The 72089-nt window shown below is 39.7% G+C and overlaps 2 protein-coding genes and 1 non-coding gene across 3 annotated transcripts; 1 reads left to right on the plus strand and 2 right to left on the minus strand.

The window, feature by feature from the left end:
* Window positions 1–13262: 13262 nt before the first annotated feature.
* Window positions 13263–13343, minus strand: TRNAL-AAG (transfer RNA leucine (anticodon AAG)). Its single transcript has one exon. It is a non-coding gene; the product is annotated as a tRNA-Leu (tRNA).
* Window positions 13344–15540: 2197 nt separating this feature from the next.
* On the minus strand, window positions 15541–18692 carry LOC147638110 (uncharacterized). Its single transcript, XM_086798020.1, has 4 exons — window positions 18117–18692; window positions 17606–17808; window positions 15950–16052; window positions 15541–15844 (listed from the first exon to the last, which is right to left on the minus strand). The coding sequence occupies exons 1-3, from the start codon at window positions 18592–18594 to the stop codon at window positions 15960–15962; spliced, it is 774 nt and encodes a 257-aa protein (XP_086654146.1). The 5' UTR covers window positions 18595–18692; the 3' UTR covers window positions 15541–15844; window positions 15950–15959.
* Window positions 18693–42451: 23759 nt separating this feature from the next.
* Window positions 42452–45266, plus strand: LOC147638111 (pyruvate dehydrogenase E1 component subunit beta-like). The gene is made up of 5 exons (XM_086798021.1): window positions 42452–42713; window positions 43041–43166; window positions 43370–43482; window positions 43927–43970; window positions 44051–45266. The coding sequence occupies exons 2-5, from the start codon at window positions 43049–43051 to the stop codon at window positions 45021–45023; spliced, it is 1248 nt and encodes a 415-aa protein (XP_086654147.1). The 5' UTR covers window positions 42452–42713; window positions 43041–43048; the 3' UTR covers window positions 45024–45266.
* Window positions 45267–72089: the final 26823 nt, after the last annotated feature.

The following is a 72089-nucleotide window of genomic DNA, read 5'->3' on the forward strand; positions in this document are numbered from 1 at the left end:
TCCTATCCACTTGGAGCTTCCTTCTCTCTGCACAATCTCAAATGTCCATGCACTATATAATCTTTTTTCATCTAATTTTAGGAGTTGCTTGATCCTGTGAATTTCTGACTATTCCGGGGGTAATCTTTCTATCACGGCTATTCTCATATGATGTGTGAGGAATTCCATAGGCACCACTGCTTCTAGACCATACACCATGCTAAATGGTGTAAGTCCTGTCGCATTCTTGTAGGCTATCCTGAATGCCCACAATGTAGAGTCAATCTGTCCTATTCTCATTCAATGTCTTGATCATAATTCCTTTCAGGATCATGTTCATGGTAGGTAAAAGACTATTGATTTTTTATGTATTACCATGTTGTCAGCCTCTTTATCACTTCATTCAAGAAATGGCTTCCTTTGTCATTGATAATCTCAATTGGACATACAAATCTTGTCATGATTGTTTCGTATAGGAATTTTGCTACTGATGATGCCTTGCAATCTTTCAGAGCTTTTGCTTCCACCCACTGTGCAATAATATGTGGAAACTAGTATGCACTTGTTTCCTATCCTGTGAGCTGCTAGCTTGAACAGCCTATGAAGTCCTGTGAGCTTTGGATAGAAAATCTGGAGTGTGTTTTTTGAGGGAGTGTTGGAGGGAGCTTTTACTAGCAACTCTTGTCTCTTTAAAATGTGGACATTCTTACTCTAGTCCCTCCATCACTACCTCCAGCCCAACCCACCACTATCTCCTACAACCTCCACCACCACCTCTTAGCCTAGCCCACTTTCTCCCCTCTAGCCCAACTTAGCTCCTCTCTCTCTCTCTCTCTCTCTCTCTCTCTCTCTCCCCCCCCCAATCTCCCACTCTCTTCCCTCTTTGTCCCTCTCCCACCCTCTTCCCCCTCTCACTCTTTCTCCCTTTTCCACCCTTCCTCTCACTCTTTGTCCTTCCGTCTCTTCTTCCCTCTATCTCTATCCCAACCTCTTGCCTCTCTCTCTCTCTCTCTCTCTCTCTCTCTCTCCTTCTCCCACCCTCTCTTGCTTTGTCCCTCTCCCTCCCTATGCATCATCTCTCCTCTCTATCTCTCCCTCTCCCTATGCATAATCTCTCCTTCCCTCCCTCTCCCTCCCTATGCATACTCTCTCCTCTCCTCTTCTCTCTGTCTCTCCCTATCCCTATGCATAATCTCCCACCCTCCCTCTCAATATCTCTCCTTCCCTCAATCTCTCCCACCCTCCCTCTCAATCTCTCTCTCTCTCCTAACCTCGTCCCTTTCTCTCTCCCTCTCACTCTACTTCTCCCTCTCCCACCCTCTTCCCTCCCTCTTCTCCCGACCTTGTCCTTTATTTTTGCCTCTCTCTCCCCTTCTCCCACCCTGTTCCCTCCCTCCTTCCTTGCTCTCTCCCTCACTCTTCCTATGCATAAACTCTCCTTCCCTCTTCCTCACCCTTGCTATGCATCATCTCTCCTTCCCTCTCTCCCACTATTTCTCCCTTTATCACCCTCCCTTCCTCTCTCCTTCCCTCTCTCTCTCCCCCTCTCCCACCTTCTTCCCTGTCTCTCTCCGTCCCTCTTCTCTCTCTCCTCTCTCTCTGTCTCTCTCTTCCCCACTCCCACTTGTGTTTTTGAAATAAAGAGATTCCCTTCCCCATCCCCATCAACAGAGAGAGGAGGAAAGAGAGTAATGACATAATTATTTGAGAGGGAGAGGGAGAGGGAGAGTGAGAGTGAGAGTGAGAGTGAGAGTGAGAGGGACTAAGAGAGAGAACAACATAACATTACATCCTCAGGATCGAGGTTATTGCTTCCAATTGGAAATAAAACCAAGTTCATTCACATACAACTTCCAAATACAGCTCTTCTATCATAACTGTTATTCACTACCATCTTTACTTCTATGGGCGTCACTTATCCTCCAGGGTGAAGGCACAAGCACAAAGTAAGCAAACGACATTTGTTCCCCTCCGGCCGGGGTGAAGGCATGAAGTAAGCGAATGACATTTGTTCTCTTCTGTACTTCCTCAAGCAAGAGATGTTCAGATGCATCATCAATAAAACCATGGGCTCTCCATATGGCAATTAATCCCACCACTTTGGTCTTCACTGGAGATATCATCATCACTATCAGGAAGTGGTAAGGATGTGAAAGCTTTCCATGCTTGTGCACCATCCTACGATCTTTTGCTATTGGTGGCCTCCTTAGAGATACGTGCAACAACAACTTCAATGCTGATATTTGATGAGGCCATCATGAACAATACGAAGGAGGGTTGTGGGTGGTGTGCTCTACTAAGAAGACTAAACTAAATGGTGGTCAACAAAGTTGTATGGAGGTTATTTGTATATTTATAGGAGTGGTGTATACTTTTGTACCAAATAAAAACAATACCTTTCTTCTTTTTAATGTCAATAATAAAGACATCTTCCCTCAAAATCTTACATCCCAATAATGAAGGCATCTTTTCTTACTTTATTGGTGTGGAAGAGCAAGTATGTCATGAGAAAAACAATGAATAATACAAAATTGAATAGGATAATATATCTGCCAAAACTGTGGAAAAGAGATAATTTTACTCCCCACAAAAGACATTACATCGAGATTACATATTGTTTCCTCAAAACAACAAATAACCTAAAATTTGAAAAAGCGATGAATAAAAATGACAGGGTGAATTATAGTTAAAAGAACACTTTATTCCAAAAAGGTTATTACATCATTCTTGCAGGCGAAGACTAAAGACAACTTGTAAGGGCTACAGTCTTAAATGCTGTTAAATACAAAAGATAACTTACCATAACTACATAAGGGTTCCTACACCTATGCGCTTTTCTGGGCTACTCTATTCTTCAACTCCTCTCAAAGGGACTCCTCCTTCTTTTCAACAATGTACCTGCATAGCAACTCCGCCAAGTGCCGATAGTGTTTACAATCTTCATATTCCAAAAATACAAATCTGCAGAATCGATAGGCTCATCTGCTAGCATCTTGATCCAAAGACTATGGGCCTTTCTTGTGATTCTTAGATGTTCTTTCACATCTCCACTTGACTTCATGCACAAATCTTTGCAAACCCTATTAATGGTATCCTTGAGAGTATAGTTGGGGCTATTAGAAGAAGACATAATGAGATTAACAAAGATTAGTGGATGATGGTGAGGGTTGTTAAGGTAGAGAATGATGGTGAGGGAGAGAAAAAGATTTGGAAGTAAGGATTAGAGTAAGAGAGCCAGGGGTCATATTTATAGATACATCATGCTAAAAGAAAAAGGGATTTTACATGGATATTTCCTTAATTTAGAAAAGTAAATGCATGGGTAAGTGCTTTGTGTAGAAAAAGTAATTGCATGAATAAGTAATATATTCAAGAAAATTGATGTAGACATCAATATTAAGAAGACCTTAAAATAATAAATGAACATATTCTAACCATTGACATACAACCTATTGATTGTCCTCCTGCTAAGACATTTAAAAAACGAAAAGTAAATAGACCTTCCTAGAGAGTTGATAGAACCATGCTACAAAGGACATTTTATTATGAAGGACCTTTTCAAAACTAGAGTAAAATGTCATCAATAGTACAAGGCCCTTTTTAGATTGTTCTCATATTGCTGAATATTCTTATTAGGTCCTCCTTTTTTAGAGTGGGTTGATGTATAAATATATTATGGTTCGCATCTAACCCAAAAATACGCAAATATACAAAATAAAGGTGCTTGCATACACAATATGGTCTACTAGCCCCTACCTTGATTTGAAAATCGAGACATGTGCATGATGGATTCTTTCCCATAGTCACCCAGTATTTTTCATTGCGTAGTAGGGATTCCTCGGTCTCAACTACAAACACTTCCATCTGTCCGACCTTAATGACCAAATGCTCAAAGCCATAGCTATGTTTGAAATTATCGAATCTATTCTCTTGGCTGCATATTCGATATGCCACTTATGTACTTTGTTGACCGATGTTGTAAAACCACATGACCTGATGCCTCTGTCCCCTTGACCACTCTCTCATACTATAGAAAGATGGAGCTAGAACACCTTGCTCGAAGTTCTTGATGCTCTTCTTACACTTGCCATCTTGGTCACCTAACCATCCTTGTCAAGTGACCTTGCTGCGCTGCAGAGGTGTTGGACGTATAGCCCACATTGAGTTGTGTATGTCATTCTCCAAAAATTCCTACACCTCTGATTCAATTGCTAATCCCTCTGCATTTTGACAACCTTTTGAGTAGCTGAAGGAATAGTGGGTGGAAAGTTTAGTCTCTTACCTTTTTTCTTACATGGTTGGTTTTTTGTGACACTCTTTGGATGATGTGATGAGTTATCTTCCTCAAGATTTATAACTGTGGGTTTTCAAACACCGGCTAAGTGTAATGTTATCAGTAATATAGTTTGGTTATACATGCATTGGAGTACTTTCCCCACTAATTTGCTGGTGGGGTTGAACGACTTGGAGCTTTTGATGTTTTGGCCCTTTTCCATCAAATTTGTTATTATAGGGCCTGCTCTGTGATATTTACCTTGCATGAATCCATGCTTCTTTGTGGATTACAAGAGGGCATTAGCAAGATCTGAAACAACAGCATCATATAAAGAGATGGTTCCCTTGAAACCCTATCTTGCTAACCAACTTGCATGTTTGGTTTCTGCTAGATTGGTGGTCGGCATGTGTGACAAAGTGACATTTTCGTCCACCTCCTATAACAAAAGATTAACTAAGGAGAATCAAAGTTGTAAGCTCCAACCACATTCTATAACAAAAGATTAGATTAACAATTTAGATTCCAAATGTAAGCTTTTTGTTTTCAAATCTAAGAAAGTAATACTTACCGCGACAAGGCGCTTCCTCCAATGAAGATATCTAGTATGCCATCGACTAAGCCAACAATCCATGGCTGGTAAGACATTAGCAGCTTTACTGTTCATCCATCATGATTTAATGTGTCTGTATTTCAAAAGTGCCTCTTCTTCACTCAATGGAAAATGCCACTGAGATGGCATAGTCGTTTGTGCTCTTCTTGAAAATGCTTGACTACACATTGTACTATATGGATGTTAAAGCTTTGTTCCCAATGAAAAAGACACAAATGCTCCTCATGACCTTCCAATATATTCTCTGGTCCATTATTATAGACTATCCTAACTGCCCTCCAATTAGCTCCAGTCTCATCAGCCGAAGTGAAAAAAAATCTAGCTTGGAAAAGCGTTTTTGCACCACAACATTGTTAATCATAAAGAATTTGTGCCACTGTGTCCTCCTCTTTCATTTCGCAAGACGCAATTGTCATGAGCTCTTGCAAGCTGCATGCCATCATATATAACAGTTGGAAAACAGCTAAAAACAAGTTTAAAATTTTAAAGAATTTCACAAGACCAAAGTGTACCTTGGATCATATACATATGCAGCCATTGTTATCTATCCATGCACATGCCTGACATGCTTAAACAAACCCAAACCTCCCTCATATCACCATCTCCTGTTTGCCGCATACGGTTCACTAGATCTAAACCCTGATGGTGCGGGCCCAGTGGGGTTGACATTTTAAACACATAACACCGCTCTGACTCGTCCAAAGATTGCCAAGGAAAATGACTACCATGGAAGAACTCATATGTGCATTGTCTCTTCAATCCTAGAGTACTGGACTCTACACCTTGTACTGAACCGTTGATCCTAGAAGCACGTACCATCCTCCTGAATCTACAAGAGAATTGGATAACTTAACAAACTATGTAAACTTAAGTTGACAAGAATAATCAAAAAATTAAAATCAATATGGAATTAACATCACCTTTGACATTGAATTAGGGGATGCATGTGTTTCAATAATAGTGATAACTCCATGTTGCTAATATTTGATCCATCCTTAGTATGCTTCCAACATTTGCATCTAATACAAGTTGTTTGGTGATATCTATTTATATCTTCCTTGGACCACTTGTAGCCGCCTCTAAAACTACCTCTTGCACAAGTTCTCTTATCTTTTGCAATACCTGCCTTGATGTGCACCTCATGCAAATGTTCCCCTTGATGTATCATCAATCTGGTCATATGTGGGTCAATAGGCATACAAAAGTACACCGTAGCACCACACATTATCTTGCATACATGTTTGTTCTTGTAGAGTAGAAACAAGCTAGAGAGCTATATCCATAGTCCAGCAGCAAGGGAAGCTTTTGTGTGATTTTTCCTATTATTAAATTTTTTTAACAAAGCCCCAATAAACACTCTTATTAATCAAGGTTTACTGAAATTGAGCCAAGATAATAAGCTTACCAATCCATGATGTTGTATTCAGTGTGCCGTTCATAGTTCTGCTTCCATACAATCATACTACTTTGGGAAACTTCACGTGACTCTCCGCCATGCAGGTTTCACCCAACAATGGCCATTATGTACTTGCTCTATTCCTTGCATTGGAGAGGCTGAAGGATCACGTACATTCGATAATTCAAAAGCCACATTGCCATTATAGATTCGTGGAATCTCTTCTACCTTCTGAGCGTGATTGCTAATAACATTCTCTCTCTCTCTCTCGTGGATACTATGCGAAGTCTCCTCTTTTTGTTTAGATGCAACTATCTTCTAAATATATCAACTTACTGTAGAAATCACACTTGCTACTGTAAGTGTCCTCTTCACTCTCTAGGTGAGGTGTCCTCTATCTCTCTCTCTCTCTCCCTCCCCTTTCTCCTCTCATTTTTCCTTGTCCTCTCTCACTAGATCAATATCTTTCTCTCTCTCACCTCCAATTGTTATTTTAAATCATTTAAAAATAAATAAACTGCCTTTAAAAAAACTATTTCTACATTTTCAAACAAAAAAATTATCTTTTTTTTATTTTTAAATAAACCAAAAAACTAATTTTACTTTTTCAACAAGGTCGCCCTTAGTGAGGGAGGGTCCCCTCACTAAGGGTGATGTAGAGAGAGAGAGAGAGAGAGATGCGTGCTAAGTGAGGGGAGGGTCCCCTCACTAAGGGCGACATCATACTAAGTGAGGGGAGGGTCCCCCCACTAAAGGCGACATCATACTAAGTGAGGGGAGGGTCCCCCCACTAAAGGCGACATCATACTAAGTGAGGGGAGGGTCCCCTCACTAAAGGCGACATCATACTTAGTGAGGGGAGGGTCCCCCCTCTAAGGACGATGTTGCTCTTAGTGAGGTGTCTCCCCACTAAGGGCGACATCGCCTTTAGTGAGGTGTCCCCCCACTAAGGGCGACATCGCCTTTAGTGAGGTGTCCCCCCCACTAAGGGCAGTTGCCCATAGTGAGGGAACTCTCCCCTCACTTAGGGTGACCGCCTCTCTCTCTCTCTCTCTCTCTCTCTCTCTCTCTCTCTCTCTTGCGTGCACCTTCCCTCTTCTCCCCTCTTATCTCTTTCGCGCCTCTCTCTCTCTCTCTCTCATACTTAGTGAGGGGAGGGTCCCCCCTCTAAGGACGATGTTGCTCTTAGTGAGGTGTCTCCCCACTAAGGGCGACATCGCCTTTAGTGAGGTGTCCCCCCCCACTAAGGGTAGTTGCCCTTAGTGAGGGAACCCTCCCCTCACTTAGGGTGACCGCCTCTCTCTCTCTCTCTCTCTCTCTCTCTCTCTCTCTCTCTCTCTCTCTCTTGCGTGCACCTTCCCTCTTCTCCCCTCTTATCTCTCTCTCTCTCTCTCTCTCTCTCTCTCTCTCTTTCAAACACCTCCCCTCCTCTCTTTTCCCTCCCTTCTCTCTCTAATAGCTCCCCTCCTCTCTCTCCCTTCTCTCTCTAACACCTCCCCTACTCTCTCTTTTCCTCTTTCTCTCTTCTTTTTTTCTTCTTTCTTTTTCTTCTTAGTTCATTTCTCTTTCTCTAATAGCTCCCCTCCTCTCTCTCCCTTCTCTCTCTAATAGCTCCCCTCCTCTCTCTCCCTTCTCTCTCTAACACCTTCCCTACTCTCTCTTTTCCTCTTTCTCTCTTCTTTTTTTCTTCTTTCTTTTTCTTCTTAGTTCATTTCTCTTTCTTGTTTTTTTTTTCAAATTTTATCCAAAACCCTAGAGATTTGTTTCTTTTTTTTTCTATTATTATCTTTCTCTCTATTTATATGTATTTTATCTATTTATATCTTTTTCTTTATTTATATCTCCTCTTTGTTTATTTATATCTTCTCTTTCTTTTTTTCACCTCTATGTTGTTGTTCACTTTGTTTGTTTGTTCTCTTTCTTTCCTCTTCCAATCTCCTTCTGAGCGGTCTTATTTAGAAATCTCTTACTTTCCTTCTCGTCTCTTGCTTGTCCACTTTTCTACATGGTGCCTCCCCAACTCAAAAGAGGGACACGGGTGTTCTTAACGTTCAACAGTACGAAAGTAGCTACTAGGATTGTGTTACATGTAAACCCCACTATGGATACTGTCCATGGAATTCGTTTGCCACCTGGGCCTGTTGGCATTTTGATGATTAAGGATGTCAAGGTGGGAGAAGTATCTCTTCCTTTTCTCCTCAAAGATGTTGAAGTGGGAAAAGTACCTCTTCCTTTCCCCCTCAAATATGGTGATATCCTCACGTTAAATCAAACCAAAGGTTACATCATTGTATGGCCAAAGATTGCGTAAGCATTGTTATATCTCTCCCACCTTGCAATTATGCTCTTTTTTTTACTGAGAGTAATTTGTCTTGTATATGCCGATGTGTTTAGATTGATCCAAACTCATCAAAGGAAACCCCACTTCCAAAGTGTGCTTAACGCACACCTACCAACAAGCAAGCCAAGAAGTAACAAGTATGAAAAAGAGGAGCAAAATAGTGTAAGAAGAAGATGATGATGATTGGGCACTCCTCCACGAAGAAATCCAAGTCGATCATCTTAGTCTTCAAAAAAAGGTGCTTCTTCGAAATCTATGAAAGAAACAAAGGAAGTGGGAGAGGTGGAGGAGGGAACTGAAAAAGAAGGCAAGAATGAAGACCACTTCATGGTTGGTGACACATGCAACTCGTTTGCGACTAGAATGCCTACATGACAGTCTAAACATAGTAAAGGTAATTGTCATCCACTTTTAACCAAATCTTGCATAAGGTATTTTTATGGCTGCCTTAGCACAACCTATGTGTGTACATTGCAGGTGAAGAAATCCACTCCTTTGCCACCTATTCCCTTGTGCAGACTTGTGCCTAACCCCTCTTTACGAAGACTGTAGTTTAGGTGCAAGAAGCTGGCAAGGGAATTCCATACAAATGGCTATATTGCCGAGATCAATGTAGGTTCGTTTGCTCTATCTCCTCATCCTGTAATCCAATTAGAGAAGTAACGCAAGATGATGTTAGTGCATGGGATGACATATGGTGAATGAAAAATGAGGAGTTCGAGAACGTGATCAAAGACACGGAGTGGGCATTTATGACCAACAAGATGTTTTATGTGTGGTACGAAAATGGGCAAGACCGTGGAGGCATGATCGGGTGGTCAAGAGGAGAGAGAGAGAGAGAGTTGAAAAATGTGTGAGCCGAAAAATGTCCTCATTGGAAACGCCCAAAAAAGGTACCCTCTAGAAACCTCCAGACGCCAACGTTTTAAAATTTAAATATTCCTAAGGTTCCATTCCCTCACTCATAAGGTTATCTCCATTCACCAAAATAATTAATAGTAAATATAAATTAGCTCCAAGGGCTTTTTTGGTTAATATGATTTAAATACCACGTGTGGGAGAAAGAGCTACACACATGGGGGGAGAGATTGTACCCAGTATTATCTCTTTTGATTAGTATTATATAATTTGTCTATACTTGGTGCAAGGGTTTAGGCTTCATGATCATAGTATTTGAATTCTACTATTGTATTGGTTGATTTAGACAATATAAATCTCCATGTAAAATATCCTTTCACATCAATCTAAGAGCTAGCCTAAGATCGATTGGAATCAATGCACAATCTTCTTAGTAGCATCTTTCCATGTAAATGGATGTTATGCCTTGGTGGAAAGGCTTTCCCCCTTCTCTTCATTATTGAATTCAGCCTTTCTTTATCCTAGATGTGTAATCAAATTGATGGAATTAAACTTTTCATATTGTTTCTCTTTTAAAAGTGGAAATTGATTAGTTTAGAATGCTTTAAACCATTTGGGATAATTTTTAAGTAACTTGAGGATAGAAAAAATTGAAAAATGGTCAGCCATATAAAGGAGGTTATGGCAAAAAAAATTTAAATTTTGTGAAATAAGTTTTATCTTTTATTATTCAAAAAGAGTAATCCCCACCATTTGTGTATTCTAAAAGTGTTATTTTTATTCTATGCATTATGAAAGGCATATTAGAAATATTTTTATTATAAAAGTGTTATTTTCATTAGAATTAAATTCTATGCATAGAAAGATGCATATTGGAAATAATTTTTTTATTATAGAAGTGTTACTTTCATCAAAATTGATTTTTATGCATAAATAGATGCATAAAAGAAATTTTTTAATTATAAAAGTGTTACTTTCATTAAAATTGAATTTATGCATAAAAGATTTTTTTTTAAAATTATAAAAGCGTTACTTTCATCAAATTTTAATTTTATGCATGGAAAATTGCATAAAGAATTTTATTTTTATTTCAAAAGAGATATTCTCATCAATTTTGATTTTATGCATAGAAAGATGCATAAAGAAATTTATTTTTATTTCAAAAGAGTTATTCTCATCAATTTTGATTTTATGCATAGAAAGATGCATAAAGAAATTTATTTTTATTTCAAAAGAGTTATTCTCATTAAAATTGAATTTATGCATAGAAAGATGCATAAAAGATTTATTTTTATTTCGAAAGTGTTATTCTCCTTAAAATTAAATTTATGCATAAATAGATGCATAAACGGATTTTTTATAAAAGTGTTATTTTCCACTAAAGTTGTTCTTATGCATAAATATATGCATAAAGAATCTTTATATCAAAAATAAGAATTCTCTTACATTCTATAAATGGATGTGAATGGATAGATGTGATGTGAATCAGATAAATGTGAATGAATGGATGGATAGATGTGATGTGAATTAGATAAATGTGAATGAATGGATGGATGGATGAGAATGTATGTGAAAGGATGGATGTGGATATATGTATGTGAATGAATGGATGGATGGATGAGAATGTATGTGAAAGGATGGATGTGGATGTATGTATGTGAATGAATGGATGGATGGATGGATGAGAATGTATGTGAAAGAATGGATGTGGATGTATGTATGTGAAAGGACTGTGGATGTATGTGAAGAATGGAAGAGAATGTATGAGAAAGAATGGATGTAGATGTATACATGTATGTGAAAGGATGGATGTGGATGTATGTGAAAGGATAGATGTGGATATGTATGTGATAAGTATGGATGTGGATGTATGTGGACGAATATATGTGGATGTAAATGTGATGGATATGAATGAGAATTGAGGCGATGAGATGTTATGTAAATTGGATAGATATGAAGGATATGGGATGTGAATGAATGTGATAGCATGTGAATCAGGATGTAAATGAATGATATAGGATGTGAATGAATGTGTTAGCTTGTGAATCAGGATGTAAATGAATGATATAGGATGTGAATGAATGATAAGGGATGTGAATGGATGTGATGTGATATGAATCAGGATGTGAATGAATGATAAGTGGTGAAGTGATGAGATGTATGGGTAAATGCAAGTGGATGAGATCTGATGAGGATAAATGAGGAAATAAGTGATCAGATAGAAAAAGATGTGATTAGATGAGAATGGGAATACTTATGAAATGAATGTGGATTGATGTGGACTGATGTGTGGGTAATGTGGATTGAAGTGGATGGATGAGTGGATAATGTGGATTGATGTGGATGGATGTATGGATGATGTGGATTGATGTGTGGATTAATGTGGGGCCTGGAACTCTTTTCCCTGGTACCCGGGACAACCTAATCAAATTCTTAATTGGATCCCATCACTACAGTGGTTGGGCGGTTGGCTAACCCATGGGACTAGATGGGGTTAGGCTGGACTGATGGGTCTCTAAATTGAGACTCAATTCTGTTCTGGTTCGATAGATGAAGGACAAAAATTATTCTATGGAAAAGAATCAATGGATGTGCCTCTCAATGAGGAAAAAAGCATTAGTCTCTATGATCCAAGTACAATCTTTTCCCTGATTTGGCTATGGGACTTATGGGTTCGTTCAGATCAGTTCAGTTAGTTAAGGCTTTTGACTACGTTAGAGAAAAGTTATCCTGGAGGAATCGTCCGTGCTTTCCGGGCAAGGGAAGTTTTTCCGGGTTCGGTTTTGGAAGAATCCAAATTTAGGTTGCATGTAGATCTTGATCTTAAGTGTGCAAGCACTAGAGGTAGTAAATAGATTTACACAGATGCCGATTTAGAAAGTTTGTGAGCACGTAATAGGAAGAGCATTGATCTCTAGATAGATGGTAGGATTTATCCAATCGATCCTTTATCGGTCGTACTACTCTCCTTTTGAAATGTTACTATGTTTCTTTGTTTTTTGGGTGATCCATGGACACAATGGTCTTCTTGGACAGCTACACTTCTTACCTCTAGGTGAAGCACAAAGAAGGTTGCAAGTAGAGAACCTTATTCTACTCAGTTTTGAAACAATCAAAGAAGGTTGCAAGTAGAGAACCTTATTCTACTCCGTTTTGAAACAATCAAAGGGATGCAAGAACAAGTTGATGAGCTAACTGTTAATAAGCTCAAGGCATTGTAAGAAGACCATATTGTTATGGAGAACATGATTATAGGATTATTGTAAGCTAATAAAGTCAGATATATAACAACTCTTTCAATGCCAAGAGCATACCTCAAAATCTTCAAAGTGTTGAGGCACATTCTCACTAATGAGTCTGACAAAACTATTTAGACAGTTGATATTTGTTAGGGCATACAACATAAAATATCACACCATGATGAGTAACAAAGACAAATCCTAAATCTATCCGATTTTTGTTTCAAAATCTCTACAACATGCCGGTTTTATAACTAAAATATATGAAAAATCATTTCTTAAAATAAGGGCTACTTAAAATCTCAAGCTGTTTTTCTTAATTATGGCCGGTACAAATACACTAGAATGGTCGGTGCAACCAATTTCAATGTGACCTGAAGAGTTTTTAACCATGACGAGTAAAAATCTCTACAATATGCTGGTTTTATAAAACTAAAATATATGAAAAACCATTTCTTAAAATAGAAGATACTTTTTAATCAGGATTTGCAAAAGGGGGTTTGTCGAGAGTGGGATTTGAACCCACGCTCTCACTTTTTAATCAGGATTTGCAAAAGGGTTTTTGTCGAGAGTGGGATTTGAACCCACGCCCTTTCGGACCAGAACCTTAATCTGGCGCCTTAGACCAACTCGGCCATCTCGACACGGTGACACTTTATTACTGTTAAAATTACTATTATGTAAATCTTTCCGCTCGCGAAAGAAAACCAAAATCCTATACAAAAGAAAAATCAGGTTTATTTGACCTACTAAAATAGCTCGGTCTTTGGCCTGGGTATGACAAATTTGTAAGTGTGTCAACAGCCAACAGCCCCACTAGTTACTGCCTCAATGCCTGGGTGGGACTAACTGAGCTTTTCCATCTCATCAACTTTGAAAGAGAATCTATATGTGGATGTGTCAGCAGCCCCACTGTGGGAGATTCAGCTTTTGTTTTTGAGTGCATGAAAGGGGTGAAAGATAAGGCATATAGATGGAATAAATTCAAATAACTATGAAACTTCGCCCTTGGCAGGAAATTTGTTTCAGTGTCTACAATCTCTCAGGGATACATTCCATCAAGAGACTTTTGGACAAATTAATGAATGCTTTGTTGTTCCTTGGCTATCCAAGCAAATCTCCATCTGGGCAGGCTAAGGGACTTGACTTCACAGAATCCATCTCCCAAAGGAACAAAGTCCCTTATCAAGTGTTGTAAGGACTAACCAATGAGGGACAAGCATTTATGGCTGTAGGAGTACTGTCAATCCTTGTGGCCAATCTATAAAAAGGAAGCAATAAAGAGTATGGATCCCATTTGAAACGAATGTCTCTTAAGACTACAAATCTCATACAAGCCAATGTCCAATGCTCATGCTCAATGTCTCTACATAGGGGACCAAGCCATCCAAAAAATGGTAGCACCTCGTAGTATGCTGGACGGTGAATTCTCTCCACTTGCAACCTGTCTGATGAGACAGACTCGATATAAGCATAGTGAGAACCTCTCAATATCCTTACATTTCAGTGAACCCAAAGTGACTTATGAACATATATGTGTGTCTCATGGATGTAGAGGGGCCATAAGTCATGTGAGAACCAATATCCATATACTGCCCAAAAATCCGTAAACATGGACAAAAAGCACTAGGCAATTTTGATCTCAAATGGCTTCATCAGTTCATAACCAGCAGATCTCATATGTTGTCAACTGATTAGAATCGCGTTTCCCAGGCTATTCCCTATGAAACCACATAAATAACCTCCCAATGTTTGAAAATTTTTCGAACAAGCTACAAATCTTCTCTGAAACACTACTTGTTGGTACATTGGTCTCAATAGTTGCCCAAAAGTCCTACAAATTCGGCAAAAAACATGTGGCCTTGTGCCACTGTTCTAGTACACAGATTGGAATCACAACCGCAGACACGTGTACTGAAAAAGCTGAAAGAATCTTAAAATCTGTCACCAGTGGGAGATAAATTGAACATGCTACAAGAACCTGCAAGTGTAAAGGAGCACTACAAAGAATTTGCAAGTGTAATTGAGCACTACAACAAAGGAAACCTGAGAACAGTACTTGTAAGCACTACAACACACAAGAACCCTGAAAAGAGTCCTAGTAACATTCATCAAAATAAGATTAGAATCATAGTAACTGGAAACAGCTATTTCATAGCCCAAAAACATCATTTCCTGAGATTCACCGATTCCAAATCTCCAATAAAAAATCACCCATTGATTTGTCTCATCTAGTGCTTGCTTAGTGATTTTTTTACAAATTTTGGTTATAATGCAATACCTCCTCAAACTTTTCGCTAGTTATTAATTTTCTCATTCCTTTTATCTTATGTATAACACATCCACCGTTTCCTAGCCGTTTCCATTTCCTCGTGTTGAGCCATTGAGAGGCCAGCCGTTGCCTTTGCATGCAACTTTCATTAGACTGCATATTAGCATTGAGGAGGAGTTTTGTATTCCTAGACAAGCTGTCAGACCACAAAAGCTGCATATGACATAACAAGTGCAGAGAATGAGACTCAAACGTGAAGTTATGTCTTGCAAGCACAGTGCATAAACTGTTATACCTGCACACACACCTTCTCGGGCACAGTGGAGAGAGAGAGAGAGAGAGAGAGAGTGTGTGTGTGTAAATTTCTATGCCATCTTGAAATACAAACCACCAAAAAGAAGTGAAATGAAAAGATGCATTTCTATATGTGCCAGTGAGGATTTTGTAGCCATGCCAAAACCATACCGTGTTTCAAGATAAAGGCCCTTCGGCCTTTTTACAGAAAAGAAATACAATATTTACTTACTTTTTTAGAAAGTTTAGACATTTTTCTGTAATATGTACATCAAGATAATCCATATCCTTTATTTTGATCTAAATCCAGATCTTATAAGCCCAAAAACTTTAGAACTAGGCATGACCCTGAACGGGAACTGGGTCAATAAATCTATGCTTTCAGAAGTCAAAAGTTGTTGTAAGACCGTCCCCAAATAACAGACTGATACCTCATCAGGTATTCTGTACACTAAGGATTCAAATTTCAAAAATTCTACTCCATGATGATCCTCATAATTCATGGCCTTGGCAGTCAGAAGTCCAGGTATAGTGAGGCAGCTTGAAGCACAATAAGCCAATGCTGTCCAGCTACAGAACCTGCTGATATAGCAATCTAGTTATAAACCCGATCAACAAAGAGCAGACAATCTTAAAAAGAAAGAGAACCATCATTACAACGAATGCATATCACAAAACACATGCCTTAGTTATTCTAAAAAAATGAGTTTCTTGACACTCCCACTCTGCGACGCCCTGTCATGGCTTCCTTCATGCGATTCACTTGGTACATCAAGTCATTCAGTTTCTACATAACATCACAAAACAAAGGTCAGGATTAAATCAAAACGCAAACATCTGTTATGGAGAGCAGGAATTTTACCCATTGTTTGCAAAATATTTACATTTGACACTTACAGGCATAATAATTAAAACAGTAGAGCAATCTTATATTCCATGTGTCCTATCAATTACCAGAACACACATAGTTCCATGATATTTTCACAGGCACAAACAGCAAGTCATAGCATCCCAGGGGTAAGACCAGTGCAGACATAGATTATCTGTTCAGCAATAAGTACCCAAAATCACATACCGATTCCATCATATTTCAGACACATACAGAAAAAATTGGCAACAGTATAGATCCAGTGCAAACTTGGAACATTTGTGAAGAAATATGTGCACTGGTAAGGGCCCAAAATCACACACTATTTCACAGGCATGCCTGGTGTAAGAATATTTGGTGAAAAGTAGCTGAAATTTTACACACGAAATCAGACAGTAAGCCAAAGAATCCTACGGATAAAAAAAATTGGTGAAACATATGCACACTGGTAAGTCCACGAAATCACACACATAATTCCATGGTATTTCACATGCACCAGAACCATAACATCCCAAGGGTACGAGAGATTGACCATGGAGAAGCAGAACATTTGTAATTGCTCATTTGGTGCAAAAATAGACTGTTTACTGAAGAGTATGAGCAGCTATGAAGGTCTAAAGTAACACTCACACTAAGCTAACTCCACAAGCCACTAACACATGAAATTTCAACAATGAAAAAATTAAGACATTTCACTTCCCTTCATTCCAGCCGAGAGAAGCTCCCTTGCCAATAGCAAACATCCCGACCTCTTAGACTGGATTTTAAAGATCAAATTACCATTGCTTGTATCTGCTGCACTTTTGCGTAATCTTGCTTATCCTTAAATTTCTAATTAGAGTCATAAACCTGAAGGCCTTAACTTGATGTTCTAAGAAATGTTCAAACATAATCATCATCATACTTACGCTACACAGCTTGCAGTCTTAAGAATTGAGCTCTAATATTTGCCTTTCTTACTCTACATTTTGAGCTGCACCTAACATAAATGTTGACACTGAAGGGAGATTGTTGGACAAGATCAAAGTATGAGATGGATACATATCATCAAAGCATCTCAAATGAGCTGTGTGGTGCTTCCTACTCACCTCTAATCCTCATAAAGCAAAAGGTTTCAAGGTTGTCAGCACTAAAACTACAGGATACATAAATAGTGAAAGCATGTCTAATATGTATCTGTGAGGAGCTGTGTAGGGCATTGCATTAAAAACACGTTTACTAACAACTGCATATTGCCTTTTCTGAAGAACAAGCTTGAATCCTGTATAGGGCACATTGCTTATATAATATGCAAAGAAATGCATTTTCTTCAATAGTTCTATATAAAACGCAGGAAACTTTCAAACTAAACTAAAAACTTACCTCTTAATTGGCAGAAAGTCTGTATAGTGCACATTGTTTGTATAGAAAGCATTGTGTTCGATGGTGTAATACAAAATGCAAAAAGCTTTCAAACTGAACTTAACACTTACCTCCTCCTTGGCAGAAAGCTCAAGTCTCAGCTGCTGATTTTGATAACGTTCACGATGCCAGCGGTGCCCTATGACAACAATGCCCACGACTGCAGCAATGAGGGCAATAGACCACACTGCACTAGACTTCCGGGGCCGTGATCCCCAGAGAACAGTTTCACCTTTCCACCATGAAACCTTACAAACTTTCTTAGGAGCACTACCTACATCCGAAACATAATGAACTATTCAGATACAGCTTTGCTGCACCATTAACTTTGACATTTACAGGCTGACATTCACAGGCTTTCTTTCTTTTTTTTTGTTTAACTCAAACGATATAGATGAATCGTCCATCTGCGGCACCATTAGAGCTTGACTATGCAGCACAGTTGTTACAGGCGTCATTAACCTTGATTTGATAATTATATGAATAAGGTTAATCTCCATTTAACCACAATTATAGGCTTTTTCATAGATGGTAAAACTCCCCAGAATCGCTCAGCTGTCTTACTTGTAAGGGAAAGCTCACCTGCATCCACAGCGTCTAGAGCCGGTGAGATGCTTCTTTCTGCGGTTTCCCCTGCTGCGAGGAGCTCCTCATGAAGAAGTCCAACCAGAGACTCCATGTCTCCTTCAGCAGGGGAGAAAGATCCAGGATAGTTTTCCTGAAACGGAACCCTAGCTTCTGTGGGCCTGAGGTGAGGCTCGGTGAACGGCTCGATGCCGAAGGTGTGGGAAACGGCGGCCCCTTCGCCACGGGCAGAAGGAAAGGATGCTGCCATCGCCTCTGCAATCAATTCCTCGGCTTTCTTCTGCTCATCCACTAGGTCATCTGTTTGCTCAGATTCGCTGGACTGCTGGGGAGGAAGGCCCAGGGTTGAGGCCGACATGGTGGACATGGACAGAACCTCCCAGTCATGCGAAGGGGGTTGAGGAGCGCGAGGGGGAGAAGAGCCATCGTCTGCAGGGGCAGAGGCGATGGGACTGGTGGAAGACGGGGATGCCATCGCCAAAACCTAGGGCTAGGGATAGGGTTAAGCAAGTGAAGAACGCGGGAGAAATTGTCGTTTATGCGAGATTATAGGTTAAACACGCATTTTCGGAATAAACCGTGTACTATTCCAAGGCACAAGGAGAGAGGACAGAAAAAAGAAATTTTGGATTTCTAAAAAATAAAAGAAAAAAATTGTTCCGATTGATCCTTTGTATTCCGGCTTCTAGTCTTGAGTTTCGCTTCTTAATGTCTTTTACATACCGCACCAACAAGCGGGTTGAGTACTAGTATATACAATAACAACTCTTTAAAGAATCACCTCTCTCTCTCTCTCTCTCTCTCTCTCTCTCTTTTTGTTGGTTCATATCATGCATACCTTTAACCAAATTTATATACATATAACAAATATTTAATAGTCTACTCAGTATTTAGGTACTAGTTAAACTAATGAAAAATCGAGGTGAAACATCACGAATCAACTCTACAAACCTCTCTCTCTCTCTCTCTCTCTCTCTCTCTCTAAGTCAACATAGAATACCTACAACTATTTGAAATTTTGCATGTGCATATTTGTAAACCTTTGTTTTGAAAAGCTTGAATCTGTAAAGAAGCTCTCTCTCTCTCTCTCTCTCTCTCTCTCTCTCTCTCAAGATGACTAGTCTTGAAATATGAGTAGTCTTACATAATTAAAACAGGTAGAATCTGAGTACAAAAATGTAATCTACATTGAAACAAAGCTTAAATGAATCTTGCTCTAGTGGGCAATAATATAATATATAAATAAATATACATATATATATATAACCATATATATATATATATATATATAACCACATATATATATATATATATATATATATATATAACACCACATTTTCATGTGGCTAAAGAGGTGGCACAATTTTTCTCCTTTAAAAATTTACAAGACCAAGGAATGTAGCCTAGATCTATATATAGTAAACTTGTGGAGATTTTGCCTTGTTATACATACTCATACGTCTATGTGGCTCATTACAATAAGGGCATATAGGATGCTTGTGAGTGTAGAGTCAATAAAAGGGTGAAAACACCCCTTGAGGCAAGGCTAGACCCCTTCTTATACCCCCAAGTCAATCAATCTACAACAATGACTTGTCACAACTATGTTATGGCTTAAATACCAGCCTAGCTAGCTCTTTATGTACTAGGTAAAAAACCATAATAATGACTTTTTCCAGGCCACACATGAGTCTGCCCCTCTTCCCCATGCTACCTACTACCATAAACAAAGTCCTCTCCTATCCACTCTATATAGGTACTCAGTCCCTTATAATCATCAAGAAAATTATTGTAACCCTCCTCTTTATCCTTATGTGGATATCCTCATGTGTCGATCACTAGATTGTACCATGGTATAGGTCATCCACGCCCAAGACACCATAATCTGTACTCTCTCTCTGCAATTGAGCATGTCAAATGGTGGGCTAGTGGTGGTTAAAGATGATAAAGTAAAGGTGGAACATGGAACATACTTCCACACCCATGTACATGAATATTGGTTCATTAAGTTGTAATTGCCAGTAGTTTATACATAGCTTATCATGAAGAAGTGTAAATGTTGTGCATGTAGTTCGGGGCTGCCCCATAATCTCTAATAGAGGTCGTGGGTAGTGGGCTATTTATGGCACAATCCTTGCACACCCATGAATATTGGTTCAGTAAGTTGTAATTGCTAGTAGGTTACACATAACTGATCATGAAGAAGTGCAAATGTTGTGCATGTAGTTCGGGGTCGCCCCAATTAACATCTCATTAGCAGATTCATAATTCATTTCATGTGAGTTTGCTTATATCGAATCTTCATATCAATATATGGTTTCTGTTTATCCTGGGCAACTTTGATATCTTTCTCTATATTTGATGATCCATCTCATCCTTATCATCTATTTAGACACTTCCACTTTGATTATGGGTCGAACCAATTCAATGTGTTAGGCTATATTTTGTCCATATAGTGGCATGGTCTCATCCCAATGCTTTGATGATGTGAAGCACTATATTGCCTTAAATGGACTCATCCCAATGATTTGATGATGCAAAGCATTATAGTTCCTTAAATGGAATCATCCCAATGCTTTGATGATGAAAAGAGGCATTATAAGCAAAGTGTATTAAATGCAAATAGTTCACATTCACAAAATACCCGAACAATATCCTTAATCACTTGTTTATCCTCTCTATCTATCCATCCATCAGTTTTTAGACGATATATAGTGCTAATATATAGTGCTAATATCTAGAGAAGCACCTAGAATTCAAAGAATACGGTCCAAAATTCTCAATCACCTAGTTTACTCTCTCTCTCTCTCTCTATCCATCGGCTTTATGCAGTGCTAAGATCTAGAGAGGTACCCTATAGCTTTGAAAAATGCACTCCAAAATAGAGATGCAAATTTGACATCTCTATCACTAATAATTTTCCTAGGTAGTCCTTGCATTCTAAATATTTCTTTCAAGGAAATCTTAGCAACATCTCAAAAGTGAGAAACCTTTGTAATTGATCCACCACTACTAGGATAGAGTCATATCCTACATTCACTGAATTGAATCTAGTAATAAAGCCTATACTTATGCATTCCCATTTCTTTTTTAAAATGTCCAAGGGATGCAACTTCCTTGGAATTTTGGCCTTGACCTTTTGGCATATGCTGCAATACATCCCTCTTGAGTCCAGGCCAAAAGGAACTTTTCTTTACTAACATGTAACTGTTTACATACTCGGGGTGTCCTATAGGGTTTTCATGAGCCTCATCAATATTGCTCTCTTCAAATCTCCACATTTGGGAACACATAGGTGGTTGTTGAAGTATAAGAAGTCATCTTCTAGCTTATACCCCTGGTTTTTTTTCATCTCCTAGGCCATCTTGCTCTCCTGCTTAAGCAAGGCAATGATAGGGGCAAAGAATTCATCTAAGCCAATTTTCTCCGTGATTTCAGTGGTGGATAAGGGATTAGAAATCATAGTTCTAGAATGTAAGGAGACCTTTTTGTTGAGTGATGTTCTCCTTCCCTAACCTATACTTAATCTCAAAGTCGAACTATTGATGAAGAGTCTTCATCCATCTTCTTTGCCTCATATTGAGATCACTCTGAGTGAAGATCCATTTTAAGCACTTATGATCACCAAGGTGAGTTTTTTCCCAAGAAGATAATGTCGCCAAATCTTGCCAAATCTTTAAAGCATACACTATTGCAAGTAGCTCTAAGTCATAGACAACATAATTTCTCTCATGTGTAATCATTAGGATCTCACCAATAGTGAATCCACATGCATTAGTGAACTTCAAAAGGTGTCAAATTCTAGTACCTTCAAAATAGGATTTGTTATTACCAATGCAATCTTTAACTAATCAAAGGCACTTTGGCAATAGGGGTCTATTGCAAAACGGAGCATCCTTCTTGAGAAGTGTAGTTAAGGGAGAAGCAATCTTAGATATCAATGATGGATGGAAATCCGATACCATCCTATTAAGCCTAAAAATCCCCCAGTTTCCTTTATGTATTTGGCTTTGGCTAATTAATAATAGCTTGTACCTTTGCGAGGTCAGCTCAAATTCCATCCTTTAACACTATTAAACCCTAGATATTCAATACAATCACTAAAAAAGATATACTTACTCTTCTTAGCCTGAAAGTATGTGCTTCTAGAGCATGTCTTCAAAAGCTTGTGCACATGCTTCAATACGATCATTAAAGAAGATACACTTACTCTTCTTAGGCAAAAAGTATGTGCTTCTAGAGAGCAGGCCTTCAAAAGCTTGTGCACATGCTTCTTATGATTAACAACATTTTTAGAATAGACCAAGATGTCATCAAAGAAGACCAAAACAAAATCATCCAAGTGTAAAATCTCTTATATTAACAGATTGAAGGCAACGAGGAAATTTGTCAATTTGAATGGCATTACACTAAATTCATAATGTCCATATCGGGTATTAAAGATAGTCTTCAGAGTATCCTACTCCTTAATTCTAATTTGATAGTACCTTGACTTCAAGTCAATCATAGTAAACATATGGGCACCATGAAATCGATCTAAAAGCTTATCTATACTAGGAATGGGATACTTGTTTTTAATTTTTAACTAATCCAATCCTTAATAATTAATACAGAACCTAAGAGTTCCATCCTTCTTCTAGAAAATTGCACGTGTGCACCCTATAGGGATACACTGGGTCGAAACAAAGCCCCCAAAAGTTACCTCAATTGTTCCTTAAGTTCAATTGCATGCTTCTTCCTAAGTTCCTTTATTAGCTTAGATACCTTTACAGGGTAGGAGATCTAGTTACTACAGTTCCTTACATCTTATTCCCCCGTGAAGATCCATGAAAGAAATAGTTTCTTTGTGTGGTAATAGATGCCAACCTAATTTTGGGTAAGCCAATCTATCCCAAGAATTCCATTGTATACTCCTAAAAGTAAAATTATAAACTTACACTCGGTCAAGTTTCCATCTAGAGAGAACTAAATCATGTCTGTTTCATGGCAAACAAAAAGAATTTTCCCACTAGCCAATTCCACTTACATTAGTTTACTTTTCCTTTGGTCAATTACTAATTCATGCAAGCATCCAGGAAAAATGAATGAAAGAGTGCTTCTTGAATCAACCAAAAGCTTAAAATTCTTACCTTGGTAATTTGTTGGGGAGTGGATTACAATTTTTTTGACCATGATGCTTAATGGCAACATAAATCTTTTGTCTCTTTTTCCTCCTGGTCACAGCAAACTATAATGGCTTTAGATGCAACTGACTAGGTTACAAATTGTCTTCTCTATCGATTTCCCCAATTTTGAGTTGGGGATCCTTGATTACTATGTGCTCTCTCTGCACTAAGGCTATAGGTCTCTGGGTTGGAAAAGTGATAATAATAGGAGAGCTTAGGAAATCACTTGTCATATGCCTCGATTATTATCATCTATAGCATTTGTGTTCTCACATAGCTACTAGCATTAGTATTTGTGTTCTCTCCTAAGTTGGTTTTACAATTCTGACACTATTTCGAATAGGAATCATGTCCCCTAGGTTCTCAAGTTTTTGAGCCAGACATACATGGATATATCCACTGAAACAAAAATAAGAGGTTTTTATGTGCTTTAGGCTCTTTGCTTCTATGGTTCAAAATGCTTCTACATGTAAGATTAGTACCCTACATACTGATCAAAGGGGGAGTATATGTCTAAGGAGTTTCATGCATAGTATTGGCCTACTATTACAAACTTTCTATGTGAAAAATATAGACTAAGATGATTAAGTCTCTAGCTAGGTGCTTGTCTAAGGTAAAGCAACTTCTACCCTAAGTCCTACATTCTTTTGTAAAATTCAGGTTTCCATAATCATGGCATGACTCAAGCAAAGCATAATATGGAAGATAGTCTATATCTATTTCCACAATAAACTTCTTTTCACTTCATTCCACTCGTGTGTTACAACATATATAGGGGCTAGTAGGGTTAACCAAAATAATACTCCTTATAGAGCTAAGGTAATAGGCTGTGGCCATTTCTCTATCATTGGCCATATGCTAGAATGTAACTTGAAGAATGATTTGTTGTTTATGAGTGGGCCATTCCACATTTTTATTCACATTATTACTTAAAATAAAAGATAAATTTATAAACATGGAAAATAAGATAACATCTCTTTATTCCAAGGATTTATTAATGTACAATAAGGGTTGCCATCGGGCCATCAATGATCAGGTCTTACTCTCATGGAGCGACAAAATATATGAGTCAACATGCCATGGTAAATGTGCTCATAAGAAAGCCTAATAGTGGTAATCCTATGACGAGGGATAAAGTTTCTAATAATCCTATATATCTGGCACTATGAATCCTTAGATCACAACGTATGATACCCTAATCAATGACTATGGAAGCTTGCTAACCCTAATTACATTAATTAACTTAATATAATTCTATGAAGGATGAAGCCTAAATACAAACATAATAATAAACTAATTGAACTAATCAATTAGGTTACAAGATGGAAACTTGTACTCATAGAAAGACTTAAGAACAACTTGTATTCATTGCTTGAAAATGACCCCTTTTATATGAAGAGAGCTTAAAATACATTCTATTTTAAAGAGAGCTTAAAATACATTCTCATAAGATTTCCTCTTGCTTAAATTTGTAATTGCCCTCAATTATGGGTTTGTTGTTGAAAAGAATGCAGGATCTTAGGAAAGGCACAAAAATATTACTCAAGCTCCCATCTTGCATCTTTACAAGGATGATTTTAAAAAGTCACCAAGTATTTAATATATTGATTTTCAGCATGAATCAATGTAATTTGTTGGTCAATGATAGTATCTATGATTAAAACTTCTTCCTCACCCTTAGTAAGATGTTGGATCCTCATACATAGGATAAGTGAGTGATCCTCTTAACCTAAGAATTCTCCTTGGTTCATGTGGAAGTGCAGTAACTCCAAAGACTTAACTACTACAACTTTAAGAAAAACTATATTGTCTTGGTGATATATTGTTTTCACATGTCACTAACATGAAAAACTATGTGTACTCGAGAGCTCTCCGGCAACTCAAGTTTGTAGACTATGCTACCAACCATTTGTAGACTATGCTACTAAATATTTGTAGACTACGCTACCATGCTATGCTACCAACTTGTTGACTCTTCTCCTTACATTGCTCTATGGCCATAGGAGATCTAGACTAGAGTCCATAAAACAACATAAATGGAGCAAAACTAGTCATAGATAGATTCCAAAGGTGAGAGGTACTCCTCTCCACTAGATTATTCATCTATGAATAAGTATATGCTCTAAAAACTCATTGGGTTTTTAGTTTGACCACCATCAATCTACGGATGGTTGATTTCACTCTTACTTAAAATGATATTTAACCTTAATGATTATTAAACTTTCTATCTCTACCCCCAATGCTATATATATGTGGGCAAGCTATATAGTTTGTAGATATGTTTGATAAAGATCCTTTCAAACTCAGATGTTTTCACATCTTATTACTTGGTCAAATGTTGACCTTTTTACTTTTCCCTTCAAGAAGAGTTTTCATCCGTGAAAATGGTTCAAAAAGTTGTAAACAAGTGTATGTGTGTAGACCATATGGTTAACTATGCTTGTAACTTCCCTAAGTACTAAGCCAAGGAAAGCAAGACACACAAAACATATTTTTCTTAAGTACTACGACCAAGGAAACATGCAACACTCATGTTTCATCTGGAACATCAAACCATAGTTGTGACTTGCAATTATGAAAGATGTCAATAAACCACAAATTGCTACTAAGGCATTGAATAACATCATGCTTTTAGTATATGCCAGAATTTCTCAAATCCTCAAGTACTTCATAAAATGAATGTGCTCCGACATTCAAGGAATTCCTTTGCATGTCCTACAACATCAAAGATGTTTTCCTCTTGTGGTGGTTAGAAACCACATGGACTTTAATCAACAAATTTGCGCAATTGTTATTACAAGTTGTTAGCAAATTGTTATTACAAGTTGTTAGCAAATTGTTTTATAATGTGGTAAAGTTTAATCGACCCCACAGAGTTTAAGGAAAGCTACACTTTCCTCTCTCCAAAAGTTCTTGCGTTCTTCCAAGAACCATTTACACATCTTGTAATGAAGATGATTTCCACATAGACAGCATCTATGTGATGTGTACTGTCTATGCACTACTAGAAAATCAAGAGTAATGTGCACCAATGTGAGTACCACTCCTAGCCCACAAGTAGATACATGCCTATCCACATACTTCTGCAACCACTTTGGTTGCTTAGCAATACATATCTATGTCTCTATAGCCAACCATGTCTCTACGGACATGTTTATGGGCTATCTATGGTGACATCCAAAAGCTAATAGCATCATCCAGACACACCTCTATAAGTGTGGTCTTACTAGACACCTCTACTATGTGAAACATTATCGTAAACCATTTTAATTATGAGAAACGATTTACTATAAAGAAATAAACAAGAAATTGTTTATCGCTTACCCAGTTTGTATATACATATGCTACGATATAGGGATTAGGTATGCCTCCAACACACCTTGCATTGATAGTAGACAAACAAAATCAATCTCTGTACTTTGAGACTGCTTTGACATGAATAACACGACATTCAATTTGTGTTCAATACCAATATGAAGTCTAGCGTATTAAAAGCTTTGTTGCTTCCCCGTGACGATATAGGGATTAGGTATGCCTCCAACACACCTTGCATTGATAGTAGACAAACAAAATCAATCTCTGTACTTTGAGACTGCTTTGACATGAATAACACGACATTCAATTTGTGTTCAATACCAATATGAAGTTTAGCGTATTAAAAGCTTTGTTGCTTCCCCGTGACAATGGCAACGCACTGCCTACCCGTATAGGTGGCAATATACTACCCAACTCTAACCGATGACAACAAAAATAAACGGGTCCTTGTATGCACTTCATAAATATATTACAAAACATAAATGTGTATGATTATTCTTTTTCCTAGCGAGGAACAATATCCACTTTACCTTGTCTATCAAAACACCAAATCTTTCCCTCGATTTGCTTGAGTAACTCTGTACTCCTCTAATAGTAACTCTATAACCATGAATATACCCTTCTCAAGTTGGGATATTTAAGGAGCCACCTCTTACAAGATGCTTGAACCACTTCCTCTACATAGTGCTTATCTAGATTGACTTAAAACCTTTGGCACTACGGCACAAAGTTTAGGGCATTCCAACACCAAATTATTGTTTATCCAACAACTATGCTAATCTATGGACTCTATGGTTCAGTATATAACTCTATGAGTCCCACTAGGGGCCATAGACCCAGCTTCAATGTGAATATAAATAGCAAATTTCTTTAAGAACTTGCCCCAAATATTTTGTGGATCCACCTCATGGACATCTGCCATGCCTGAGCATAGCGTGAAAACAATTTCATGCATACTCAACTACACACTAACACTCTTGACAATTTGGTTTAGCACCAAATTGATAAGGTTAGGGCTTTATCTAGAATAACAAGCAACTAAGATTTATGACTTTCCATAAAATTTGAGCTCATTGGAAGTCAACACCTATATTGGTTGAATGAATTTATCACTTTCTTCTGATAAATTTATCACCCCCATTTAACACAAGGTCAAGCGGGCATGAAGGGTCCACCCCTGAGTGCTTCATCTCAGTACATAACCCAAGAGATTTGTCTAAACACTCCAGATTAGTGCTCACTCTTCTTCTCATAAAAACTTTAACTAATCACTTGGATTAGCACACCTTTCTAACAAGGAAGGCGATGATTGCTGGAAAGTGCATGTGCATACAACAATACCATGCCAAAGTATAAAAAACGATAAAGATAACTGATAGGCATTCCGTACTAGCATCAAGATCAAGATTTGTGTAATCACTCCGGATTAATGCCAAATCTAGTGTGGTTTGCCTCTAATCTCTTCGGACTAGCTTCAAACCTTGAGTTTAATTCTGAACCACCATGTTTAGTCCTAAACTCTCCAAACCTGTTAGAATACTCCGCTAAGCTCTCCGGCTTAGAATTCTTTCCAACAAACATAGTCATGGTTTATAAACTATGTTGGATCCAATGATAATAAATAACTATTCTCGTCTAGAGTGAAGTACTTCTCACTTTAACTAGGTAGTAACTCCATCACATACTGGTAATGATCCAATCATTTCCCAGTGCCTTGCAAACTGGTAGGTTCTACAAGGAAATGAACTTTGCAACACTAAATAGCCCAAACAAACTAAGAATTTACTTTTGTAATTTATGAAAGTCATTCTATACTTCCATAATTTGTATGGTAGTAGCCAAACATGTCCTAAAAAATGAACACCAGTGTTGAATATAGGCGATATTACACTCTCTGAATGTTGTAGGGCATCCCCCACATATCACAATTATCCAACTATTCTAGTCTTCTTGCTCACCAATGGTTCTATAGCATTATCAAACTAGAAACCACTCTGTCAACACTAGTATTTAATCATGGCTATACTACACAGAGCTTATCTAAACTCTGTCATTCGATTTCGTCCCAAAAAAAGGCTATAAGTGAGTCTCAAACTCAATCTTGTCCAAGCACTTGATCACTATGGAACAAGTATACAACCAATCAAAGGGTCAACCTCTTTGTAGGAGCCTTGGTGTCCCATACCACCAAGACCACAATGACCTTCATAAACATTTGATGCCCTATACCATCAAATGAGCATGAAGTTCACCGTGACACACAAGCAGACTCTTTTCCTCTCCTTGAGAAACAAAATCTCAAAAATATGGATGACCACACCCATGAGTGTTTGCACAAACCATGCACATTCTACTCCAAAATTCAACATGGCTATAATTTTAAGAACTATATCAAGCTCCATAGCCTCAAATATGTTGAAAGTACAGCAATGTGATGAGCTATGGTGGATCAAATGCTAGAATCAATATCATTAACAAAGAGATTAGATGATAATTAAGATGTGATTAGTGAGCAATTAACTGATAGCTTAATGTAGGCATGGATAATAAAAAACCAGCAAATTCTCATTAGGCCAATGCCTCAATTTATAGAGTTTACATCCAAGCATCCAATCCCACTGATTTCTCCTTGATTCACTCCACCTCTTTTGCTTGATTCTCTCCACCTCTTCCAAAAACCAACAAATTCTCATTAGGCCAATGCCTCAATTTATAGAGTTTACATCCAAGCATCCAATCCCACTGATTTCTCCTTGATTCACTCCACCTCTTTTACTTGATTCTCTCCACCTCTTCCAAAATATCTCCACACCTCCTAAATCTCCTCATGCTACCCTTTATTCTCTTCCAGTAGACACAGGTTCTCTCACATTTACAGATTCTCTTTTACAGCCTCTAGCCAAGGGCTTATTCCCGCACACACCCTATTCACTTGTATATTTCAACAAAATACTCAATCTAGAGTATTTATGAGAACAATCTGACAAGCCAGTATATGAAGTAACAAGGGAAGGTCTAAAGACTAGCCACAAGGTAGCTTTTAGAGCAAGACCTCTTAGGGACACTCCCATCCTATTAAAACAAAAGGAACAATGACATACTTCAAAGGTGGGTAGAGTAGCTCCGTACTCTATTACAAGCCGCGTTGAACAATTAGACCGTTAACATCATGAACATCCAGGTTTCAATAAACTTTGAATTGAAAGACCACTATGGACTTCACTCTAAGATTACTACTAATCTTATAATAATTGTTCTCTAGGACCATGCACAAGTGCTTAAATCTCTATGGACTAAGCATAATACACTTCGATTGTTTAGGAACAAACACTGTAGTTATCATACTCTCAAGATACTTATTTGTGGTTTAAAATATGGTACAATTTACAAGACCACTACAGCCACATGAGTAAAATAACATCATTATGAGCACCACAACTTTGCTTATGTCTACAACCCCACCTGGATTGTTTAAGCAAGGCTCATGTTCATTCTCCACAATCATTTCATAAATGTACACATTTGTTTTGTCATAGCTTCATACGACAATGGCAACAATTTTATGGAAATTGTGGCCACCATGAATCAAAATATTTTTTTTCGCTACATGATGAGAACCCTTCTCATAGATAATGCCATGTGTGACTACGCACACTTGGAGCCAAAAATGTCAAATTAGGCATGCTAAATAATCATGGTCAACACACCGGACCATGTCATTAGTTTTTTAATAGCTATGGCACCTGCAAACTATTTCCAAACTGTGCTAGATTAAGACCTCGCTTACTTGTATCCTTTTGGATTCCCATAGGCATGCGCAAGAGGTAAAAGTACTTAGATTCCATGATGCTATCATATGTGACTACGCACACATGAAAGTGCCTTCTCTCTCATTGCGCAACATAAACAAGCTCTCACACCACTTGTGTAAACCTTATCCACCCATGTGGAAGCACTTTCTTGTGCCCCAGTTCTCTCTCATTGGTTGTACCATATCGTGGTCAGATGCTTTGACTAAGTACCATACACCTACAAGCACAAAGTGAAAGGCTTTGAGCCTTGCCGGCTTTGAGCCTTGGGATTAGACCTTGCTGTGCGCCTGCTTACTTGCCACAAAGTAAGGAGTAAGACAGCCCCACTAGGGTCAATAAGTAAACCTTGCTAGCCTTTGTGAGAATATAAGCTAGTATTTATTGCTAGACATCATTCCTAAGCAAGAAGGAGAATTGATACCCTTGCGATGTTTTTTCATGTAGTGAAACACGTTATCCCTCTCACTAAACCATAAAGAGAGCTTGCCATATGAACCCAAGTATGAACAAATGGTTAAAGAGGAGCTAGAGAATCTCATCAATATGGGATTTATGTATGAGATCAATTATATCACCACCAATAGTGATTGTTTCTGAAAAGAACTCCTAAAAAGTATGGAAATCTTAGAGTGTACGTTAATCTAAAAAATGAAAAAACATGAATGCTGCCACGTGTTAGAGAGAGTCACGGAGAAGAAGCGTAGCTTCTTGGATGGTTTCTTAGGCTGCATCAATCTAGTAGATTTATACAAGATAGCATATGGGGGACCTATGATTATTATCATTAGCATGCCATTTGGCTTAACTAATGCCCTCACTCACCACCTTCTAATGCTTGATGTCAGCCTTCAAGGATCTCCTTTGAAAGATCCTAGAGATATTCATAGATGACCTTTGTGTGCACTCAAATTGGAAGAAGCATCTTGCTTGTCTAAGGCAAGTTTTTGAGAGGCGTAGTCTCTACTGCATCTCATTGAGCCCACTCAAATATCAAGTGTGGGTTAAGCCTTGGACACAAATATCAAGTTTGGGTTAAGCCTTGGACACATTGTTTCCAAGAATGGCATCTCCATAGATGAGAACAATATCATATCTCAAGACTTCTCTTTCACATATGCATACCCATTCAACACTTCTCTTTTTTAGTCGCCAAGGGTCCCTAGTGAACCGTTACACTCGTAGCCCATAGCCCATTTAGTTGAAATTATATTTTCTTCTTCTAGCTGGGTCAGGAGATCATTAATGACTTCATCTTGTTCTCTTGATTTCTTGATGTGAGATTCTAGTTTCGACCTGCTCTTTATGTTGTTGTAAGATTCTTTGTTTGTCATTGGCCTTATGTTTGTAGAAGTTATCTGCAATTTGTACCAATGATCTTGTGAGCTTAAGTAATTTGTTTCATGGGTCCTCTTGTTCATCTCCACTTCAAGTCCAAGAAAAGACACAACCTACTCTCATGTGCCTTGCCCAAGCATTGGGTCTTCTTCTTCAATCATTCTAGATCTTCTCAATAGTCTTTCTAAGGCTTTTGTTTCACTAATCTATAGGTTTATTAGCATTCTTGTGTCCAGTCCTCTATTACTCTATGAAGGTTTTTGGCTTTTGGATCTTTAACTGTTACGTCAATGTCAACAATTTTTTTTGCCCTTGTCCCTCTTGATATTCTCCTTTAACTCCTCTTCATGTTGTTGGTCCCTTCTCGAAAGCTTATTCATTTGCAAAGAGGACACCACATTAGAAGGCTAAATTTGGGGGGCAGCATCTCTTCCTTGAGTGCTTTGGTTTCTCCATAAAGTGAGGATATGGTGCAGGAGATAGGGGTTCCTATGCTCCTTATTTGCAGTAAGTATTAATATCTCATATAAATTAGAAAAGCCCAATCATCCTTTTTTTTAAAGTACTTGTTGGAAATAGGGTTGCAGGAATGTTCACACACACACAGTGGAGAAGCTCAAGGGAGCACACAATGAGATGATAGGGGAATAATTATCAATGAATGTGACAAATAGAGGTAGCTCCCAATAGATGGTGTCCTCATAGGACCACATATATCACTATGTATAAGCTATAATTTTTGGATAGCTCTAATTGAACCATCTTCAGGAAATGATGTTCGCTGCATTTTTCCAAGAATACAACCATCACAAACATGTTTAATAGGGGCTTCAAGATGTGGCAAAGACACCATGTCATGTTTATGCAAATGTAACAAACTGCCAAAGTTCAAGTGACCAAAGTATGCATGCCATAGCAGCTTAGCATCATCCATTGTCTTTGTGGTGGCAGAAACTGTATATACAGCATGCCTATGAGACAAAGTACTAGAAGCAACAATTGTATTGTCGTTCACTATGATCATGAACAATACATCTATCATCCATAAACTTAACCACTAAGCTACCCTTAGTAATGGTGGCAGAGACATATAACAAGTTCTTCTTGATCCCTGGTACATATAATACATCTGAAAGCGTGATTATTTCACCATTTGTAGCTATGAGAACAATTTTACTAACTCCTTTAACATGATATGAGGAGTTGTTTGCACAGGTAATGGTGTTTCCTTGTAGAGCAAATTAAAGTGATGAGAACAAACTACGATGAGAAGTAATGTGCTTACTAGCACCACTATTAAAATACCAAACATGTACATCTATAACAACCATGCATACATCCTTATATGAAGGGTCAAAACTATACTACACAATGAAAGTCCAATAATCATGTGCATAGTTTACAGATTCTTTGTTTTCTACATTAGATGATGCTGACGCATCAGCTACAACCATACCTGAGTCTTTCTTTTTCGAGCCATTTCCTACACTCATTAATGTAGTGAACAGGTTTCCATACCTACCCTAAGGAAAGGATTTACCTTTGCCTCTTTGTTGACTGGCAGCAAAAGCCTAATCACTTGTACACATGATAGATCATTTTACGCATAGAAACCATGTCACGTAGCCTGTAAACGACATGCATGAGTTGCCCATAGAGCGAGAGTAGAGCTTGACCGGACACGGTGTCCACACGTCGGAGTGCATATGAAGAGTGTGTTCGGGGTTCAAGGGTGAGCCGCCCAGGTCAGAGAACCGTGGGCGGCCAGGCTAGTGTGGGCAGGCAGGCCACTATATAAGCTAGCAATGTGGATACTTATCCATATTCCTCTATGGTTGGGTAGTGATTGGAGCTCTTTTCCCTCTTTGGCCTATGGTGATTGCTATGGAGATGTAACATTGGTATCAGAGTCGGCGTAGTTCTCTCTCGCTTCTTTACATGCAAACAAGCTCTGGAAAAAGATAAGATAATCCTTATTTTCTTTGTAATGGTTAAATTTAACCTTCTTCTTCTTGTTAAGAAGTTGTCAAACAAAAAATTACATTTTGTTTGTCTTATCTCTTTGAGAGAATGCCGAATTATGTGTGATAGAAAGAAGGTTTCTTTGAGTGTAATTTGAGTAGAAGACAAAGCTTTGTGGTGTGTATAAGTACACTCCACACAGCACGAATAGAGATGTGTGTGTGTGCATGAATAGCCACCATCAACCACAGCATCAAAGGGCACAACATAGAGCCGACAAGTCAACAAAAAAAGTGTTGCGCTGGGTAGTAGAGCACGAGGGCCTCTCCACATCTCCCTAGCATGGCCACCCACCATCAGTCTAATAGGCCTCTCCAGATCTCCCTAGCATGGTCACCCTTTGAGAGGTGGTGGGACATTATTTTGGTGGCCCCATAGGTCCAGTGGTGCCCACAGAGTTGGTGTGCAAGTACATTCTTGTTGCCTGTGATTATGCTACCAATTGGTGGTGGGACATTGTTTTGGTGGCCCCATAGGTCCCAATGGCCCACACAGTTGGTGTGCAAGTACATTCTTGTCGCCTGTGATTACGCTACCAAGTGGGCCAAAGCCCAAGCCATATGGCTAACATAGTGGCATGGTTCTTACATGGGCACATCTTGTATCCTCGTAGTAAAGGCTTGATATGGGTAATCTTTGCTAGAAGTTACACCATTGGTCATCATTGCTTTTGCGAGTCATGCGTGCATGTATGCACATATAGGGGATGCCTTAGGTGTGTATATGATTTGCACATGGATCGTCGATATGACGGTTGGAACGCATGTTACTACTATTCAATGGATGAATCAACGCTACGGGAGAATTCCATGAGTTTAATGCTATTTTTTCCTATTTTTTGTGGTTTAAAATAAGCATTAATGGAAAGTTTTACCAAACTATCACATATTTTATTGTGGATATTTTTGGTAGAATGGATTCCCTAAATTTCTATAATTTTTAGGAAATTTTTCTAATTTTTAAGAATTTTTTTGAGCATTTTTATGGTTTAAAAAAATATTTTATACATTTTTGTGGTTTTTTCCGCGTGTATGCTATCAAATTTTTGTCGATTTTCTGCTTAAATGTAGTAGGGGGCAGCATGTTGATGCATGGAAAGGGCAGCTGACAAGGCAAAAAAGTAGGACACTAAGCACATGTGAAATTTAGGGGTACATTAAAAAAAACATTATGGTTTTTTATTCAAAAAGCATGAGGTGCTTTTTTAAAAAAAAAAGCATGAGCAAAGGGGACTATTTTTCTAGTGTATATTTAAAACATATGCTAGTTAATTTTTTTAAAAGTAAAAAGGCATAGAGGAGAGGCAACAATATTATGTGTTCAAGCGAGGGGGAGAAAACAATCAAAAGGAGCCAGTTCTAGTTTTTGCTTATGTAAAGTTGACCAAAGAAGAATTTAAAAATCCACTTAGTGTAAGATTTATGAGATTTAGCATACATAATATGGGTGTCTCCTACACTAGTGGTTCTAAGAAAGAATGGTAGCATAAGAGCGGTTATCAACTTACACGTAGCAAAAATTATGAAAGATGTGCTTGAGAGAGTGTTGGAGTCCGACACTTACGTGGTTCTAGACCACCTAGTTGGCTCTAGAGGAGCATTGACTAATGCAGCCGCGTCCAATGCAATAAGCCAATGCTAGGACGTTGAGCTACCTGTCTGCCTAAATGCGGGGAGATTGATCAATGACTGTAAAGTAGGTTAGTTCGTAAGTCTGTCTTGAATCAGGATAGTGATACGCATCCAGACAGGACTACACTTAACACAAGATTGAACACTGAATAGACATAGATATGTAGAATGAACATAGTAATAACAATATAGTACAATGCCTTAGCAAGAGCTCTGCTCATAAACTGCTCACTTAACTCTCCTGTTTACCTATTCAATATTGCTTCTCTCCTTTGGGCCCAAGTAGACCCGACATGATTCTTTAACTATCCAAATAGTAATACGCTCCTTCCCTACCATCTCAACTGGGTAGACCAAGTCTACTCTAACCCCTATATCCCCTTATCTAACTAATTCCCTTTTTTTCCTTTACAACTACATGGGTACTACCTGTTCTTCAAGAAGCTGTTTTACAAGTTTGTTACAGAACATGAAGGCCTGGTTTGTTGCATAACGGTCAGTCCGAGCGTCGATTTGGGCGGTGGCCAAACAAGCTAATTGGCCACCAAAACCTGGCGATCACGGTGGACACTGCACCAGCCAGCAAAGCCCACAATTGCTGTTTAGAAAAATTGTGTCTGGACTGCCTCTGAGTCTGAATCCTCCCGTCCAGACTCCTTATGGCATGTTCTGGACACCTTTGTTTGGTACCTCCTCTGTTGTTATGCCCCCTTAGATGAACTTGATGGGGCGATCCTAGGCATATCTTGGCTCGTATGCCCTCTTCCTGCTGCTTACCTAGGCATGCCCTATGTCATCGGCCCTTCAAAACTGCACATCAATGGGCCGGGCCTTTGGATGCCTTGCCCTTGCCCTCTTCATTGTTTCCACAGCCATGCCTACTGCAAAGGCATGGGGCTCTATTTGCTCTCGGCTGATGACACCTTCTTTGAAGATGGTCTGCTTAGGTTCCTTTGGCCTTCTTTTCCCACCCCGACTCCATTTCCACCCATAGGGCGGTATCCCTGTAGGTTCTATCTTTAGCACCCCCCTTCCCCTTTCTGCTTAGTGGCTCCATTGGCTAGGGGCATTAGCAGATTTGCTCTTCAAATGAGCTATTTCCTCCTCACCCGGATCCACGAGTCATAAGAGCTTGCTGCTTCCATGCAGGCTCTTCCGTGAGCGTGCTGCTTCCACGCACTACTCTATTTCCAGGGGAGGGGCTTCTTCCCTATCCTGATGCCCTGCCTGAGAGCTCCTTTGGCCCTGTCTCTCTGTCCTTGATGCTTCTTGGTTCATTAATTTTTCAATTTTTTTCCAGTTAGAAGGTCTCAGGTGCCTACTGAGTTGTCTGGATTAAATTTTGCATATATTTCAGAGCAGTTCCCTTCCAGACGCCCATGCTCCTTTGGCCCATTTCTTCCTAATTTTTTTTCTATAGTTCTTCTTTTGCCCCCCTTTTCCCCTTTTTCCCAGCCTTCGAAGTCTTCTATCATCTTTTCCTTTGCTCGCACTTTCTTCACGTGCGTGAACCCTCCTCTTAGCATCCATCTATCCTTGTCTTTTCCGAAGGTCAACATGTGCAATTGTCAATGCGACATTCAACTCATTTAGTGTCATTTTTCCTCCTCTTCCTCTTGTCACCTTTGTAGGCATAGCAGCCTCTACATCCTTTTTGAGGGGGCCTTTATTATCTGCCCGTCCTGTTTTTGCTACTCTTTGAATTCTTTGAGACGAGAACCTCTAGCTCTTCAATGTGTGCTCTTAGCGTAGCCTCATTGTTTTCCTTCTCCTCTAGTTTCCTTGTAGCTTCCCACGTGCGTTTCTTCAGCTCCTCATCGGGCCATCGATGACCCTTTATATATAACAAGTTCCTTCCCCTTCCCTTATGATTGCACAGCTGGCTTCTTTCTGTCTCCCTTCAAGAGGGTGAACCTCCTCTTCCAGAATTCTAATTCATTGTTTTGCTGGTCAGTTTCCATTTGCAGCTTTTGTCCCTTGCTGGTGACACCTCCCCTAGTGGTGCCGACCTCCTTGCCCACTTGGCTGGCTGGGTGGGTGCAGATTCTTCCACGACTTGTATTGGTTCCAGGCCTGCTAGCTGGGCTGGATTCGGATTTCTGGATCCTCCCTCTAGATTTTCATCCTATGAATGGTACCTGCAAGAAGGTGAGGGGGCTTGCATTACGACAATCAATTTGTTTACGTATTCTCCCCACACCTCTTTTAGGTCCTTGATTGCGTGCCCTTCCCATTGCTCCATCTTCTCCGCCTTCAGCTCGTAGACCTCCAAAAATTCCTTTGCATCCAGGACCGCCAGCCTGGCTTTTTCCTTAACCAGCTTTATCTTGTCTCTTTCGGCCTTGACTTACACTTCCTTTATGACCATGAGGTGCTCCTCTCTGATCAAGGCAACTTGGCCCTCTGTTATTGCTTGTCTTTTCCTGGCCCTATCCAATTCAATTCGTAGTTATGCATTTATTTGTTCCTTCTAGGCCATTACCTCCTTCATATTCTCCATTTTCCTTTGGATCTCACCGTTGGCCTTCTGGAGCTCTTGGATTTACTTTTGCATTTTGTCCAAGCGGCCCGCTTCCATCCTCCTCCTACGCAGTTCTTCTTGCAAGGGTTCATGCTGGCTCCTTACCATCTAGATGATAGCATGCTTTTCTTTGATTTGCTGCCTATAGTTTGGTCATTTCCTTCAAGCCATCTGTCATGCAACATTGGAGGTAGTTGAGAGCTCCCTACACCTAGTCTGTGTCAATGGCATTTGGAAAATTTACAGAACTGGTTTGCAGAGAGATCATATGCTTGTTCAATTTGTAAACTTACGGTGGTTGTAGCCTCCTGTTTTTGCTGTTGTGACAGGATAAACTTGCCAATGTCCGCCAAGTCCTCCTTAAGCTGCATGTTGCCCTTTGCTTCTGTTGCCCCACTGCTCCCTTCCTTGGTAGTCCTCACCTTCGGTCTTCTTCTCCCCAAATTTAAAGGCCCTTTTCTTCCCCGATGTCACATGGTCCTTTCCATGTCTGGAACTTGCCTGTTCTTGGGGCTTTTCAGCAGGCAGCTTCTTCTTTGGGGCCTACATCCTCCCTGTGCCTTGCATCCTCCTTTTTCCCTGCATCTTCTTTGTGGCCTTCTTCCTTCTCCTTTCCAGCTCCTACTTGTGCCTTGAACAGGGCTCTTAGATATGGACCAATTTTCATTTTTGTATTTGGGCAGTTGATTTTCCCTATCTGGTCCTTCAGGTTATGATACAACCCTCTGCCCATGCCACCTTTGTTCCAGCTTCTGCGGCCTTCACCATCCCGAAGGCCTTCCTCGACATGCAATATGGTTTATGGGTGAGATTGATTATATCCACCACAAAACACATTTACTTTTGTTAGTCTTCATCCATCGTGCTCGTGATCTTGAACTCTTTGGCCTTGCCCTCTAGCAACGGGCCAAACTCCTTAATTAGATCCTCATCATCGACTGGTTTGATCTTAGCCTCCCCCTCAGCCCCACAACAATTTGAATACCTCGAAGACATACAAAAGGGTTAAACACTCTCTTCTCACGTGATGGAAGTGTGATGATGTTTGACTCCTGTAGAGCAGTAGCTGCTTGCTCTGCAGCCTTGAAGTTTTGCTGAAGCTTCTCCCAGGGCAGCTCCTTAAATTCCTTTAATCCCATCTTTTCCAACCATTGGCATGCCTATCCGCCTCCTTGTATAAGGTGGACGAGAGGTACTCGAACTCCACCATTTTTTTGGCTTCAAGTGTGCTGGGGTTGAGGGACAGAAGGTGGGGGTGAAAGCAAACTTTAGCAATAGAAGAGTTCAGAGTGCAAGGTAGCACGAAATTTTTGCACAAAAGTGATTTACGAATTAGGCCTTCCATGGAGAGGTATCTAGCCATTATCATGATGCACGCCTCCCTTAGGTACGACCATAACTTCTCAACATCTCCATGATTTTCCCAAATCCCTTTCAAAATCTGACTATGAGTTCCTACTGCACCATTTACGAGGTGATTGAGAATAGGCGACAGTGACATGACACGTTTCCCTTTCCATTCATGTACCCTTTTTCAGGGCGACAACCTCTATTTTCTCGCCAACTCCACGCTGCTCTGCCAGTTGGCTCCTTGATTTCTGTGCACACTATAATCATATTTACATATGTAATTCCTAATTTTGGATTTTGTTGTTTTCTATTTTTATTTTCTCCAGAATCCTATCCTGATTTTTTATTGTGACTGGACTCGAACTCTTCTTGTTGGGATTTTCCGGCTCTTGCTTGGACCCGGATTCGACCCGGATTCTGCTTGTTGGACATTCTTCGGATCTGGATCTAGATCTGGACACACTTTTCGTTCTTATTCTAGCATTCTTCCATAATAAAACTTCAGCCCATTCAATCACCAGTTTCCTTAGGCTTTCTCCATCCAAACTTGCCAACTCAAAGGTTCAGGTCAACAATTTCCTGACAATTCTGAATGGGATTGTCCATCTCATTTTCAATTTTCCTGGGTGTGGTCCCAAGTTTTGAATGTAAACAGTTTAAAACTTTTCAACTGTGAAAAGGTGAGGGAGTCTTGGATAAAACAAGCCCGAGCCTTAAAAGTTGAGAGAGTGCTCAACACTATGCTTCAGCTACTTGGCCCGAATAAGCAAGATAAGAATTTGGATTCTGTATGTGTGTGTGTGTGTGTGTGTGTGTGTGTGAGTTCCTTTCTCTATTGTATGTATGTTGCATGTGTGCGCACGTACATGTGTGTGTGTGTTGTATCTTATGTGTATCTTTGTGTGTTTTGTGTGTGCGCATGCATGAGAGTCTAGTCAAATAATGTCCCATTGCCATGCCTTCACACGAATAAAAATTCCTTTTCGGACTTGTCAATGGTGCTATGGCAGCAATCTTGCTTGGATCTTTATTCTAGCCAAGGGTGAGAAAGCAGAAGAGGGATCAAGGTTTTGATTTTGGTAAGTAGATGATGTATGTACGATTTTCACAAAAGAATGTGGTGGCTGCTATTGATATTAGGAAACCTTATGTATGTCATATGAATAGCTATAGGATTTAATAACCATTGTACACAGGTATCTTGCTAGTGTTGAACTTTATATGCACAAATTTGAAAGGGAAAATGTTCGGTTTTGCAATTACTTCAAAGACACTTGGTTAATGATTCATTCTAGCATCTTGAAGTGAAGCCATTAATCATTGAGTGTCGAACGATGTTGATGTATGCCAGTGTTTTACCAATCGATCTCTTTGAAGTTAACTTTATGCAAAGTTTTTGAGTGTTACAGGATGGAATGCCACATTATTATGGTTGTTTTGCACATGCTACCCTCTTGAAAAATGTTTTAATAGTGTTACCACGTGTCTATTTCAGGAATCACGTTATCACGACTCATGAGCTCCTTTTATGAATCTAATATGGTGGGCTAGTTTGCTACATGCATTTCATGCCTTTTGAAGTTTGTTTTATGGCTCATATATGTTAGATGCTCTCATGGAAAATGGGTGTGCTAAAAAGATTTATTACCTTTTGGTTTTGGAATCCCATTTGATCACCCACCACGAGAGTGCTTTTAGGGTGCTCAGAAGCTATGTGTAAATGTTGTCCCGTGTCTACGCCTAAAGAACATGCATCAGAGAAGTACTTACTCTCACCCCACGCCTTCATAGGTGCACTATGTATATATTTTTTACGCTAGACCCCTATTGCCATGGAACAACTACTTCCGCTTTGGACTTGTGAGTGGTTTGTAGCACCAGTCTTGCTTGGATCTTTGTTCTAGGTTGGGTGAGAAATCAAAAGAGGTTTTTTGAGGTTAATTTTTTATTCTGGTATGTTAATGATGTACATACATGCACATATATGCATATGAGGATTACGTAGGCATAGTATGCCTAGTTGCTTCATGCTATTTAGCATCTAAGCTTGGGTGCAGAATCATTGCTCTTCGTGTCATGAATGAGTAAGATTTTTTGATGATTATTTACTGGTTGCTATTAGTTTTAGGCAAATTATATATGTGTTTCATAAACATCTATATGGGATTTGATGGTAAATTATTTCTGTGCACATGTAATTTGGGTATATACACTAGTTTACAAGGAGGAATGCTTAATGGTTCATTCTAGCATCTTGGTGCAAAGCCATTGACACTTAAATGGTCTTACTGATGCATTGCAACATTTTGCAAATTACTCATGTTAGAGTTAATTTTTGTGTAGATTTTTACTTTTAAAGGATGCCACCATTGCACTATGGTGTTTTGCTAATGTTGTTCTTTTTTGTGAAATACACATAATGTGCAGTTTTTTTTAAAACTTCTTCAGTCATTTCATTAAATGGTAGAAAGCCATGTGTGGCTCACTTATGTATTTTTGGTTGTCTTGCTTATGTACTTGTACATGAGCAAATTCACAAAGTAAGCTTGATGATAAGGTTATTATATGTATTTTTGTGGGGCATAGCTCGGTAAGTAAAGGTTACCGTCTCTATCATCTTGCTACCAAGTGGATTATTGTTAGATGTTGTATTTGTGGAAGATGCAATTCTAGCCCTTGCTTTTATGTAAAAAATAGCAAAATATACATTTGCAGAACATATTCGACACTCTCCTTCCATTGTTCAATGCAGGACACATTGATGTAGAGCATTTGGGGACTCAAAGGAATGCTGAAAATCAGCTCACACAGGTTAAAATCCAACATGTTTTTTCAGTCCACAGAGATCAGCCTATTGATGAGACAAATGTGGATGATGGAGTTGATGAGGAAAGAAGAGAAATTGAAGAGTCAAAAAGTATGCCAAAATGGCTAGTGCAAACACTACGTGACCTACTCCTTTGCCTAGCAGAACACGTGTAGGTTCTCATCACGCATTTCATGTTGATGCAAGTCATGCTCTAATTGCCAGTTTATGTAATGAATAAGAAATTGTCTCTTTTGATGAAGCAAAGGAATCAGAAGAGTGCTAGAATATGATGCTTTACTACTTGGGAGAGCTCATCATACCTACGAATTCATAAGGTTTTATTTCAAGGACTAGTTAATTATTATTTTAGCTATGTGGAGATATGCAATTAAGAGAGAGAGGAGAGAGAGAGAGGGGTAGGCGATGAAAGCAAGGCTTGCAGACTAAGCACATGTTGGCCTCATCTTTCTGCCAGTTCGGAGCATGAGTTCGCCTGAGAAATTGATGGCCTCCACTTTGTCCCCTTCTTCTGCACACCGCGCTTAAATTTCCCTCGCATCCCTCAAACTTCCATTGTCATCAAACGCAAGCGCCCCTTTTCGAAGGATCTGCGAGAGGGCAGGTGCTGAACCTGGTAAGATCGTATTTCCAAATCAGGGCTTTGTTCAGGGTTTTAGCTGAGATAGAGGTTTAACTACAAAGATAAGATAGTTAGATCGCTCACGCTGAGATCAAATTAGGGTTAGCTTGCTCGCACAGAGTTCAAATAAGGGGTTTCTTGCTTGCACAGTGATCAAATTCGGGTTAGCTTTCCGAGACAGAAACTCTCTCTCTCTCCCCTTGTATATATTTCAAAATTTATCTTATTCCAAAATAGAGTTTATACAACATATCTGGTTTGAGAGAGAGAGAGAGAGAGAGAGAGAGAGAGGTGTTTTCTCTGATTAGGGCCTTGGTGCAGGGATCGACATGATGGCTGCAAGCACGGTGCATCTCATTGCCGGCATCACTGTTGCCTCCCAACTCTCATCCTCCTCTTCCTCACACCTCAGCAGGCTGCAGCTCTATTCACCGCTGAAATCTCGCGGTCTGTAATGACATACGTTGCATGCATGGTTAAGCTTTACATGCATTGTTTGTGATGTTCTACACATGCATCCTGAGGCTACGTGTTTAGCTTTTTGAACTCTATATTCAAAGATTTCCATTAGGTTGCTGTCATATGCAGGTTCATGCTATCCTTCAACCTTCCCACTGACATGCACCACATCTTTTCTCTGTTTTTTTCAGATGTAAGTAGAGGCTTTTGTGTCATAGGAGCACTTGGAGAGGATCATGGATCTCTCTGGCCTCCTTCTTCCACTGGACAACGAGGAGCGAAACTTGTTGCCAATGCAGTAGCAGTGAGTTTTTCACCATGATATTTAGCATGGATTCTGATTCAGGCTGTGTCCCATTTTGATCTGCCTTGTCGATGACTTGCAATTGTAGGGTGTTTACACACATCTTTTTGGTGGGCGGAAGAAGAACAAGATGGATGGTTTTTCTTCCCTGCCTACCATTATCAGATCCTTCTATCCAGTAAATGGACAGCCATATGTGTGTAAACACCCTTAGCCCACAACTTGCCACAACATGACGCATTGAATATGTTGATCAAACATGCCTGTGTATTTGTTTTCATATTTAGACTCAACCTGGTTTTTCATCCATTGTGAAGATATGCTTCGTGGCTCTGTTTACATGCCTGCTTGGCCCGTCTTTGGGTATTTTCCCAATTGTATTGGCACGTTGAATTGTGAGAAATCATGAAAGGGCTAGAAAATGATAATTTTGATGCCTTGCAGGTTAAGGAAGCAGCTGCTGCAAGCCCTACTGCTGCCAAGCCAGGGTAAGTTATGGAGAGGTTATGCTTGGTAGCTTTGATGCTTTTCTTAATTTTTTTCCTTTCTAACTCTTTATGGGGACCAGGCATGAACTTCTTATGTTTGAGGCTCTTCGCGAGGGCCTGGAAGAGGAAATGGAAAGAGATCCTCATGTTTGTGTCATGGGAGAAGACGTTGGACACTATGGAGGTTCATACAAGGTGACCAAGGGTTTTGCCGAGAAATTTGGAGATTTAAGGGTGTTGGATACTCCTATCGCAGAGAACTCTTTCACTGGAATGGCAGTCGGGGCAGCCATGACAGGTTTGAGGCCTGTTGTGGAAGGTATGAATATGGGTTTCCTATTGCTAGCGTATAACCAGATTTCAAATAATTGTGGCATGTTGCATTACACTTCTGGGGGGCAGTTCACTATCCCGGTCGTGATTCGGGGCCCAGGTGGAGTGGGTCGACAGCTGGGTGCAGAGCATTCACAGAGACTGGAATCTTATTTTCAGTCTGTCCCTGGCCTGCAAATGGTTGCTTGCTCTACCCCATACAATGCAAAGGGCCTCATGAAAGCTGCCATCAGGAGTGAAAACCCTGTGATTCTTTATGAACATGTGCTGCTTTACAATTTGAAGGAAAGGATTCCGGATGAAGAATATATATGCTGCCTCGAGAAAGCAGAGCTGGTTCGTCCAGGCAATGATGTCACCATTTTGACATATTCACGCATGCGGCATCATGTTTTGCAGGCTGCAAAAACTCTAATCAATAAGGGATATGATCCGGAAATTATAGACATCATTTCTCTAAAGCCCTTTGATCTTTACACTATTGGCAACTCAATAAAGAAGACGCATAAGGTGCTGATAGTTGAGGAGTGCATGAGGACTGGAGGGATTGGTGCAAGTCTCAGAGCCTCAATTATTGACAATTTTTGGGATTACTTAGATGGACCTATTATGTGCCTGTCTTCACAGGATGTGCCAACGCCTTACGCCGGGCCTTTGGAAGAAGTGACTGTTGTTCAGCCACCTCAAATTGTCACTGCTGTCGAGCAGCTTTGCAAGTAAAAGATCAACAGCAGTGGCTTCATGTTTTTACGGTCCTCGGTTGCAGCTGTGCTACTAGGTTAAATCTCAGCTGGGAAAACCAATTGCTAGCTCATTTAATGCCTAGTATTTTCCAAGTTGGCTATTCAGATTGCAGGTAGTGGAACCTCTTTCATTTTTAAAGGCGTATGGAGGGTGTTTTAGCAGTCCCATTGTTCTCTCACATTTGAAAGAAGGTTTTTATTTGAACACTGGTTTAGATGTTGATTAAGACTATTTTTTTGCTTCTTTCAAAGTTCTGTTACTTCATGATTATGTCTACCCAGTCCTAATGGTGCAGTCCTACAAGTGCTTACTTGTGGTTGATAGAAGTTGTAAGGTCTGTTACAGTCCGACCATTTTTTGAAGTGTGGCTTCACATGCGTCTAGTGGACGAGTGAAGTTGACATGGTTGGTAATGGTCTGCACAAAAGAGATGTCTGCGAAGTAGACATCATGATCTGTTGCTACTCATGGTACAACGAGTGCTATTATAATAGCGAGTTGAGGTAGAAGAGATGATGGCATTGGTGTGGTGCTGAAGGGACGCATGCATGTACGTGTGCAGTGCTGCAATGAGGCAGGAGAGGTGGTCGAGGCTTGGGGTCCTTAGCCACACGGCCTTAAGGGCCTTGGGTATTAATTAATGCCCATGTGTAGTGGGCATTACTTCGATAGATAGCCAAGATAGATTTTACTGATGTCCCCCTATGATTACATCATGGCACTATTTAATGGACAAAGAACCGAAGTAGTAATACATAGAGAACAACCAGATGAGGGAGCCCTAGAAGACCCCCCAAAATCTCTTCCACATAATCTCTTGCACCAAAGTTTGGAAACCTTGTAAAGACCAGTTGTTCATTTGGCCAAAAATTGAACCCTCAACAATTATTGAGTGACTAGCATAAAAAAGCATCATCACCACACTGTGTCAAGTGGCCCTATAGAGAAACCCAACCATCAAACAATTAGATGAGCCCTAGAAGAACCCCAACCAGCAACAAACAATGACAACTAGCTGAGCATCATCACCATTGTGTCAAGTAGCCCTATATAGACAACTAGATGAGCCCTAGAAGACCCCCACAAATAGAGGAGACAACTAGCTGAGCCCTAGAAGCCCCCCAAAATCTCCTCCATCATAATCTTTGCACCAATAGTTGTTCATCTGAATCAAGAACCCAATATTAACCTTCACAAGGCAAGCAAGGGCAGAACCAATCCATCTACAACACTAGGAGACTGGGAACATGGATTAGGTAATGAAGATAAAAGCTTTAAAGCCATTGCCTCCAAAATCCTGGGAGATAATAAAATAGTGCCTCTCTCGAAAGGGCCTATACACATTCCATACACCATTACTGGTCTTGATAGCTATGTAAGTGATAATGGTCATACCCCTAGAGACAGCATTATTGGTCCTAATAGTAGCTATGTAAGTGATGATGATCATACCCCTAGAGAAATAGTCGGACTCACCACCTTCCTCTTCTCCCAAGTTTAGATTTATGTTGACTCCGTGATGCAAGGAAGACCAAGCCTATGGAAGCCCCTAAAGGATTGGATGGATGGAAGACTAAGAGAGAGCATGTAAGAACCACTGCCTTAAGACTCCTTAGATGAATCTGATGATGACAAACTCGCTAAGGAAGAGGCAATTCACCAAGCTTTTCCAAAAGTACCGATGAATAAATTAGTATCTACTTCAAGAGTGATGACATGATGTCATACTTCCAATAAAAAATAAGGACAATTACATCACAACCATCCTAGATGGAGGGGCTGGTGCCAGCATTTATTACCAAGTAGCAGTGCTGGGAGAAAAGTGGGGGGGAAACCTTCACTTGACACTACCAACCTAGTAGATAAGCTTGCTAATGAGGCCATAACGAAAACCATGGGGGTTTTGCACAATATGAGAATCAAGGCCTTTGGCCTAAGTTTTTGCCACTCTTTTATGACAATGAACTTTTCTCAGTAGTCCAACTCTTACGATTGTTGCATTCCAGGTAGACCCTTCATGAGAGAGACAAAAATGGTTCATGATCGGGACATGAACCATATCTACATGTAAAAAAGGAATGAAACCCTCAAGGTAAATGTGAGACAATTGAGTGTACAGTTGATTCTAAGAACGGAACCATGATCAGGGAGGGGGTTATGTTGACCACATTGGCTAACATTACTCCGAACACACGAAAACATTAGGGAGGGGGTATGTTTAACCACATTGGCTAAAATTTGGGAGGGGGGTAACCACATTGTCTAACATTACTCCGAATGCATGGGAACATTTTCAAGCCATATTTTTTGTATCGTGCAAAACACTTCATGTAAATTATTATGGGAAATCTCTGAGCTTATGACTTATGTAATGCCAAGAGAGGCTTGGCAGAGAGCGAGCTTGGTCAAATGAGCTTCTTGTATAAAACTCTCTTAAAATATGATATTCTCTCACTAGCCTTCTACAAGTAGCTCCTCCCATCTTCACCACCACTACAGCCTTGCTTTGTTGCTCAACCTAGCCTAGCTCAACTCCTCCTCCACCACCATCACCGCTTAGCCCAACTCAGCTCCTCCTCTACCACAACTCCACTCTCTCTCCCTATCTATTTCCCTCTGAACATCTCTCTTGTTCCCGCTCTCTCCCCATCTTGTCTTTGTCTTTCTCCCAGTCTCTCTCTCTTTTTCTCCATCACCTTTAACCCTCTCCCTATCTGTTGCCATCTTACCATCTCCTCCCTTGCATCAATGTAAGTCACTTTTTCCTCCCAAGTCTCCCTCATCTTGTCTAAGATTTTGCAAAGTTATATTAGAAAGATATCAAAATCCTTGTTCTCTCTCTCTCTCTCTCTCTCTCTCTCTCTCTCTCTCTCTCTCTCTCTCTCCATCACCCTTAACCCTCTCCCTATATGTTGCCCTGTCACCCTACCCTCCCTTGCATCAAATTTTTCACATTCTCCTTCCAAGTCTTCCTCATCATCAACCCAATCTCCCTCTCTCTCTCTCTCCCATGTCTCCCTCTTTCTCCCTCTCTTACCCTCTTCTCCCTTGCATGATGGCTCTCACCTCTCAGTCTTTTCTATCATGGTTGCCACTTGATACATTGTACCAAACAATGATAATAAGGGAGCCATTGTTATCAAGGATGTTGTCACAAATCTTGGGCGATAAAGTCTCATCTCCATCTACTTGATATTAATGTGAAAACATGAGAATTTGTACCTTAGCTTACACAGTAATATGTAAGGTTTTACTATTGAACAATTCCTTTGTAATGAAGGGGCCTTGGTTGTATGAACCCCATTTCCAAAAGTTCCTCCACTTGCTTTGCCACCTCCTCCCACCCACTCAACCTTTGAAAGCCTATAAGGAGGCTTATTGACTGGTTTTTCATCCTTCTCAAGCTCTATGTCTTCTCTAGTAGGTGGCAAGCATTTTGGTGCCTCAAACACATCTTTGTACTCTTGCAACAAGGCATCCATCCCTTCATCGTGTATTTGCAACACATTTTCCTCTTCTTGATGACGAGTGAGTTGTAGCATGTAAACAAGGCATAAGCTCTTCAACTCTCTCTTCATTTGCCTCATAGACACCAAGGTTAATGCATGGCTGAAAATTCCATCCAAACATAGCTCTTTGCCTTCATGCATAAACCACATTTTCATGTGCTGCAAATCCATTGAAAACCTACCTAAAGTGTGTAACCAATTGCATCCAAGCACCACATCAGTGGGCCCCATGTCAAGCACAATCAAACGGGTGTCATAGGCATAATCGGAAGACAAAGAAATCCTTGTTGTTGCAACCCAACTCTTACTCAACTCATGCTGTCCATTTGTAACCTCCACTTTTAGAGGCTTCATCGTCTCCCGTGGGCATAGTCTTAAAGAATTTATTGATTTAGAGTTCATAAAACTATGTGTGCTACCTGAATCAATAAGTGTGTGGATTGATCTACCCCTAATCTTCCCTCACAAGCCTCAAAAGTGTTGGAACCTTTGCATCCCGCTTTAGCTTCTTTTGAAATGGCACATAGCATGGTTGTCCTTTCTTTTGTTTCACCTTCTTCCCAATCCTCTCCACCCGGATCAAATGGAAACTCTTGAGAAGGGTCAAGAGTGGGATCTTCTATCACATCATTGCACAATCTTGAAATTCAGCCTCATCCATGTATTCCAATGGTACCTCTTCATCTTATGTTAACCCGTACCTCTTTTGCCTTGCACATCTTTTTATGCTTGGGACTCCATTTCTCATTGCATAGGACGCAAACCCCCTTCTTCCTCTTCTCATCCATCTCCGCTTGTGTCAACTACTTAATCACTTTGCCTTGAAGGGAAGAGGATTTAATGTCACTTTTGGGTGGAGGTTTGGCCATAGAACCACTCCATTTCACATTCCTTGGCTGCCCATACACACTAGGATATTGTGGTATGGGAGTAGAGGTTGGAGTGAAGCTTGCACGAGGTACATAAGGTGTAGTAGAGGTAAAAGTTGGCCATTTGACTTCATTTGGGCTGAAAGTAGATGGTTTAATTGTCCCCACATTCCATCTATTGGCAACACCCACCTTATACTTAGATTCAAAGACCTCCACATAATACATGGCATCTTGCAAAGTTTAGGGTCTTTGAGCCTTCACATCATCCCCAAGTGATGATTGCAATCCATGTATGTATTTCACTATTTTGTTGTACTCATTCCTTCCCCCAACAAACATGGAGAGCTCCCTAAATTGGTTACTATACTCCTTGACGAAACTCCCCTTTTGCTCCAAATCGTACCATTGTCCCACCAATTGAGCTCATTCCAATGGAGATGTGAAATTTTGAAACATGGCATCCTTCAATGCCTCCCAAGTGTCAAAGTGCATACCCTCATGTTGAGTAAACCGCCACCATGAATGGGCATAATCTTCCAAATGCAACATGATAAATTGTACTTTGTCCACCTCCTCATAGAGATACAATGCAAAGTACATCTCCATCTTGCTAATCCATTCCTCCAATTCGTCAGTGGTTGTGTTCACCCCTTTGAACTTGGGAAGTGTAATTTTATCCTTCACATATTTGACTCTTGGTGACTTCAATGTAGTACGTCCATGGGTAGTGTGTATATGTCCCATGAACCCCTCAATACTCCATCCAAGAGTCTCCCACTCATATTGTACACATCCCTTGAAGAGCCCTCCATGGGATCCAAAGCTGTGGGCTATTTTCTAAGCCTAGAAATCGAAGCATGCCCACCTTGATGGTCTCTTGAAGGCCCACCTTGATGGTCTCTTGAAGGCACATTTGACTTTCCTTGCGTGCCACCAAGATTCCCATGTGGATTTGGTGCATGGTCAAATCTGCCCACACCCCTTTGCACACCTAAAATCCAATCTTCAAAAGTTGCAAACCTTTCATCTATCTTATCCACCATTTGATGCATCAAATTGGCATTCGCATTGCCTTGATGCACGAGCTCATTACTAATGTAGAGCACCTCCTTTTGGGCATCTCTTTGTGCATCCTTAATTGCATCGCTAAGAGCAATCCTTAACATATCCAAGGTGATGTTCCCCAATGAGATTTGATCATTTCCACTCTAGTGTGCACCGGTATGCCTTCATTCCCTATTTTCCCACTAATGTCATGTAGAGGTGCCCTTTCTTGTTGCATTTCCCTTGAGTTTTGCCCATGTTTAAAAACAAAATGTGGTGCCATATTTTGATTGTGTGGTTCATCACCCAATGGAGTGTCAACCACATGTTCTAATCCATCACTAACCCCCTCATTTCCAACATCTTGAACTTGGTTCCCCTCCATGGGCACTTGTGCTTAAACTTTCGATGGCCTTCCATGGTTTCCCATGCTACCAAGTAGTTAGTAGGGCAAATGGTAACCCAATTGGGAGTTCTTTAGTTTACCACATTCGTCTTGATGAGAGGAACACTCCTACCACCCTAAATTACCACTTTGAGCACCCCTATATCTCTTTGTTTTGACTTTAAGCTAAAAGTCAACTATGTGAGGTTAACCACCCAAACGGTAACAGAATCGGGAGTTTGTTGGCTCGTTTGTAAGCTCTTAGTGCTCTTAAGCTATGTAAACACCTTGAATTTAGTCCAATGGAATCGGGAGTTTGTTGGCTCGTTTGTGTAAGCTCTTAGGTAGTGCTCTTAAGCTATGTAAACACCTTGAATTTAGTCCACATTGTTTTGGACTGAATTATAACTTTCAGTCTAACCAAACTAGTTCCTTTGCACCCTGAAAAATGGTGTCCAAATCAACCACTTGACGGCTTGTTATATTTTCCTTAAGATGCTCTTTCAAGGCTTCTCAATGCCCTTGAGAGATCTTGAATGGTTTGGGTATGAATTTCACTTTTGTATTCTCCAGGGTGTAGGCAAACCACAAAAATTTGGACATAATCTCCTCGCAAAACGGACCAAATCTCAATAACAATCCATTAGCATTTGCCCAATGTCCATTTATGAGCAATATCCCAAGTAAGTTCTTTATGCATACGCCATAAGCCTTATACATAAGAGCCTTATGGCATAAGGTCTTTCTTATGACATAAGGGGCTTATGGCATAAGGTCTTTCTTATGACATAAGGGGCTTATGCATAAGCCATAAGCCTTATACACAAGCCCCTCTTATGCATAGGGCTTATCGCTTATGCATAAGATTAGTATGCATAAGAGCCATAAACTATGTAATAACTCATAATTCTAATGAGCATGCATACTAATCCTAAGCCCCAACACCCAAGGCTGTAAACAAGAAAAGAATAAATAGAAAAAGACCTAAGAGCTTTATCTTGAGTGGTTGAGAAGAGTTGGGCTCAAAAAAGGTGGGATCTATAATACAAAACATGAGATTAATGCAAAAATATGAGACCTATAATACAAAAGGGCAAGACCTCGAGGTAAGCATGAGATCATGCTTATGCATACCCCTTATGCATAAGCATATGCTTTGTGTATAAGCAAATGCTTTATGCAAAAGCATGAGCTTTATGGCTTATGCATAATAAGCATATACACAACCTTATGCTTCATGCTTATACATAAGCATTAGCATCATGCATGCATAGGTCTCATGCCTAATGCATGAGCCTCATATATTTGTTTGTGTCAAACTAGTTCATGACTAGTAAGCATTCATCTCAGCTATCAAGAAGTAAGTACCAGAGCTAGTTACCAACTATATTTGTTTGTGTCAAACTAGTTCATGTGACTAGTAAGCATTCATCTCAGCTATTGGTGGGGAGTAGGTACCAACTATTAATCATGTCTTAACTAGTTCAAAACTAGTTATTAATCATGCTTAATAGTTGAAACATGTTTTAATAGATGTGGAAATTAAAGTAGGTACCAACTATTAATCATGCTTAATAGTTGAAACATGTTTTAATAGATGTGGAAATTAAAGTTAGGGCTGCATAGTCTTGAACTAGTTGACACATACTTAATAGGTGGTTAATAACTACCTCATGCATTCTTCATACACATTGAGAGAAATATTTACTAGTCTTGAACTAGTCGACACATTTTTAATAGCTAGTAACCAGTTCGTAGAAAGCCAATTAGTGACACACTTTGACTCTTATTCCTTACCATTTTTTAGCTAAGCGACTCGGACATGACATATTTTTAAAAAATAATCTTTATGTATATGCTTTATGCATATGCCTTATACATAAGCAAGAGCTTTATGGCTTATGCTTATGCTTATGCATAATAAGCATAAGTATAAGCTTCTGCATGTGCTTTATGCATAAGCATTAGTATCATTCATGCATAAGTCTCATGCCTAATTCATGAGGCTTATGCATGAGCCTCATGCATAAGCCTCATGCCTAATTCATGAGGCTTATGCATGAGCCTCATGCATTAGCCTAAGCCTCATGAATCAAGCTTATGCATGCAAAAGCATGAGTTTATGATTTATGCTTATGCTTCATACTTATACATAAGCTTTATGCATAAATAGCTTCATACATAAGCATATGCTTTATGTATAAGCATGAGCTTTATGGCTTATGCTTCATGCTTATACTTCATGCTTATGCATAAGCATATGCTTTATGTATAAGCATGAGCTTTATGGCTTATGCTTCATGCTTATACTTCATGCTTATGCATAAGCATTAAGCTTATGCTTATGCTTCATGCATTAAGCATAAGCATAAAGCTTTATACATAAACATATGCTTTATACATAAACATATGCTTAATGCATAAGAATAAGCTTTATGGCTTATGCATAAGGCTTATGCTTCATGCTTAAACGTCATGCTTATGTATATGTATTAAGCTTATGCTTCATGCATTAAGCATAATCTTATGCTTATATATAAGCATAAAGCTTTATGCATAAGCATGAGTTTTATTCATGCTTATGCATAATCATAAAGCTTTATACATATGCATATGCATATGCATAAAGCTTTATGCATAAGCATGAGCTTTATAAGCCATGATATTAATGCATAAGCATAAGGTTATGCTTATGCATAAGCATAACTTTATGGCTTATGCATAAGCATACGCTTCATGTTTTATGCACAAGATTTATGCTTGTGCATAAGCCATAAGCATGAGCTTTATGGCTTATGTGTAAGCATATGCTTCATGTTTTATGCACAAGCCTTATGCTCAAATAATGGAGAAGGTACCTTAGCTCCAAAAAATCAAAAACAAGCCGCAAAAACAAGAGTATGATGTTTATGCATGCTTAATCATATGCATAAGCCTTATGCATTTGATAGGCTTATGTATAAACCCTAAAACATGAAAATATTTATTCATAAATACCCTAAAATATACAAAAAGATAATCAGCACAACAAAGAGAGATCTCTTACCTTCAATGGGTCTTGCAAAGTGATCAATTACCAATGTCAAAGGAGACTCTACGAAAAACAAAAGAAGAAAATAAATGTTAGTAATCCTAACCCTAATTCTTGACCTAATCCTAATCCTAAGAGAGGGAAAAAATGTCAAGAGAGAGGGGAAGGATACAGAAAAGACAGAGAGATGGAGAGGGGAAAGAGACGGGAAGGAGAAGAGAAGAGAAGGAGAGGAGAAGGAGAGGGATATGAAGAGAAGAAAGAGAGGAGAAGAGAAGGAGAGGGGAAGGGAAAGAGAATGCAAGAGAGAGTGAGAGCTTGAGTTCCTTGCAAGCAAACACACACACACAAGAGAGAGATGGATGGTTGAATTTTCTCCTATCTTCTTCTATTCTCTACAACCATATAACTAAAAGATAAGAGTACATACATAAAGGGAAAGTACTCTCCTACAATAACTTACAATGTCCATAGTGTAAACCCAACTATATGAGCTGACGCTATAACTATGTCATAACTCTAGTACTCTAAAGTGGCTGTCACATAGCCTGTCATCCATTGGCAGCATATCAACCATAATCTCACCAACCATGCCAGTGGTATAAGTGCAAAAGTTATCACCTAGGTGGGTCATCAATGTTTGCCCTAAGCACTAGTTGAGCTCGATATCTCAACACTCCTCCTCGAGCTCAACTCCACACACTACACTCCAAGTAAGCTCCTAAACTTGTGGAGCTTTGTTGTGCTTGATGCCTTCGTGAAGATGTCGACCACTTGATCCTCTATGCTGACATATACCAAATCTATACAACAACCTGCTAGAACCTTCTCCCTCACAAAGTAATAATGTACCTCAATGTGCTTCATTCTAGCATGGTATACTAGGTTAAAATCATATTTTCACAATAAATGATAACTTCTCTATCCACACGGGCTCACCCATATCACCAAGTAGCTTCTAAAACCAAGCTACCTTACAAGCTGCTATAGTAGCACCCTTATACTCTGCCTCTACACTCGACAAGGCAACTGTTTGGGGCAGCTTCTTACTGCTCCAACTCCAAGCTATACTCCCAAATAAAAACATAAAACAATTAGTAGATCTCCTATCTATAACACTACCAACCCAATTAACATTTGTGTACCCATGTAACTGTATCTTTGTACTAGCCTTATAGAAAAGTCCATAATCAATTGTGGACTTTATGTAACTAAGAATCTGTCTAGCCACCTCCAAGTGTGGCTTCCTAGGGGCCTGCATAAATTGACCCACAAGTCCAATAGCATAGCTTAAGTCTGACCTAGTAATGGTCATGTGGATCAAGCTACCTACTGTGCACCTGTACTACGTAGTGGCGTCCTCCAAAAGCTCACCTGTATCTACAAAAAGCTTTGTGTTATGCTCTAATGGCACTGAAATAGGCTTACAACCTGTCATACCCTACTTGGACAACATATCCAAGCCATATTACCTCTGCAATAACAAAATGCCATGAGGTGATCTCACCACCTCTATGCCCAAGAAATACCGTAGCTCACCCAAATCCTTCATCTCAAAATTCTACTTCAAAAGTCTCTTGACATCATGTATGTCAACATCACTATCACCAATGATAATCAAGTTATCCACATAGATGACTAATATCGTAATCTCTCTATCTGTCTTTTTCACATAAAGTGAAAAATCTACATTGGATATCTGAAATCCATTGGTAACAAGATACTCCCTGATCTTGTTTGACCATGCTCTAGGTGCCAGATTTAAGCCATACAAGGCTTTGCATAACCTGCACACAAAATCTGAGTATGCATCAGTCTCATAATCTATTGGCTATATCATGTATACTTCTTCTTTGCAAATCACCATGCAAGAAGGTATTCTTTACATCCATCTGATACCCTTTACTTCAACCATAGCAATGACAGCTCTCATAGTTACCATTCTTTTACAACCAAGCTGAATGTGACCTCATAGTCAATGCCATAAGTCTGTGCTGCATAGCCCTTGGCAACCAATCTTGCCTTATACATGCTCACACTGAACCATCAGCGTTATGCTTGACCTTATATACCCACTTATATCTAATTGCCTTCTTTTCCTTAGGCAAAGGTACTATCCCAAGTTTCATTTACATCCAATGTTGCCATCTCCTCATTCATGGAATCTTCCCATTTCTTATTTCCAAGTGCCTACTCAATTAACTATGTAAGCATAATGATGAGCTATATATCCATTATATCTTAACCTGTCAATAGACTACCTAACCCTTGTAGACCTGCATACACATGGATCATTGCCAGGTGTCCTCAAAATAGCCCTAGTTCTCCTTACACTAGAAGTAACCACAGACGGAATGCCAAGCTCCTCATCAAGGCTTTGCTTAGAGCCACTAGAGTCACCATCCACATATGAGTGACTTGCTGATAGATCAGGAACAAAAGGTTAATCTACCTTTTCCTTCCCTTTACGTGATCTAAATCTGTCCTCAACGTGCCTCACCATGCACTAACATTAGATCCACTGCTAGAGGACTCTCTAGGTCCATTAAGCACATGTGGATTGCTGCTCTACATGTGGTGTAGCATCAACACTTCACTGCTCATGCATACTAGCTACTTATCTCGTCTCAAAGACAACATCTCTACTTACTCACATCTCACGAGTGGTAGTTCTTACTTTATCAAGAACATGCACATATGCAATAATACACCCAAACACTTTCAAGTGAGACACATCCGGTTTTATGCCTGTAAACTTTTGTTCAAGCATCATACCATGAACACCTGCATTGGGTGTCTTATTCATAATGTACAAAGTAGTTGCTACTTCTAGTTGCTACTTCTTTTGCCCAAAAATAATGTGGCATATTTTTTTCAACCATGAAGGCACATGCCACTTCTGCAATGTGCCTATTTTTTCTTTCTACAACACCATTCTGTTATTGCGGAGTCATGTAAACTGTCTCTCGATTCCCTACTGTCTCAAGAAATCAGTGAACTCATTGGATAAATACTCTCTCCCACCATCTGATCTCAGGCATTTTATTTGCATGCCTTTTTCCTTCTTGATGACTAAGACTTTAAATCTCTGAAAGTGAGCAAACACCTCACTTTTCTCCTTCATGAAGTAAACCCACACTTTCCTAGTGTGGTCATCAATGAATGTAACATAATACCTACAACCTACATTTGTTGCAGTCTTGGTTGGTCCCCATACATCTGAATGTATAACATCTAATGTCTTGCACTAATATGCTTTTTATGTGTGGGAAAGCATGTTTGCCTACTTACCAAGCTGGCATGCTTCACATACTTTATGCATACCATTAACCTTAAACTTTGGCAAACTTACAAATAATATTTTGGGCCTACATAGACTTCAACATATTCACATGGCCAATGCACTTGTGCCATATGTCAATATCTATAATGACAACTATTCCATGTGCAAACATGGCTGCCTTCACCTCAGGCATGTTCATATCCAAAGTAAACATCCTGCCATTTATGTTACCCTTTGTAACCAAGTGACACTGATTTTTGAAGTCTTCCATAAAACATCCTTGAGAATTAAACCTCACTTGTAGACCCTACTCAACCATCTATCCAACAAAAACCACGTTCTTTGTTATATTTAGAACATGAAGTACATCTTCCAAGTATTTCATTTTGCATCCTACATAGACAATGGCACTTTACCAACATGTACAATGGGATGCACAGTATCATCACCACCTGTTTCTACATATCCTAGTTTGTCCATTTTTTACATGTCTCTAAACCACTCACCATGACTAGTCATGTGGTTAGAGGCACCAAAATCCACATACCATATATCTTGAGATCCTGACACATCCCCTGTTGTGGAACTAAGCATGTGTTGCATTACAAATAGCTTCTCACTTCTGTCATCACCACCCTATTTACTAGATGATACATAGTTGCCTTGTTGTAACGTTTCACTTTTAATGTCATTCTGCTTTTGATAGTAGTGCTTTGCCATGTGTCCTGGTTTGCCATGATAATAGAACTCCATGCTATTTGCACTCTGATTTCTTTGCTAATGACCTTGGCATCTTTGGCTCCCCCTACCTCCTTCCACTTGTGTATGATTACTACTATGTTGCGAATCATTGAACTATTGTTGTCTAGAATTTTGGTTTCCTTGTCAAACCACCAGCCTTGACCATGACCTCTACCTCTTCCTCTACTACTGTTGTGCGAATCATTGGACTGTTGTGCAGAATTCTAGTTTCCTTGTCGACCACCGGCCTTGACCATGACCTCTACCTCTACCTCTACCTGAATTAGAGTAGAAGGCATGTTCTGATGTGTTCTTGCTTTAAGAAGAGTTCTCCACCTAACTTTTCTTCTATAATCAGCATAGACACCAAGTCCCAAAAGTTAGGAACATTCTCTCTAACTGTAATGGAGGCCTTGAATGGCTTGTACTCTTTGCCAAGCCCATTCAAACAAACACTCACCAAATCATCATCTTTCACCGATACATTGATAGACCTAAGGGATTTAACAATGCCCTTGATCTTTAATGCATACTCATTTAATGATGATAAACATGCTTTTGTTTTCCACAGTATGCAACTCTTGTTTTACCTATAGTTTCCTTGCCTTTGTATTGGTTTGGAATATCTGCACCGGGTTCTGCCATGCAACTACTGAAGTGTTGGCATCCTGTATGTGTCTTATCATTATATCTATAACACTGATCGTCAAAAGCCAATACATGACTTTCCTCCTTCTCTAACAACTTGCCAAGGAGATACAATAGCAGAAGTGAGATGTGAAGGGGTGATTGAGGTGACATTCATGATTCCATGTGAGCTATTTTTTGTACTTCTTTGAATAGCAAAGTACATATCAAGGATGGATGGGTCCAAAAAGTGTAAAAAGGCCATCGAAAACTCAACACGTGGTGTTCCAACTCCTCTATTCTATGGGCGAGAAATGGTGTACAAGTCATCATTAATTCATGTGGTTTTGTAATGATAGTGTTGTGACCCACACTTGGGCTAGTTGTAACTTTATTTGCAATGCTCCAGCAAAACCTCCTGTAATATGGCATATTCAAAGAGGAAAAATCCTTACCAATGATGAGATTAGAGCACTGGAGGGTGCAATTTTGTTTTGCAGGGGGGTCACATTGGTGGTCCAAATGTAACAGGTCAAAGGTTGTTAAGATATAGATCAAGGATTTCAGAGATGGCAGCAAAGCGCATAGATACATCACTTACTTTAATTGCTACTATTTTTTCACATAATGTCATTAAGGCAAGTAAAAATGAGGTATTTCTAGAGATGGTAGAATCAATAATACATGGTAAATAGTATCGAATTATTCTTACAAAGACTCCTGCATGCACATGTCTAGATTTTCAAATAAGATCTGGGGAGGGAAAGCCTTATGTTACTTGCAAGTACCTTTACTTTTTGTTCCTCCACATTTTTGGTTTAGATGCAAACCACAATATGTTTACGCCATCAACCATCTCTTAAAAAGGAGGACCTTATTAGGATGTTTGGCCATGCTTCCTTTTGTGACATAACATATTAACACTATTTGTGGAATCTAGTATAATTAGTCAAGCACATTTTCATGGTTGTATCAATTTTTTGAAATGGGATTATACTTTATATCTTTTAAATCAAGTGTATTTGAATGAGCACTATATGTTTCCATGGTCTCAATTAAGTGGTCTTGTCTCATGGGTACCTTAGCATCTAGTCATGTAGTAGGTAGTTGACTATATGTCACATCAAAGTCAATTATGTCCCTTGCTCTCTCTATTCAATACTATGCATGCATGCATGCTAAAAACATATGCCTAAATTTAGCATACATTCATGTTAAAAAGAGTGACCTATTTTTAGCCTGCTTGCATGGGGATTCCTCTCATAAATGGCCTCCACCCTTTGTCTCTTACCACTTAACATCACAACATAGCTCTGTCTTCTCTCCCTTTGACTCTAAACAAATATCCCTCTCTCCCTCCCTCTCTCTCTCTCACTCTCAGTAAAGCTCTTCCTCTCTTTCTCTCACAATGGCATCCACAAGCACTCCAAGCCTCACTATTAGACAGAGAGTGAAAGAGAGAGGGAATAGAGAGATAGAGAGTGAAAGAGAGAGTGGGAGACATAGAGTGAAAGATATATATATATATATATATATATATATATATATATATATATATAGAGAGAGAGAGAGAGAGAGAGAGAGAGAGAGAGAGAGAGAGTGAGTGAGTGAGTTAACAAGACAGAGAGCGAGTGTGAAAGAGAGAGAGAGAGAGAGAGAGAGAGAGAGAGAGAGAGAGAGAGAGAGTGGGATGCAGAAAGAGTGAAAGAGAGAGTGGGAGACATAGAGGGAGAGAGCGTGTGTGAAAGAGAGAGTGAGAGAGAGAGAGAGTGGGATGCAGAAAGAGAGTGAGTGAGTGAACGAGACACGGAGAGAGAGAGAGAGAGTGTGTGAGTGAGTGAACGAGACAGAGAGAGAGTGTGAAAAGAGAGAGAGAGAGAGAGAGAGAGAGAGAGAGAGAGAGAGAGAGAGAGAGAGAGAGAGAGAGAGTGAGTGAATGAGTGAGTGAACGAGACAGAGAGAGTGTGAAAAGAGAGAGAGAGAGAGGGAGAGAGAGAGAGAGAGAGAGAGAGAGTGATAGAGAGAGTCGGATGCAAAAAGAGAGTGAAAGAGAGAGTGGGAGACATAGAGGGACAGAGCATGTGTGAAAGAGAGAGCGAGTGTGAAAGAGAGAGAGAGAGAGAGAGAGAGAGAGAGAGAGAGAGAGAGGGAGAGAGAGGGAGAGACAAAGAGAGAGAGAGAGAGAGAGAGAGAGAGAGAGAGAGAGAGAGAGAGAGAGAGAGTGAACGAGACAGAGAGAGAGTGTGAAAGAGAGAGAGAGAGAGAGAGAGAGAGAGAGAGAGAGAGAGAGAGAGAGAGTGGGAGAGTGGGATGCAGAAAGAGAGTGAAAGAGAGAGTGGGAGACATAGAGGGAGAGAGCGTGTGTGAAAGAGAGAGTGACAAAGAGAAAGTAGGGGCTAGAGAGAGTGTGTGTGTGAAGAGAGAGAGAGAGAGAGAGAGAGAGAGAGAGAGAGAGAGAGAGAGAGAGAGAGAGAGAGAGAGAGGGAATTAAGATGGAGAGAGAGAGAGAGGGAATTAAGAGAGAGAGAGAGAGAGAGAGAGAGAGATAGGGATGAGTGAGTGAGAGAGAGAGAGAGAGAGAGAGAGAGAGAGAGAGAGAGAGAGAGAGAGAGAGAGAGAGAGACAGAATGGGAGGATCTAGGTAGTGATAGAGAGGAGGAGTTAGGTGGTGATACTGGTGGTGGTGGTGTGGTGGAGGTGGTGTTAGTGGTGGTAGTTAAGGATTTGTGAGAAAATTTAGGTTTATCCCTTACATAGTTTGACACATGGAGCTTCCTATAAAAGGTCCCTCCATGAAGCTCCCTTAAAAATCACACTCATGTTGGGAGTCAAAACCAAGCTTACAACTTATATAATGTTGGTAGTGTATACTTAGACTAGGAAATTAGCCTAGACTAGATTTTGGGCGCATCGGAGATTACTTGGACGGTTGTGCATTATAAATATGAGTCATGTATGTAAGACATTTTGACTAATGAGAAAAGGGATAGCCCCATTCTCATAATTAAGTTTGAGTGTCTTGATCTTATGATTGACACTTGCTTGTATGATCTCTTTTCTTTGTTGCATGCTTGCTTGAGGATTGTGTAGATGAGTCATATGTGTTGATGCTAGTTCTCTTCTCCCTCTCTCCTTCTCCCCCATGCTCTCACTCACCAAGGCATTAAGGTAGAGGTTGAGCTTTCCATAGCTATCTCTCTCCTTTCTCCCCACCTATTTGCAAGGCTTCCTTGTAGTGACAATGGGGAAGGCAAGGTTTAGGACCCTAGCTCTCCACAAGAAAGGGTTTCTCTACGAAGAGGGGCTAGAGGTGCAAGCCAATAAAACCCTTACATTCTTCCTCTTCTTCTCTCTATTGTGCAAGGCTCAAAAGTGTTCCCAAATTGGTGAACATCCTCCTTGAAGAAAGCAAACTCAAGGGAGGAAAATAAATCACAATGAGAAGTAATGTGCTTACTAGCATCACTATCAAAGTACTAGACATGATGATCTATCATTACTCATCACTGCAATGGACAAAAATCATCATATGCATAGTTCATTTACTCTTTCTTCTCCTTCTTCTCCAGTCTTTTTTTGCATTATCATTGATATAATGGCCTTGCTTATGACAGTAATTGTATTTGCCTTTCTTCTTAGGCTTATCACCCCCCTTCTCTGCATCCTTTTCACACAAGACTAGACTAGGTTGATTCTACCTTTGGCCCATTGTGAGAAAAGGCTTTGCCTTTATCTTTTTGACTGTGGCAGTAAATGCTTGATCTCCCACATGCATACTAGTTTGGTTTTATTAAGACTTACTAGCAAAAGCAATGCAACCAAATCATCAAAAGTAGTTGTTCTGTGAGATTTTTAATCATTGTAAATAACTCATCCATTAAATCTCCCTTATTCATATGCTTGGACTCTAACTCTTCATGCAAGTAAACCACTCATACCTCATTACACACATGGTAAAGCATAGCAAAAGCACATCCCAAGCATGCTACTTCATAGTTTTACATGAGAAAATATGATGAATAATGCTCATTTTCACTAAAAGTGCCACTAAGGCATGTACCAATGCATCCCTACCATCCCACCTAGCTTATTCCGCTATGGGAGATGCGGAGATAGATGCCACAGTTACATATGAACTAGTGTCACCATCCAAAGTACTTGTGCGAGGTAGAGCATGTCTCAATGACTAGAATCCCAAATCCCTTTGGCAACAACCAATACATGACACATCATATATGACCACAATGGGTAGTTGGTCCCATCAAGCATGGGGGAAAGCATCCCAAATACATCACTACATACCATTTCAACCTACAAATAACTACTCTATGATATAAAATGCAAATATCCCAAATACCTACATGTATTATATCAATCCCACTAAATGCAACCAAGATGGTTGCCACCTGTAGATCATTGATGACAAATAAAACCTATAAAGTGTATGAAATTTTTCAACGTGTAGAGTGTAAATTGTGGAAATGATACTTAGCAAGAAAGAAAAAATCGATGATGATAATTTTGGAGATGTTGTTAAAGTTGATGAGCTCAAAGATGTGATGTCAAAGATAATGATACTTAGCAGGAAAGAAAAAATCGATGATGATAATTTTGGAGATGTTGAAGTTGATGAGCTCAAAGATGTGATGTCAAAGATAATGATGGTCTTGTCTACAAAAAACTTACAGCATGCGTACAAACTCCAAAACATGCTCAAAATGCTATGAAATACACAAAAAGTGTTGGAATTAGGGTTGCAGGAAAGCACACAAAGCTTGGAGAAGAAGAAGCAAGAATGCACACAACACAAAAGTGTATTAGATTGTGTCAATGTACAAAAGATAAGTTAGCCCTAGAAGGATGGGCGTATATACAAGCCGGGGGAAAAAACCTCCTAAAGAGGGAAAAAGTGCCCCGGCGATCCTAAGTGTGTTCACACACATCACTGCCTATATATATGTAGCAACAAATCCCCCCTGGGAGTGATGGTGTGAATGAGAGCTGGCACTCATGTATAGGGGAGTGCCATGCCCGAAGTAGATCAGTCCACAAAGGGGAGCAAGCCCAAAGCTTTGCAGAAAGCTTCGAACTTCTCACGAGGAAGCGCCTTTGTGAAAAGATCGGCGAGGTTGTCCTGTGTTGGCACATAGGCCAAGCTGATCTCTCCTGCTGAGAGTCTCTCCCTGACATAGTGATAATGCACCTCAATGTGCTTTGTGCGAGCATGAAAAATTGGGTTTCTCGCAACAACTGCCAATGCACTCTGACTGTCAGTGAAGATAGAGGTGGCAGACTCCTGTCCAACACCCAAGTCAGCCATAAGCCATCTGAGCCACACACACTCAACCGTAGCTGTGAAAGCTGCCCTGTACTCAGCTTCACAACTAGAAGTGGCCATAGTAGGTTGCTTCTTGCTCAACCAAGATATGCATGAGCTACCGAGCATGAAACAAAAACCACTTTGTGGACACTCTTGTGTCATAGCAACCAGCCCAATCTGAGTCCGAAAAAGCATGTAAATCTGGCGGCAACGATCCCCCCTTGGGATAAAACAACCCAAGATGTATGGTGCCACTCAAGTAGCAAAAGATGCGTTTAACTGCCTTCCAATGCTGAGACCCTAGGCTATGCATAAACCTGCTCACCTGTTAGACTGCAAACTGAATGTCCGGCCTCGTAACGCATACATAAATGAGGCAACCAACAGCTGTCTGATAGAGTGTGACATCAAAGTGATCTCCAGCATCATGAAGACTCAACTTCAAACATGTCTCCATTGGAGTAGCAATAGGCTTGCAGTCTTCAAGGCCAAATCTCCGCAACAATGTCTCAATATACTTTGTCTGACACAAAGCAATACCTCCATCACACTGCTTAAATTGTATCCCCAAATAATGATGCAAATGCCCCAAATCTGATATCTCAAAAGAGGCATTCAAGTCAGCCTTAAAATCAGCAATATGACTCTCATTTGGTCCTGTGAGCAGCATGTCATCGACATAGAGAGCAATGATTAGATGTACATCATCCACACGTTTAACATACAAAGTGCTTTCTGTTGGACTATTCTAAAAACCATGTGCAGTCAAATATGCATGTATCTTTTTATACCAAGCTCGTGGAGCTTGCTTTAAACCATATAAAGCCTTTTTCAACCTGCACACTTTGTTTTCCTGCCCTCTTTGAACAAAACCATGAGGCTGCAATACATACACCTCCTCATGCAAATCTCCATTCAAGAATGCAGTCTTTATGTCCAACTGATGTACATTCCAACCATTATGAGCTGCCAATGCACAAATGCTACGAATGGTAGTCATACGACAAGGTCTAGCCTTATAGCGATCAACACTGCCATCTGGCTTTCGTTTCAACTTAAAAACCCACTTACATCCAATGGCCTTTTTACCAATAGGCAAATCACACAAAGACCATGTACCATTCTTCATTATAGCATCATATTCGCTTTGCATTGCAGCCAACCAATTTTCTGAATTTTGTGCCTCATCAAATGAAAGAGGTTCTTCCTCTTCACACATACTAGACACAGCCAAAGCATAACAATCTGATGCATAAGAGGCATGCTGAAAACCTGAACGAGTACGACTAGTCATAGGTGCATCAATTTTACTATCACGCAAGGTTTGCACCAGCCATTTAGGCATACCTCTAGCCTGCTCATTTTCAGCCCTATCCTCAGAAATTACATCCTGTAAATCTGCATCAGAAATAGGCTGATCTATGATGTCGTTTGAAATCTGCATAGGCTGAATATTTGCCTCATTAGGACTTACATTTGAATTCCCACCTGTAAACAGAGGTAATAATGTATCAAATACATCCCGTGAGCTCACACCTGTCTCTTTGGTACATGATAACAAAGGCTGCACAGCATCTTCCACAAAAACAACATCTCGACTAATCAAGATACGCTTTGACTGCGGATGATACAATCTGTAACCCTTACTCTCAGCACTGTAGCCAACAAAAATGCATTTGACAGCCTTATCATCCAATTTTCTGCGTTGTTGCACAGGCACTAAAGCATAGGCCAAGCAACCAAAGACATGCAAGTGACCAATAGAAGGCTTCCTGCCATGCCAAGCTTCGTATGGAGTAATAGACTGCAAGGCCTTAGTGGGACACCTGTTGAGTATATATGCAGCACACATGACAGCCTCAAGCCAAAACGCATGTGGCAAAGCTTGGCTCTTGACCATACATCGTGCCATCTCCATAAGTGACGTGTTTTTCCTCTCAGCAACACCATTTTGCTGAGGAGTATACGGCACTGTACATTGGTGTTTTATCCCACGACTAGCCAGAAATGCATCAAACTCTTTAGACATGTACTCCCCCCCTCGATCAGAACGGAGGGTGCCCATAGTACAATTGGATACATTTTCAACCATAAGAAAAAACTATTTGAAGCACAAAAACACTTCGGACTTTGCCTTCAATGGATATACCCATGCATGCCTTGAGTAATCATCAATGAAAGTCACGAAGTACAAGTGTTTACCAAATGACGGAGTTTGCATTGGCCCACATACATCACTATGTACAAGTTGCAATTTGCGAGTGGCCCGCACAGAACCATCCTTTGGAAACGCAGAATGTTGCATTTTGCCCAAAATACAGCCTTCACAAACATGTTTCAATGGTGCCTCAAGAGGGGGCAATGAAGCAACCATATCAAATTTCTGCAAACGCAGCAAACTAGCAAAGTTCAGATGACCAAAACGAGCATGCCACAGTTTTGCATCTGAAACTGCCTTTTCATCAGAAACTGCATTTACTGAATCTTCCACACACTTGTCATAAGAATTGAGCCTATACAGCCCACGAAACAAGGTGCCAGATGCAATAATCGTATCACCAGAAGTCAAATCACGAACAATACATCTGTCATCATGAACAGTACACTTGTCATAAGAATTGAGCCTATACAGCCCACGAAACAAGGTGCCAGATGCAATAATCATATCACCAGAAGTCAAATCATGAACAGTACATCTGTCATCCACAAATTTGACTACAAGTCCAAGTCTAGCAAGCGCAGAGACAGACAATAGATTCTTCTTTATCCCTGGCACATACAAAGCATCTGAAAGTGTGAAAGCGCTGCCATTTGCAGTAGTAAGCATAATTTTACCAATTCCCTTCACTGGGTAAGAAGCATTATTGGCACATGTGACAGTATTCCCATTAGAGACAGCCTCAAGAGACAAGTGAACATATCACGATGCGAGGTAATGTGCTTTGTAGCACCACTGTCAAAATACCATACATTAGAGTCAACAAAAACTGCCAAACATGCATCATGTACAGATGGGTCATACTGGCAATACACGCTAAACGCCCATTCTGTATCCTGCACAACATTTGCAGAATTTGCATTTGTAGAAGCATCCGCTATTATGGCTGCATTTAACTCTTTCTTCTTTGCCTCTTTAGCCTTTAGCTTAGGGCATTTCTTAATGACATGATCATTTGCCTTACAATAATTGCACCTGGTCTTTTTCTTGCCTTTATCAAGAGCCTTCTCAGACTTATTGTTGCTACCTGTGGAAGGAGAAGAAGTTGCAGACCTACTAATAGGAGAAGAAACAATGGAAGGGGCTGCCTTACCACTTCTTCTCTGCTGCTGGGCAGCAATAAATGCTTGATCAACTGCACACTGCCTGTTTTTCCTGGACTACGCTTCTTGCAAGAGTTTGTTGACTAAAGTATCATACTTAACAGCATCAGGTCTGTCCTCATTAAGAAGTCTCCACGTGGAAGCAAAAGTCTGATATGTCTCAGGTAAAGCATCAAGAACAGTCTGCACAAGAGAATGATCAAGAATAATCTCACCTGCAGAAATCAACTGTTCTTTGAGATCTTTAAACTCAGCAAGAAAAACATTCATATCATCTTCCTACATAATCTTCAATTCTAGCTCTTTACGCATGTAAGCGATTTTCGCCTCGTTACGACCTGCATACAAACCAGCTAGAATATCCCAAGCCTGTTTTGCTGTTTTAGCTGAACGAATATGTGGGGTGATGTTATGTTTGACAGAAAGTGCAATCAAGGCATGAGCCTGCGTATCTTTACCATCCCAACGAGCTTGTTCAGCAGTGGATAAAACAGCAGCAACAGTAGAGCTGCTAGATCCTGCAACATCCTCAAAACAGATCCTACATCCACAGAACTTGGACGTACATCCATACCCTGCACAATGTTCCACACTCCTTTTGCAACCAAAACATGCTACATCATGTATGCCCAAAGTGGGTAGTTGCTGTCTCCATCGAGTTTGTCTTCAGCAGACAACATGCGAAATACATCATTGCTGTTATCAGCCAATGGCCACTGACTGAAACTGATGCAAAAGCTACCTATAATGAAGCAAAGACTGAACAGAAGACAACTTGTGCTATGTAGCACAGTCCACAATAGAACACGTATGCTTGTTTTGCAGAAAACTGCACTGTCGAAATTTCTGCAGAAAATGACGAAAACACCTGTGCAGAACTTGAAATGCAAAAACGGAGCCCGAAACGACCTCATATGCAAATTCTGAGAACGCAAAGTCCTACGGGATTGATTTGCAGAGTATAGGGACCTACCAGTACTCGTGAATACTCACCTCAATCGGAGAACGTGAGTCAGAGGGTGCTGGCGGCATAGCCCTGGGAGCCGATGCCTACTCTGATACCAATTGTTGGAATTAGGGTTGCAGGAAAGCACACAAAGCTTGGAGAAGAAGAAGCAAGAATGCACACAACACAAAAGTGTATTAGATTGTGTCAATGTACAAAAGATAAGTTAGCCCTAGAAGGATGGGCGTATATACAAGTCGGGGGAAAAAACCTTCTAAAGAGGGAAAAAGTGCCCCGGTGGTCCTAAGTGTGTTCACACACATCACTGCCTATATATATGTAGCAACAAAAAGGTTGTTAACGTAGTTAATGTCACACTATAGGGTACACCTTCTCCACATAAGAGAATAGACTTATCTAAGACAATCAAAAGAGCAGCTCAAGGAGAAGATGACAAGGAGGTGATGGCCAAGAGAGCTTGCTCTAATACCAATTATTAGAGTGGAGATCAAGGTAGCGGCACACACACAAATGTAGCAAGCATGAAGAGATAGATGGAATAACAACACTCAAGTAGATTGATGAGAATCAGTATAGTACAAGTGACGTGACACATTGGACATTATTATGAACATGTGACAATACTTTTGAGTCATACTTTTTGTATCGCACAAAGTGCTTCATGTAAATGATTATTGGAAATATCCAAGCTTACGATGTGTAATGCCAAAAATAGTCAAAACTGAGTTTACATCTTGTGTAATGCTAGAAGTTAATGAAAAATGAGCTTATGCAAGTAAAATACTTTTTGAATAATAATACAAAACTCACATTTACATCAAAGACTAAACCATAGAATTAAATTTAAATTGACAAGATGAGCATAAATTAAAATAAAAACAAGAAATAGAGTAGACATCACCTTGAATGCAATATTGGTTGTAATCTCCCCCCCCCAAGAAGTGTCGGCATCCTCCCACTTCTTGGGTATTTATGTCTTTATTCATAAAAATAGTCCACATGCCAAAAATAGTTGCACGCTTCTGCATGGGCTTACCCTTTACAAAAATAGGAGGTACTTTCACTAAAAGCTTAGATAAATTCTTCCTATCTAAACCACTAAAGGAAGAATACATAAAGAACCCCAAGGCCCAATTCACGTGCAACAAAACTAATAGGTCCACACCCAAGTATAACAAAAGTGGGCGGTCAACAATAATACAAAATATCTTGTAGTAAATACTACTGCCAAAATACTAAAAATAGAACCTTCTCGAAAATTGCTCATGTTAAATCACTGCCATCATGTCCCAGCCATACCGGCTTACAAGCACAAGGCTCTTCAACCTCACCAACCTACAAGTTATCCATTCAAACACATTACACATTAGCAACATCTGCTAAAATTACACAACAACACATAAGCATTAAATCCAACACTTAGTTCCAGCCATCCTTAATTTCATATGTCCTACACATGGAATATTCAGAATCACCTAAGCGCCATGCTATAAATATAGTGGTAATTAGGCATCCCCAATTAACCATAGAAGGACATACGGACAAAACGTAACACTCTCTCCCACCCTCTTTCCTTTCTCTCTCCCTCTCCCTTCCACCCTCCCTCTCACTCTCTCTCCTTCCCTCCCTCTCCCTCTCCCTCTCCCTCTCTCACCCTCTTCCTCCTCTTCCCCCTCTCTCTCTCTCTCCCCTCTCCCCCACTCTCACCGTCTTCTCTTTCTATCTCCCTCTCCCTCTCCCTCTCTCTCCCTCTGCCTCTCCCTCTCCCTCCCTCCCCCACCCTCTTCCCTCTCTCCTCCCTCTCTCGCTCTCTCTCTCTCTCTTTATCGAGGGTGCCTCTCTCTTCCTCCCTTTCCGTGCATCTATCTCTCTCTTCCCCCCTCCCCCCCTTGTCTACCATCTCTCTCTCTCTCTCTCTCTCTCTCTCTCTCTCTCTCTCTCTCTCTCTCTCTCTCTCTCTCTCTCTCTCTCTCTCCCTCTCTCCCCCCCCCCTACTATGTGATTTTATTATTCCTTTGCATGTGATGGCATGTCATTGTCTCTCACCTCATATCCAGCTTGCCTCTCTCTCTCTCTCTCTCTCTCTCTCTCTCTCTCTCTCTCTCTCTCTCTCTCTCTCTCTGTATATATATATATATATATTACCTCATCTTTGCATGTAATTGTATAGCATTGCATGATGCCTTTGCATGTCAGTACTCTTTGCATGTGCTTATATTTTTTTGCATTTGCATGACATTGCCTACCCTTTATTATCCTTTTGTACGTCAATGCATGTGCATGTCATTACATTGCATTGCATGGCATGGCATTGTGAGAGAGAAATAGAATAAGATAGAGATAGATTGTGATGGTCAGGAAGAGAATGATAGTGAGAGAGAGGGAAATAATAAGAGATGGGAGTAAGGATGAGAGTGAGAGTAAGAGCCTAGGGGTCATATATATAGATAGAACGTGCTAAAAGCAAAAATTGATTTGCATAGATAATTGCTAAAGTTAGCAAAAGTAATTACATGGGTAAATATTATATTTAGGAAAAGTAATTGCATGAATAAATGCTATATTTAGGAGAAGATGTTGATATTAAAATTTTTTTAAAGTTAATATATAAAATGAAGATATTTTGATCATTAACATGAACAGAAAAAATGTACTTGTCATTTCCATTTAAAGCATTATAATACAACCATATCGATTATCCTATAAAGATATCAAATCGCAAAAAGTATATGTACCTTCATAGAGAGTTGATAGCGACACGATATCAAGGATATTATATACTAGCAATACGAAGGACATTTATATACTATAAATATTAAGGACATCATATACTTTTATGTGAGTTTAACACTATGTAGCTCTTTCTCATGTAAATTTATGAAAACAAACATTCTAAAAAAATAGTCTTCTCATTAATATTGTCATTTAACTTAGATAGCAACTAAAAGAGCTCCTTTTCACATTATTTGCCTACTACTCAACATTCTGATTAGGTCCTCCTTTTTTAGAGTGGGTTGATATATAAACATATTATGGTTCGCATCTAACCCCAAAATATGTAAATATACAAAATATAGGTACTTGCATGCATAATATGATCTACCAGCCCCAACTCTAATTTAAAAATTTGAACATATACATGATTGATTCTTTCCCATAGTCACTATATATTTTTCACTACATACTAGCGATTCCTCGGTCTCAATTATAAACACTTCTATTTGTCTAGCCTTAATGACTAAATGCTCGAAGACAGTAGCTATATTCAAAATTGTTGAATCTGCCATATCCGATATGCCACTTCTATACCTTGTTGATCAATGAGCTACATCATTTGCTTCTTGGTGTAAATTTCCCTTTTGTAACATTATTCCTTCACCCTCCTCCAATGCTTAGATCTCATCCAAAGTAAGGTTTTTGCCTTTTCCAACTAGCCATACACTTGGGGTATTATAGGTGATTGACAGATAATATTACATACTATCCATGTGTGATTCACGCTATTGTTGCAAAACCACATGAATTGATGCCTCTGCCCTCCTGACCACTCTCTCGTACCATAGAAAGAAGGAGATGGATAACCTCACCCACAGTTTTTGATGTTCTTCTTACACTTGCCATCTTGGCCACCTAACCATTCTTAGTAGTTGACTTTGTTGTTTAGCGGTGTTCAATGTATAGCCCACATTGAGTCACGTATATCATTCTCAACAATTTCTTACATCTCGTGTTTAGTTACAAATCCTTCTTCGTTGTGCCAACCACATTGTGTATCTGTAGGAATAGGGGGTAAAAAGTTTAACCTCCTACCCTTTTTCTTGCATGGCTGGTTTTCTGTGACATACTGTGGACAATATGTGATGAGTTGTCATCCTCAAGGTTTATAATTGTTGGTTTTCAACACCGAGTAACTATAATATTATCACTAACGTAGTTTAACTG

This window comes from Cibotium barometz, chromosome 5, assembly GCF_041138505.1.
Source record: "Cibotium barometz isolate CiBa-2024 chromosome 5, ASM4113850v1, whole genome shotgun sequence".
Taxonomy (NCBI): domain Eukaryota; kingdom Viridiplantae; phylum Streptophyta; class Polypodiopsida; order Cyatheales; family Cibotiaceae; genus Cibotium; species Cibotium barometz.

What these genes read in the sequence shown, in the direction of transcription:
- LOC147638110 (XM_086798020.1), bottom strand. Translation starts at nt 18,594, where the DNA reads ATGGCATCCCCGTCTTCCACCAGTCCCATCGCCTCTGCCCCTGCAGAC. An exon ending in TCTAGACGCTGTGGATGCAG is followed by an intron (nt 17,809 to 18,116) that starts GTGAGCTTTCCC and finishes TTTCGGATGTAG; the next exon opens with GTAGTGCTCCTAAGAAAGTT. An exon ending in AGCTTTCTGCCAAGGAGGAG is followed by an intron (nt 16,053 to 17,605) that starts GTAAGTGTTAAG and finishes GATGTTATGTAG; the next exon opens with AAACTGAATGACTTGATGTA.
- LOC147638111 (XM_086798021.1), top strand. Translation starts at nt 43,049, where the DNA reads ATGATGGCTGCAAGCACGGTGCATCTCATTGCCGGCATCACTGTTGCC. An exon ending in TTCACCGCTGAAATCTCGCG is followed by an intron (nt 43,167 to 43,369) that starts GTCTGTAATGAC and finishes TGTTTTTTTCAG; the next exon opens with ATGTAAGTAGAGGCTTTTGT. An exon ending in TTGTTGCCAATGCAGTAGCA is followed by an intron (nt 43,483 to 43,926) that starts GTGAGTTTTTCA and finishes GATGCCTTGCAG; the next exon opens with GTTAAGGAAGCAGCTGCTGC.